The sequence below is a fragment of the Coptis chinensis genome, chromosome 6 (genome assembly GCF_015680905.1).
Source record: "Coptis chinensis isolate HL-2020 chromosome 6, ASM1568090v1, whole genome shotgun sequence".
NCBI classification, from domain to species: Eukaryota; Viridiplantae; Streptophyta; class Magnoliopsida; order Ranunculales; family Ranunculaceae; genus Coptis; species Coptis chinensis.
The window spans coordinates 21,759,115-21,831,203 of NC_141461.1; the positions used below are offsets into that span (position 1 = coordinate 21,759,115).

The window sequence follows — 72,089 nt, forward strand, 5'->3', positions numbered from 1 at the left end:
CTGGTTTGGAACGGAACAATCAAACGGAAAAGCAAGCCACGCAAACGGAGTGATCGAACCCCCTGAGGTAGTAACCAGCCTGCATTTCCCACTGTTTGAGTCAAAATGCCCAATCTCGATGTGGAAAGCATTACACAAACTCTAGAGACTTGATGCGGCTTTCGTAATAGAAAAACAAAAGGAAATTGATCCTTAGCACCTAACACGGTAGGGGAATCGACATCCGACCTCAAAGCACATAACCTCCATCACACCTTAGTCGGATTCTCAATCCATTCCTTAAGAAAGAGAGTCTTCCTCCTCAAGTCTTATTAACAACTGAAGGACTCGACGACTAGGGGACTTAGCCAAATGATAAGAGAATGGAAAGCAGGTCCAACAACTAACGGAAGACCGAATTATATAGATCTAAAATCAGTCTCATCTTCCTGTTATTAATATGGTAAGTTTTTTCTATTGCTTTATTTATTTATTTTCATCTAAGGCTTCATATTCTTCAAGTTAAAGTTCGAATTATTCATTCAGTATACTTTGATGTCAAACCTTGAATAAACAAAGAATGTTTATATTGCACATTTGAGCACAACTAGATAGGAATGAAATTAATTCCATTCGGATCATTCATGATATACATCTATATGAATGCCATTACACTATATTCTATAGTAAGAAAGATCAAAACAGTAATGGGAAAGGTTAAAAAAGGGTGGGAAAGAAGATATACGGAGATAAGCAATAAGTTACAGGAAAATCTCTTCCTCCAAAAACTCAGGACCAGCACATAACCAATACAATAATAATGTTGAAGCTATAAAAACACTTCTTTGACATTGTGGTGTCTAATTTATGATCGTGGCCAAAATAAAACAAACTTATAACCTTGAAGTTTTACTACGTTGAACTGTTGGTTTGATTTACAAAGTTGAATGTTTAGGACAATAGGACTTGCATCATACCCTGCCTTTATACAACCTTAGGAGGAGATCCCCTGGACTTACAACAGGTTTGTTTGCATTAGAAATTAATTTTCTCTATAAGTTATTTAATGATAGTGGACCTTCATTAAATTTACATAGGGTGATGTCAATGAGATATGGCATAACAACTTCAAATGTTGATTTCAAGAGGAGCTTAAATGATTTAGAACTGGGTCATTTAGGAGGTGTTGTTGCTTTTCATATACATGATTATACAGGTTTCCTTAGTTCAGGCCAAATTAATACCCTAACCGAGTTTTTTAGATAATGAGGTTACTGTGTTTCTATTCGATGAACAATAGTAAGCTTCCTTTTACGACTAAATCATTTGATCAGTGCAGACCTTTTTGTTTACTACCTAAAAGTTAGTGGGTTTTGACATTATTTCTTATAAACTAAGATTTGGTTCTTCTGCGTGGACTTGGAATTGGTTAGGTTAAGAACCTGATAAAGTATAGGAGAACCTCTTCTGTTTGGGACAATTAATTTGAACCTAGCTTGCTAAGGATTTAATTATTTGTTGCTCTCCGCACCATTGTACTTTGATCATCAATATGCTTTATACACTGATTTGCATTGAGCTTTACGTGCCATATTAAACTATCAATTTGGCATCATAAGCTTCATCGAATTATTTATTTGTATCCCAAGGCTTAATATAAAGATTATTTGTGTCTCTATTCAGTGAAGGACTTTTAGGAAGTATGTATGTGATTCATGATTGTATGAAAACTGTGGCTACTGAGTGGTTAATGTGTTGGGAATCATTTGCATGGTTTTAAGACCTTCCCATTCAACAAAGTAATTTTGAAAGCATGTGCGCAAGTTTCACATATAGCGACCGGCTGACTCACTATTTGTGAGACTTCATCTCTCCGGTGCTTGGTGAGTAGCTACTAGCCTACTAGATATAGACAACTCAATCCTTCTTTATGAATTTTTCAAGGATGATCTTAATGTTTTATTATTGTTTGTTTGTTAAAGGATGTGTTGAATAGGGAAATGATTGTCGACCTACGGTGCTACCTATTATAAAACAGAAGAAAAGGGAGAATGGGTACAACCCTGAAAGGAATTGAACAAGCACAAATACGAGGTATGTAAAAATGAATTCTACACTGATGGTTTTAGAAATTGTTTAATTAATGGATGAAAATTTGATTGCAATATGTGGTATTACCTCGAATGTTCAAAATTGAAGTTTTGGTTTTTAAGGTTTTCAGTGACTGGATTGTTCTTTTTGAATGATGAATTATGTCCAAATTCCAGCTGTTTTTTTCCCAACTATTCCTAGTTCCGCATTAGTTTATTGTTCACTAATAGTATATGCATTGCATGGTGAATATAGTAGGCACTAGATAGGGCTACATAATATGTTTTTACACCCTTAATCCCTTTCAGAAACAAATTATGATTCATTTTCTTTCTTCCTTCATTTTTTGGGGACCAACTCGGTCTTGATTCTGATAATGGCCACAAGCGAGCGATGAAGGGGGCTACTAACAGAGGACAGTGACTGAGCTTCTACCATGAAGCTTAAGTACGCTAACAGACCAGGTGGTGGTATAATTTAAATACATCAAATGTTTAGATCGAGAGGAGTCACTTTGCTGATAAAAATGTCTCACATATTGTTACAGACATCTCTTTCGTCATTTTAAGTGTAACGAGAGAAGGGTAGACTTTAGGAGTTTTGAAGAAAACAAATTCATTTCTTAAATCGGGGTTTTCAAGAGAACGAATTCTTTAATTGAATCCAAACAAGTTCAGAGATGAATTTACTAAAACTCTTCAATTCCCTTCTTTCCTTCTTTATTATCTTCACCTATTTGGTATTTTTTTTCACGATCATTATCATTGTTGTTTGATGATTAGAATGACATGCATGTGACTACAAAGGTGACAATGATCAACGATGACATATGACTACTAGCAACTAGGTATACATCCTCTTCTTCAAACCAAATAGTGCAACATATTTCCTTAAATTAATTGCGACGTATTTTAAAAATGGCAGTGTGCTTTGAATATGGAGCACTGTGATTGCTCAGCAACTAAGGAACAAACTTACAGAGGTAACTCTATCAAACTTAAATGGTTATCTCGGGTAGAAAATTTGTATGTTACTGAAAAGTAAAAGTAGATATCATGTTGTGGTGGAATCCATGACAAAGAATAATCTATCTTCTTGGTTTTAGATTCTATACCAACTAACAACCATGCATCAACCTTGATTTTCTCCCTGACTTGGTGCCTTGTGATTTGACAATGTCTAGCAGTACATACGAGTTAAATGTCACCATTGTATACGATAACTAGATTGGCATTCTATTAGTGATCTTTGTAGCAGCCGTGTGAACATAATTTGTTGTTGAATTTTTCCTTCTGTTACATTTCTTTTTACTAGGGAATTTCATTGAATATGCATGTCCAATGAGCTGAGGAACCCCAAAACTATAGGTCTTGCATGTGATATCTTTTTTTTTTCACAAATAAGCTAGGGTTAGGCAGACCCTCACCTATATTAAATTCAAGAACTGCTTACATAGACATGCCCATTGGCATCATCATTTATATATGCTTATAAATCTTTATCTAGAGGAGGCCCAAAATGAACTGTACAAATAATGCTATTTTCCTGCGCTAGAAACTTGATCTGTATAGACTCTAGATGAATCTAAAGTATAAAATATCCGGATTTTCTAGGTGTTCTTTCTCAAGTGTTGATCCATGTCTTGCTTGCTGCCGAATCTACTGAAATCAGCTTCCCTCCAATATGAGTGATGCTGTATTGAGATAGCTCAGCAGTAGCCCGGGTCTATCATGTTTTAAGTTGCCAAGGGATGTGGCCATGGTTAAATTGGTTAAAACCAACATATCCAAGTCCAAATACTGATAAAGCCCAGGACTTTATGTATTTCTACTAGCCCAACATGATTCAGGCGTAAGGATTGAATGTGGATCTGTGCGACCTAAACTCCATCATCTCTACCCGCCTGCAGCCAGCTCCTTCGTTGGTTTCAGCCCCATCTCAAAACTTTGACATTTCCAAATCGAGAAGCTAATACAAATTTCATGTTCAAAGTACCCCTTTATATCCTCCAAACAAATATTCAAGATTTTGATTTCGAACCCTACCTCAGTTTTAGATCTGCAACATTTGCTTACGCTAAAAAAAGCAGCATAAAAACTGAAATTCGACCTCAACTCCTCTCATCAAAAACCCAAACTCAACAATAATATCAATGTTCATCAGGCAAGATATAAGATTTCAATACCAAACGATCAACATTATCCGCCCATAGAGAATAGGATTGTTTAAAAAAATAGTCACTACCTGTGATCTCTTCGTTTATTTCCAACCAAACACAGCTCTGAATCAAGTCCCAAACTTTATCCTTCAAAGCTTCTCTGCCTGCCATATCTAGTTCTCACACTAGATCCAAACTCTATTCAACTCAAAAACTCCAAGGACAACCACGATAATGGAACAATGCTTTGTCACAACTCGATCTCAGTAGGGCTTCCACAGATCATGAGGAATCAAACCTATCCTCTCAACCCATGAGCCATGACAAACTGTACCTTGACGTACATAAATGTTTTCCCATTCAGAATTAGTTCGAATCTAGCAACCCTCAGTGAGAAGATAAGAAGAAGAATTCCGGGGATGGTGCCTTTAATTGCAGCCGCCGCCGGTGATTGACTGATAATTGGGTTTTTTAAACAATTTGTTCGTAATAGGGCACTCTAGTTTTGAGTGTTGTCTTGCATGTGATATCACCAGTATTTAACTTTGAATTTTTAATTCACCCTTAAGATAAAAAAATTGGGGTTTGTTTCTTTTCATTTTTTCCAATTTTTGGTTTGTGAATTACAAGCACCTCGTATAAACGTGTAGTAACCTTTTTTAATTGCCAAAATCAGTAATTAGGATATGCAATGTCCATTAAAATGAGAAGTGAATTTGTCATATAGTTTGAACACTAAACCTTGTGTGATGATATGTCCTTTTCAATTCTTTTGAACACCATTATTGGTGTCATCAAATATCTTTTATAAAAGTTTACAGAGCTCAACTCATCAAATCAACACATACTTCTTCATTGTGATTGATATATATACATTGTCATATAGTTCGATAGTACTGGTTTACTGGCTACTACTGGGTATGTTTTCAACCTCTCTGTGAAAACTAATAAATATGTTTTTAGAATGTAGCTTCAAGTACCATTATAACCTAGGAAGAACAAATAGAAATTCCAGAAATATCAAGATTCAAGAAGTGGTGGGACTATTATTACAATATTTTGCTTTTTGAATAGGTTTGCTATAAGGTATGGTCCTTCACGGCTCATTTAGTAAGCTATTAATAAAATATTCTACAAGCTAAAGAGTGAAACAAAATAATATTCAATTGCTAGGTTATCACAACACTTAATCAAGGCTTAATCATTGATTGATATGGTGGTGTTTAATTGAATATCCTTAGTCTAACTTTTTTAGGTGGTTTCATAGAATATAGTAGTGTTTGGTGGTAACGGCTGCAAATTCCAAAATGCCAAAGGAAGAAAAAGTTCTTCTGTATCATCTGACCGATCCAAGGCATCTCCTTATCCTTGCAGCTTAAGGAGCTCCTTGTAGTATCTGCCTAAGCCCTTTTTAGAGGATGTTAAAGAATGGGATAGGAAGAAGCCAAGTGCCCTGTGTGCATGGAGCATCCGCATAACGCTATTATCTGTCTATGTTCCTCCCATGAGAAGGGCTTCCGTTCATTCATGTGTGACACAACACACAAACTGTGTTGATCAGTTCCACAAGTCATTTGCAGAAAACCTTTCAACTGTTCCACTTCGATCAAGAAGAAACTGCTCGTCGGGAATCGCTCAAGAAACAAGGAGAGAAACTAGAAGGTCAAACCTACTAGATGGAAGGTGTGTAGAAGATGCCTTGAGTGTGCCCATTTACAGTCCCACATGCGCCATGTGAAAGCTAGGTTCAGTGAAAACTTATCTGCCTCCTCTTCAGTGGCCAGGCAGATCAGTGATTGGGTTGTTATAGAATCCACTCAGAGGATCATTAACTCCAGGGCTATTTGTAAGGTGATTTCTATCACTAAAGTGAATAACATATAGATTGTTGCGCATCAAGGTGTTCTTTGGTACAGGTGTTAATTTGCATAAGTGTTTGGACCATCTTCTTTTAAGGTGTCAATTATTTTGTTCGATTATGGTATGAAGTGCTTACTTAATGTATCTCTATTTGTGAATACAAACTATTATTTTGTTCACTCTCTTTGTGTTAGTGAACAATATTAGCTTCAAACATAGAGGAAAATATGTGCATGCTGCCAAATATGAGAACATTGTCTGATGACCACCGTCTCCATAGACAAACTCATAACTAAGAGGTCAGGTTCAATTCCTTTCTCTTTCTATGTACAAAATAATTGGTTCCTTTCATTTTACTCTTTATATATAATTTCCAGTGACTTCCAGAGGACAATTTGTTTTAGATATGACCCACCTTATATGACTTGATACAGGTAATCGCCGGTTGGAATCAAGACACAACCAATATACAATTTTAGCTACTGTATAATGGTGTTATACCCAAAAAACCTGTAAGATGATCTTTCCTCTTTATGTTGGATTCAGTTTGGAATTGAAGATATATATATTATCTTATTAGACCATATTAGTATATTAAGAACAATTTGGTAATCTAAGTTTCAATGTTAGTGGCTCATGTATTGATAAACAAAGATTTTTACTTCAAAATTATATAGCTTTAGCTATATGAGAGTGTTTGATACTTAGATGTGTTGGATCAAAATTTGGGGTATACATGAGATGAACTATGAAAGCTAACAGTCTGTAGAGCAGTTTTAGGTGAAATAATTGGGTAATTGCGTGAGGAAAATTTTAAAGAGAGTATTCAGGCACAGACCCAAGTAGATTATAACCACACTAACGTTGTTTGTTCCATTGTTATCCCATTCAATTAAATTAGTTGGTTACCTGGTTTGCTTTTTATTGTGCCGCTTTGAACTCTAAAGTATTATTATATTAATTTGTGTGATAGTTTTTAGAGAAAAATCTCAATATGTTTACTAGACTGTTCCAATTAGTTGGTAATTAAGTTGGAATGTTTATGAGTTATGTATGTAATTACTATTATGGATTGGATTTCAATGTTAAAATTGGTTGTCTTGCATAATTGGTACGAATTTCTTCCACTGAGTTAGATTTTATCTTTACAGGTTCAAAGCTTGATCTAAGAGCATCTTTAGGAGAGAAACCAAGAAAACACCAAATTTTTTAACCAAACCAAACACCAAACCAAAAAAACACCAACCAACTTCAGGAGAAAAACATCAAATATTCAACATAAAATGACGCATTTTTGGATAAACCGTGCCATATAGCCCACGCGGCTTTCTCAAAACCGCGCCACTAATGCCCATCTTAAAAGCCCAAGCCCACGCGCTTTTCCAGAAACCGCACGATGTGTCGTACATCAACTTTCTTATTTATTTTCTTTCCCAATCTCTCGCACAGTTTTCACAAAACCACGTGATTGAAGCCCACTGCTTAGCCCAGCCCATGCGGTGTTAAAAAAACCGCGTGGTTTTTCCAAAACCGTGAGAGAGATTTGATACAACACTAAAGCTGGAACCAAATTTTGGCCGATTTGGTGTTTGGTTTGGTGTTTTTTTTTTGTGTTTTCATCAACATGTGTCTCTCCTGAAGATGAAAAAACACCAAATTATTAGAAATTTGGTGTTTGATGCTAGGATAGTATCTCACCTAAAGATGTTCTAAGATGTTGGAATAATGTCAATAAAACAGGGAAGGGTTATGCCATAACACTAACTTCAATCAACAGCCACATTCTTTTGTCCTTATAAGTTGATCTCTCTCTTTGTCCACTCGAGTCATTATAAAGACCCGTCGCCTATGTATCTTTACATTGTAAAGAAAACTCCTCCCTCAACAGTAATGATTGGGTCGACTGGATTTTTCTATTTCCCATTTTACCCCTACTAATATTTGCATATTACATACCCCATGACATAATAGATCGTAAATTTAATTTAAAGAAAGGGTGTATACATAATTTACATATCTCATCTCATCTCATATCTCATCTAATTTAACTAAATACTCATCTCATTTCATATCTCATACATCTCATCTCATATCTCATCCAATTTAACTAAATACTCATCTCATCTCACAACTCACCTAATTATATTTCATCTCGTAACCATATTTCAATTATTTTGGTTTTCCAATTTTACTTTCTTGGGTTCCATTATATTATAAACACTCAAAAAACAAAGTTTCAATAAATTAAATTAATAAAAGGGTATATGTGTAAATGTATTTTTACTTCCTAACATATCCCTATTGAAAGATTAATTTTCTAATTTGACCCTCTTGGTTTTCATTACATTACATTACGAAATTCAGAATTTACATTTAAAATAATTATTTTTATTAGGAGTTCTAGAGTACGCAGGCTGCACCTGTTCACATATATGAGAGACTTTGATTGTAGTACTTCTTGGGGTAATACACACGCATTCCTGCCTAATGAGTGGTCTAGATTCTCACGCACACCTCTCTCCTACGCACAGTAGATTTTCCCTATTTTTATATATACAATACAAATAAATTATCTGGTCGGGCAATTGAATTTCGAACTGTGATTTCGTGTTCAGATGGATAGTTTCGTATCTGCTCGGCTCTTTTTTTTTTTATATATTTTTTTTTCTTTTTTTCTAATATAGACATAGACTTATATTTAAAAAATAATTATTGAATTGAAACTGCCATTACTATGTGTGTATAAACACCTCGCGGTCAATTTCACGCTCATCGAGAGCGTGCCCAAAAAACTAGTACCAGATAATTAGAATAGATCTTTCAAAAAGATACTATTTTTCATAGAAACTGATAACAATAACTTCAATTAACAGTCACATTCTTTTGTCCTTACAAGTTAATCTCTCTCTTCGTCCACTCAAGTCATTATAAAGACTTATGCATACCAGATTATTAGAATGAGGGACTGAAACAGTATGTGGTTGTTGTATAAAATGCTATGGAATCTCACGAGGATTAACATGTAACTTAGCATTAATTTTTCTTACACGACATAGCAAAAAAATTTGTTTGGATGTTCTCTGAATAACTGAGATTTCAATATATCTAATGAGAATACTAGTGCACATCATGATCCACAACTGACCGACCATTCCAAGCAGTTTAAAGTTTAAACTCCCTATACATGCAACTAGACTACGTGTACGTGCAGGATTGATATTTAGAAAAACAAGAAAAAAAGGAGCACACTTTGCAAGGAGCTAACACAATTGGATTAATAAACAACCAGACTACATATGCATTCAACTTCAGTCATTACTAGTCATTTCACCATATCAAATCCCGGGTGCTAGGACTAGACTTTCTCCTACTTATGATAAGGTTGAAAAGATATATATTTCATTACAAATATAGCTGCTAGTAAATAGTAATACAACATTAATACCAGTATTTTAAATTTAGCTTCCTTTTACCTGTCCTTAATACCTACGAGTTGTCCACCGGGATTAATTTCCTCAACTACTCTATTATAGATGATTGGCAACCGTGGTTAGTCAGTGGTCAAGTTGTAGGGTAAGCTTTTTTACTTACAAGTTTCAACCACCTTAGTCTTCTCTTCAAAATCTGATAGCTAAGCGATATATTCTTTTATGCTAGCAGGTATACGAGGACATACTCTAACCGTATGACATTTGCAACTGTCAAGGTAAGAATGTACCTCTACCATTCCACGAATGCATAGAGGTAATGCCGAATATGCGCCAAGATACAAGACACCAACATTAGAGCCTTTATCATGAGAATTACCATCTTCAATTTTTATAATCGTTTTGTATGAATTGTTTGTTAGTATATATTTTTGTTTTCCTTAAATATAAACTTTATCTACATTATTGTTCCCTGGGAGGTTCAAGGTTAAATGCACATTAAATCAGAGGCATATAGTTTGGAGGTAGATACAAAATACCAAAGCCATAGGTCTGTATGAAACAAGCTAGCATGGCATGCATAGATGTTTGGTCGATTTATGTATACCATACACTAATTTTAATTAAATGAATTTGTCAATGAACTTTCTTTCTTCTTTTTGCCAGATTTCTTAAATTTGAATTAATCAATTTCCAACAAAGGGATTGACAATGTGTTGGTGAAAACTATATCATTGAAAATGATTACAACGAACTACTATTTTTAGTTTCTAATTAACGTCAATGCAAAGAAAGAAAAATCAAGAACATTTCGAGCCAGTCTACACAAACAAAGATATATAATTAACAAATTGTGATAGCGTTCGTAATCAAAACATATGAACGTGATACATATTATGTTACATAAATAAAAATATTGAGATATCACCATTTTTTCAAGGTTATTGAGAATTCCATGGACTCAATCCGCATTAACTACTTTTGAATTCGCACAAATTAGAAAAAATGTTCATCTTCAAGTTTGTGTGCTGAGTTAGAAAATTATTGATTCTATGTCCTATTGACCAAGTGTTAACTGTTAAGGGCATACTTAATGCACTTTAATTACGCTATTCTTAATTAAACATTAATTTTCATTACAAAAACTAATTTGTATGAAGCTAAGTACCCTAGCTACTAAGTTTTCTTGCTAAAATGCTCCAAATTGTCCAACTGTATATAACGCTCCCGGGTGCTAATCTAAATCATGCACTTTAATATTTAGAAACTTGAATCTTTAAATTACAATCTATCGAAGACTACCTATTATCTTAACAATTTTGTCCACTGGCGATACTCAAACTACTGCGAGAATTTGTTAGGTTCATCAATAATCTTTGCAGGAGGGAAAGAGGCAGACACCATCCTTGAAACTGTGAAACCTGTTGTTATCCTCACAATTATTTCCCTTCCAGTCAACTTTTAAATCACCTTAATAGCAGCATGGCAATCTACACACACCCTTAGATTCTTCATTACCGCCCTGGTAACTGACTCTGCTTCACTCACAATTAGCTCCAAGTTCTGTATAACGTACATCTTCTCTAATAATAACCTCCAAACTACTTTCACTAACGGTACGTGTATTTGATCTCCTTCTCAGTTTCTAATCAAAATATGTACCTACTAACATTTATAGAAACCAATATATAATTAAAGAGAAATTGGAAACTATATGCAAATGCATCGAACTAATCTTAAAGAACGATTAATGGGAAATCGAAAATAGAATGCAAATGCACTAAACTAACCTTAAGAATAATTAACAAGAAATTGGGAACTGGATGCAACTGCATTGAATGAACCTCAAAAAATAATTAATGGGAAATCGGAAACTAGAGCTAACCTCAAAAAATAATTAACGAGAAATCGAAAACTATATGCAAATACCTAACCTCAAAGAATAATTAACGAGAAATCGGAAACTGTATGCAAATGCATGGAACTAACCTCAACGAATAATTAACAAGAAGTTGAAAACTAGTAATCTCAAATAATAATTAACGGGAAATCGGGAATTGAATGCAAATGCATTGAACTAACCTCAAAGAATAATTAACGAGAAATTGGACACTGGATGCAACTGCATTGAACAAACTTCAAAGAATAATTAACGGGAAATTGGAAATTGGGTGCAAATTGAAGAAACTAACCTCAAAGAATAATTAATGGGAAAACAAAAACCAGATGCAACAAAATGGAACTAACCTCAAAGAATAAATAACGGAAAATCGAAAACTGGATGCAAATCCATTGAATTAAACTAAAAATAAAATAAAATAATGGAAATTGGAAAATGGATACAACTGCATTGAACACGGAAATCCGGGAACTGGATGCAAATGTATGGAAGTATGGAACTAGCATAAAAAAAATAATTAACGAAAAATCGGAAACTAGATGCAACTACAAAGAACTAACCTCAAAGAATAATTAATGGAAAATCGGAAACTGGATAATCTTTGATGATCTTACATAGTGAATCGTGTATATTTTTTTTATGCAATGTTTGCAAGGACGTTATAGAAGGATAAATAGAAGTTGGTATTACACACTACCTTTGATAATTAACAAAAAAAATGGAAATAATTGGATGCAAATGCATCAAACTAACCTCTGAGAATAATTAACGGAAAATTGAAAATTGGATGCAAATGCATCCTACTAACCTCAAAATATAGTTGTATGATATGTAGTGAGAATGTCTCTACAAATATAGTTTTGCATTTAAAATGGTATTTATCATATATATTTTCGTATGATTGGGATTGTTTTGCTATTCAAGTGACTTCATTATGATTTTCACCTCATTAGGCATTCTCGCAAAATTTCAATCAAACTTCTATTATTAAACTACAAAAAGAAGTCGAAGGGTTTTATCAATCATGATTTTATTGAGAATGGGTTTTCACGTTGTAAGAAATTTGAATGAGTGATCAATATAATATTCATATCTCAGTTGCTAATATTTTCAAAATAATTTATTACAACGACACCCGTTCGTAGGATAGGTTCAAAAGCTAGTAATAATAGTATAATATTCGACGTTTTTCAATAGTATAATACACGACCTTATCCAAATCTAACCGGATTAGGGGTGGGCAATGGGCCGGGTCGGGCTAGCCCGGCCCTAAACATTTAAAGCCCTTTAAATATTAGGGTCGGGTCGGCCCGGCCCTAAAGTCAGCATAGGGTCGGGTCGGGCCGGGTCACAAGTCTAAACCTTAAGCCCTTACCCTACCCTAAGCCCTCTTTAAAGGCTTTAGGGCCGGGCTTTAGGGCCGGGCCTATATATTTTCTTTTTTTTTACTACATCAATTTTAAAACTCATTTATATTATAAAAATGTACAATAATCTACAAACTCAAAGTCCAACCAATCTAGTAATAATCCTGTATAAGTCCAAAAATTTAAAATGCACATCCACAATCTAATGAACTGAAGTACATCGAAAGTTAGGAATTTGTTCTTCCTTGTACTCAAACCTCACTAAAATTATATTTTAAATTGAAATACATAGACAAATAATTATATTATCATTTTAAAGGAAGAAGTAATAGATATAAAGAAGAAACATAATAGTTTTGGTTAAGGGTCATGGAAGTTGTTAAACTATTTGTAATATCATAAATTATTTCTATAATAGATTCAAACAAATATAATATTACATTTCTTCTAATTTAAAAGTGATTCAAGCTTTGTATATGGAAATGAAAATATTGGCTTTTGAACAAGTGATGGAGAAAGGTTTGAGATTACAAATGTCATTTTTCCTCGACAAAGGTTGTTTTTGGTTTCTATGTTACAAATGTCCGCTCAGATTTTGTTTTAATGGTGTGGAAGGAAATCTTTAGTTTTAGACTTGGCTTGGATGTGAATAAAAATATAATTTATAAGAAATAAGTGAGAAAAGAAATTGAGAATAATAAGTTATGGACTTTGACTTGATGATCAAAGGAATAAAGTCTTATTTTTTTATTAGGCTAGTGCTCATTGTTCTTCATGGTCATTAAGTTGACAAGTTTTTGTTATATAAGACAAGTTATTGGAAGTACCCTTGGGTGTAAGTGATAAATTACAAAGGACAATGTTATTTTAATTGAAAATATTTAACAAAGAGTTGGACAATTATGGTATGTGTATTTATAGTGAAAGTGTGAAACAGGGCCGGTTAGGGCTTGGTTAGGGTCGGGCTAATGAGGGCTGAATTAGGGTCGGGCCTATGTTTTAGAATTTTAGCCCTAGCCCTGCCCTAGAAGGCATTAGGGCCGGGCCGGGCCGGCCCTAAACTCTGTGAGGGCTTTATAGGGCTTAGGGTCGGGTCGGTCAGGGCCGGGTTAGGGTCGTTAGGGCCAAATTCCCACCCCTAAACCGGATTCCCCAATGATTAAAGTCTCTCCACAATGTTTTTCATTCCCTCCTATAACCTGTTTTTGCAGTTTAAGCTTGAGGAGTTGAGACAGAAGCAGAGAAGAAAAATGAGTAATGCAAATGCCAAAGTTCGTATCATCTCCATAGTCACAAAAATCTCCGATTTTTTCAAAAAAACGTAAAAAGTCTCCAATTGACAAATTACCGAATTTCAAAACGAATAAACAATTAAAACGGTAAAAGTCTCATAATTCTCGATGTTTACCGATTTTTTCCAATTTTTTTTATGATGGATAACTTTACATTATTTTATTTTAATATTTTATTTTCTAAATTGCAATTATTTGTAGAATATTGTAAGATATAACAAGGCTTTACATATATTTGTAAATTTTGAATTTGATATATGGTCGAAGTAACCATGACATGATGCACAATCAAACATTGTATACTATTTTATGTTTTAATTATTTATGGGGTTTCTTGATTTTTTCCAATTTTTTTAACGAATTTGTATGAATTAACGATTTCATCCTTGCCAATTTGTGACTATGATCATCTCCACTGAGACCGTTCGACCAACATCATCACATACCGAGTCAACTTAACGTATTGAACTAACTCCATGAGATCTCAACTTTCTCGGAGTGAACAACATTGAAAGGGTTCTTATGTTCCACCAGCTGCCAAGAGACACGTGGATCACTCAAATGAAAACGTCTCTATCTCGCACACTTGATCATTTTTTTCCTCTCGGGCCATTTAGCTAATGAAACACATGATGACAACACCATCTCGGTTTTTATCAAGTGCAATAATGTTGGAACTAAGTTCGTCCACGCTACTATTGATTTAACTAGGGGTGTGCACAGGTCAGTTTAGGTCTAAACTGACAACCGAACCGACTCTATCGATTTATATTTTTTTGGAACCAAACCGAACCGGCTTTGTTATACTAACCGAACTTAATGAACTAATTTCGAGTCGAACCGTTACCCGAACCAAACTGATTGAGTTACAGTTTAACCGATATTAACCTAATTCGATCCGACCGGCCGGTTTTATATATTTTTAAATTAAATCAATTATATAAGAAAGAGATCAGGTAAAACACCTGATTAATGCGGAAGAAGATCAGTCAGCAGCAAGAACACTTGATTAAACTAAACTTTTATTTATAAGATTGTTTATATTACAAGGGGGGAGAAAAGAGAGCACTCTTATCACACTTGAACAAAGAGAAAAATGAAAGGTAAAATGAAAGATGTTCCTCAACAAGGGTGAGGTATCCCTTTTATACTAGTCGGATCTCAAAATATAATTTGGAGTCCGCACAGGAAGTGGTTACGTGTGCTAAAGGAGTCGCAGTCGACTAGGCCACCTTGACAAGGCATACTTGTCTTTAATTTCTATCTTAAAAGGATAAGAATCCTTATAATGCTCACTTTTGACTTTAAGAAAAGCAAAAGGTAAAATGTCCCATTCAAGGGTCCCATCTAGACAAAAGCATTGCAAATCCAGCTGTAAGGATAACAATCCAAGCAAAATAATACTGATTCTGTTTTTGGTCCTTATCATGGGCCATAATGTCGGTCATTATGTTTAGGAGTGCCAAGTTGAGTGCGTAGATTCTCAGCAACTTGGATAAGGATATCATTATCCACATCTTCTAGTTCTGTGTCAGAGGAAAGGTATCCGAGATGATTAAGAAACTCATAAGGTCCTTCTTCATTAATAAGCTTGAAATTTTCCATAGCTTTTGGGCAAAGAGCCAAAGAACTGGTTCTGCTGAATTGTTCATAAAATCTGGTCTATTAGAATTGTCCAGAGATTTTGTAAGGATCAAGAATCTATCAGATTCAGACAAAAGAGTGAACTTTGGATACTTTTGTATTGAATTATATCTGATAAACCACTTAATCTGATGAAGACCAATAGCACGAATTTCTGCCATTTCTCTAACTCTGTCTTCTGCTGTAATGGTATGAAATTTCTCCTTAGATTCCGAAAGAGAAAGAGCTTTTGATATATCAAAAGGTCTTTGTTTGTGGATTCGGACCAGAAAAACTGAAGGATAAGTTTCATATTCTGTGTATTCAGGACAAGCTGTGGTAAATTCACAGTAAATAGTTCCATGACATTTCATCATAGTATTTTCTATGGCTTGGACCAATGGATAGGCCAAGAATGTTATGTTATTCTTTCCTGCTTCCAAAGAAACCTCTGTACTGATGGTGATGGATTTAATAAATCCCATGTCTAATAATTTATCGATTAAATACATATCTCCAGGAAGAAAATATTGCCAAAATATGGCTGGGAGGAGGATATGAAGATTTGGGTGCATACTATGGGTTCCTTCAGTGATGTGGGCAATACCTTTAATAATTAAAGGACAAGTTCCCAAAACAATTGAATTCCAATTAAGAATCCACTTCTGAAAATGTGAAGGAGGGAGGTTTTGAATTACTTCCGGCAAGGGTGCTGGAAGAGATATTTTGGCTTTATTCCAAAAGGATTCTGAAAAGTCTTTGGAGAGAGTACTCTAAGACACACAATCAAGGGATCTCTTTGACTTACTGGTTTTATTTTTGAAGTCAGACCAAGGTTTGATTGAATATTGGTTTATCTTGCTAAAATATTTAGCAGTAGTTTTAAGGATCTGGAGAAGATTCCTCTTATTATTATGATCAAAGGAATTGATAACATTGTCCAAAATGGACTTCTGAAAGCTAAGAAGCTTCTGATGTGTAAAGAAATTATTCCTGTTATCATGGACATAAGGTAACTCTAGATCATCAAATCGTACTTTTCTTTTACCAGTACTGTTAGATTTTCTAGAAGGATTATGCGAAGAACTCGCAATGGTGCTGAAATAATCAGACTCCAAGGTTTTACCCTTGTTGATGCTGTCAGATATACTAACAGACTCCTGAGAATAATCCTAGTTAGGGAGGCCTAAATTGTCCTCAAGGATGTTGATGAACTCAACATCAACAGTATCCTGTAAGGATTCAGAGGCCACTGGGGGCTGCTCTGTGTGCTGTCCATATAATGGATTCTCCAAATAACCAAATTGGAGCATTCTGGATTCTGTAAAAGACATCAAATTATGCCTTAGATGCATATGATATAATCCCGGAGAAATATTCTCTGAATAATGAAGAGTATGTTGTTTCCAAAATATTTGGATACTCAAAGAAACATCTGTTTTGTGAATTATATTTCACAATCTTGAACCTTCATGTTCTGCAAAGAAGAAGAAATAAATTCGAAGACCAAAGGGTGATCCTCAAAGTTAGTGTAAATACCATAATTATCAATTTTATTAATAGGAAGAATGGTATTTAGAAAAGGGGTTCCCAGTATAATTTGCTTGGTAAGATCTTTTATCAATAAAAAGGATAGAGGTATATTAACCTCATTCTTACTAATAGCAACCTTAGTAAGTTTATGTTTAATTGCAATTTTACTACCACTAGCACTGGTCATAGTTTGAGTAGTAGTTTCAAAATATTTTTGAGGAATTAATCCTTCCTGGATGCAATTCATATCTGCACCACTATCAACTAAAGCAATATAAACAGTAAGAATATATTCTTTGTTAATAATCAAAGTTATAAAAATATTCCATTTCCTAGAAAATGTAAAGGAAATAACTTCCTTAGATTGGTGTTTCTCAATTTGAAATACTTTCTATTTTAATTGAAGAATCTCCCCATTGAGATTCTGGACCTCTTTATCCAGGTCCTGATAAGAAAATTTTGCAGGTTTAGGTTTATTGCTTCCTAGGCGATCAAAGACTTCTTTCAGATTGTATCCTTCAGAATGATCAATAACATTATCCTTTACTGCTTTAAATCAAGTTTTAATTAACTTTAGCTTAGTGTCTGGGTTAGTAATGGAATCTATAAGATTCAGAACAGACTGCTGATCATTGGTTAAAACATTAATAATCAAACCATTCATCTGTAAGATAGCTTCCATGCTATCACATTTTGATTGCAACATGTTACACTGACATGGTGCTTCATCACCTGAAGAACTAGAATAAAGATCCTTTGATTCATTATCTGTTTCAGAAGAACTAGTGTTAAGTAAGATCTTTTTTTTTTTTTAAAAGGTAATTGATTAACTTAAAAGAATAAAGGTTACAAGAAGAAAAAATAAGAACATTCTGATATGACTGGACTAAGAAGGATAAAACAACCATGTACCCTTCTCACTACAACAGTTCTTAGTGAGTAAATCTAAAGTACGTAGTATTCTGGTTCTCAAGATGTCTCACAAATGGAGGTCGAGACTGCCACCATACACTTTGCCCTTTAGTTAGCCCTGCTCCATGTCTAGCAATGCTAGCCTCTCATCCCCAAATTAGTTTCCTCCAGATTGAGGTGATATTAATCCATGTTGCTTGCTTGCAATAGCTGCCATCGTGCTCCTGACTCTCCAAAGGCATATTATCTTGTTGGAAAGCTTGGACTATCAGAAGAGTCCGATTCCACCCATATATGCCTCCATCCCATTTCTATAGCTTTTGTGACTCCTTCCACAATCGCATATGTCTCCGCCATGTAGTTGGTAGAAACTCCTAATCCCCCCGCTGCAACCCCAAGGAAAGCCCCATTATGATCTCTATAAACAGCACCCCACCCTGAGATACCTAGATTACCCCTAGAACTTCCATCTGCATTCATCTTTAATACTCCAGGCGGGGGAAGATTCCAGTAACATTCGAAGATTTTTGGAGATTTTTGAAGTTTGTGGCTGAGTTTGAAAGCTCGAAGTACCTTCAAATCTCTCATCGAGTTCTGTTAAGTAAGATCTTACTTAACTGTAATCTAAGATCTTCATCAATCTCTAAATTATTAAGTTTTTGTTTGGTCTGACACCTGTTGGCATAATGACCAATCTTTCCACATTTTAAACAAGTAACATTAATCTTGTTATGTGGATTTTTATAAAATTCTTTATTAGGTTTCCAATTTTTGTTGAAATCCTTTTTATTTTTTCGAGAGTATTTTCTCTTGTAAGGTTTCTGGGCTTTGTGAGAAGAAATTTTTTTTTCCTCTCAGGAGGAATATCATAAGCAAATTGCTCACAAAATTCTCCTAATTCTTTCCTACCAGAAAGATTTTGCTTTTTAAGCTGATGCTGTAGTTTTAGATCATTACAAAGGCTAAGACCTTCCTGAATGACCTGATTAATGAGACTCCCATATGTGTGAGACTCATAAGAAATATTAGATCCTCCATTTAAATCTCTAAGCTTTTTCCTAACCTTTTCTGCAAAGAAGTTAAGGATACCATCAATAAACTTAGATTTCCAATAATGCTCACTATTAGCATCATGTAATTGAAACACTTTGGCTAAGAAGACATCCTTATACCATCTAAAATGAGATAAGGTAGGACATCTAAGATTCTGGAGCATCTCTCTATTCTTTTCAGCTGATAAGCCATCAAGTCCAATAAAATGATGGACAATATAAAGACATAAAGTATAAACCGCATCAAATATAGATATATCCTGGTTTGCTTCTGAATTAAACTCCAATTTGGTAGAGTTAAAGATTTCAAATCTTTGCTCATTAGTGAGAACATTATCCCACCAACCTTTGAGAATACCAATAAAACCATGGGTAATAAATCTACATACATCCGCATATATATTACCATGGGCTTTGCAAACACTCGCATACATGAGCATTTCCTGTAAAGTGTGATAAATCTGATAGTCAGATTTAACATCAATATTCCATGTATAAATAGTTTTAGCCTGATAAGACGGTTGGTCATTAAAATAGGCTTCTTCATACAAAATGTCTTGGGGAGTAGGTCGAGGATAATAATTCCTACTACGGCCTACATGACCCATCTTATGAGTATTTTTCTCATAAGTGACCTTGTTAATATTGGGTGAAACAAAATTTGTTTCGATATCCAAAATCTCATTTGGATTAATATCATCCTCAGAATTAGATTCCTGAGATAGAATGTTAAGATTCAATTTACTTTATTGAGTATATAATTTCTCAATAAAATCATTTTTGGATGACGGTTGATCCAACTTGAAGTTTGGAATATCCAAAGGAGGTTGAATAGATGGTTTAATATGACCAGCAAAAATATGTTGTTTTAAAGAAATATTCTTTAAAGGTTTTTTATCCTTATTTTTACTAGGATCTATCCTAGGGATATGTTTAAGGATACTTTCAGCATTATTCTCAATTCTAATTAATTGAGCTCCAATAGTCTGTAAACACAAATTCGTATAATTATTTTGTTTACAGATTTTATTAATATCTTCAATACTAACAGATTTGTGCATATCTTCTTGGGGATTGATATAAGCTACAGTTTCCAGACTGTCTTTCAGCTTTAAAGGTGTCGTAGGAGGATGAACGGCTGTCATCTCCTTTTCATCAACCGTTGTCCATTTCTTTTGATGAAATTCTAGAACACCAATATAATTATCAACAGGAGCAAAATTACATTTCTTAATAGTAATGTTCTCCTTATTAGTAGCAACAGGTTGAGAAATAATCTCTTCATGTACTTGAGTAAGACTTACCTCTTTATTAGGTAAATTAATATCCTTATTAATTAAGGTATTATTATTATTATTATTATTATTATTATTATTATTAGATAGCTCACTATTTAATTTGGCCCTAAGCCTAGCCTCTTGTTTGGCTATTAAATAGTAAGTCATCTCTTTTCTCAGAGCTGCACGTTCAACTCTGCCATTCAGGATTTTATGATCCTGATACTCAAGACAAAACCATTTTGCAAGAGTAGTTCGATTCCTTTGATGATAATCATAATAATCATTATAAGGTCGAATCATAGGTTTCAATTCTGTAGGAGTAAAATATTTACTCAACTCTTCATATTTTAATTTATAAAATTGATAAGTTTCATAAGGTGTATAATCTATTATAAAACAAAATCCATTTCTGACGCTGTGGGAGATTCCCTAGCTTTTTGTGTATAAATACCATGTGGTATTTGTTGATTAGAGATACGAATCTCTTCTACATATTGATTATACTGAGATATGGATTCAGTATCTGAAACTGAATGCCTAGAAGATTGTGGTATGGAGATCTTATAAGAGGATCTCGAAGACAAACTTCTACTAACAAAAGGTTTCTTAAAGTTCAATATAACTTCACCTTCTGTTGATTGAATTATTTGATCTAAATCATTATTAATGATTAGCTGTGGTTGAACAAATAAGCTTTTAGATATCCATGAATCTGGAAATTGGATTTCACTCCAAGGAATCATCCTGGGTGTTGCTACACTAGAAGTTAAAAGATTTGTGTCAATTAACACAGTCTTACCTGGTGTAGTTTTATGTCATGCATTTGGTGTTAGAGTTTGTAACACCTTATAGTGAATTCTATAAGTGATTCCAATCACCTCAGATCAAGGTAAAAAGTTATAACCTTTAGCCTGAATTTGTAATGATAAAGAATCATAAAGATTTCTATCCGATAAAGATAAACTTAAATTAGGATAGACATCAAAATAGACTGGTCCATGACAAAGACTAGTCTCTATAGCTCCCATGAGGGACGGTAAATAGTCGAGACATCTAGCATCTCTGAGAGTTGCTTGAATACAAGCATTCATACCCAAAAGGGTCAAAGGTCTGAAAGCAACCTGTATTAATCCTATATGAATAAATTTATAATTTTTCACATAAGGATATAAATCCCGACGACATAAAAGATGCAAATTATTACTCATGGAATGTAAACTAATAGTTTGTTCCATAGTTTTTATTGCAATTTTGCTGGTCAAATTTTCCATCCAGCTACCATATTTATATATGGTCTTGGGATCCATATTAGGAATCGTCCATTTATTCATTTTGTCCTGTGTGTCGAGATCATACTCGATTAATTCTGTGTTCTTAATTGAACTCAGATCATCATTATTTGATGATTGTGCCATGGGTGTTGAGGTGTTAGTGCAAAACAGGTAGAGTATAATGAATTATAACTATACCAAACAGTAATATTAAAACTATTCATGATGCAATTGTTGATACATCGTCTTCTTCTCCAAATATTATAAACAGTACAATCAAAATCAAGTCTTTAATGTTTATATTAAGTAAAACCACGTCTGTCAACGCCTTACGGGTGCAAACGGCCTAAACGCATATCCTGCTAAACGGCACTGCATAATCCTTACGCGACTTGGGTGACGTCCCAGAGTTACCAATATAAACGCAAAGAAACAAAAATGACCTATTGCTTATGCAAATAGTCTTATATCAACAAGAATGAAATTAAGTGATCCTAACTTCATCTCTAATAAGATATTATTCATAATACTGGAAAGGAAGAGTCAACAGTATTTTAGGATCCAGGCGGACATTCTTGTGGTCGGAAAACCGAACCTTTTAGCAAGTAGTCCTTAAGAGTAACCCTCACGTTTTTTTTCTTAATCATACTAATATCTCTTACTTACATCTTTTTAGGAAATAAAACAATTAAATATAATTGTAAGACATTTCCTCACCGTTATACACTAACCTCAAATTAAGCTGCCATGGTTCTGATACCAAATATAAAGAAAGAGATCAGGTAAAACACCTGATTAATGCGGAAGAAAATCAGTCAGCAACAAGAACACTTGATTAAACTGAACTTTTATTTATAAGATATATCGGGCCAGATAGGTTGACAGCCGAAAGTCTAACAACAACCTTACAGCCGAAACTCACCACTAGATCACCCAATCTAAATTAGAAATCAAAGGCCCAAATATTGCCTTAACTAAATAGAGCAAGGGTATTTTGGTAAATTACTTTCTTTCTCTCTCAAATTTCATTTCTATTTTCTGATCAAAACCCTTACCTTCTCACTCTTTCTCTCTCTCCAAAAACCGAAAATTTCCATTTTAACTATCAAAAATCAAAATCAAACCGAACCCAAAACAAACGCCTCTCCTCCAACAAACTATTCTATTTCACGTACCCAAATTTGAAATCAAAATATCCCAAAACTCCCTATTTTCGATTTTTCAGCACCCAAATTTGAAGAACCCAAAACCCCCCATTCTCGATTCTCACAAGGTATGTACTTTTTAAAATTTTGAAATATTTGTTCAATTTTTTTTTTTTTAATTCTCGAGTTTGTTTTTTTTTTTTTAATTGATACATGCAGTTTTTGCTAATTCTGGAAGTGAGAAAATAACCTTTTTTTTTTTTTGAGTTTAATTTTTTAATTCATATTCAAATGTATATTATTTACTATCCTTCATTTTGGGACTATATGTTTGAGTGAGTTTGTTAACATGTCAAAATATAAATTATGAATTATTAACATATTTTGTTTGAGTGAGTTTTTAATTTGTTACTTCTGGAAGGTGTCAGATTACTTGATAAGAGTGGAGACAATGTGGTTAATAGAAGTAGCAAGTCTGATATACCGTATAATTGTGTCTTGTACTATACATTGTTAGCGTGTGGTTATTATTGCTTGTGAATTTAGTTTGTATGGAATTGTTTCAGATGGGAAAACCTTTAAGAATCCCCATTGTCCATATGAGAAGGAGCGTTTGGATGTAGAACTGAAGTTTGTTGGAGAGTATGGGCTCCAATGTAAGAGAGAACTCTAGAGGGACATGGTGTCGAACAGGCTGGAAGTAGATATTAAGGTGGAAAAGCAAACTCAAAGTCAAGATGGAAGATTTATGGGGGCAGTCTACAGCAGTCTATAGCAAGTTTAAATGTGAAAGTGCAATCCAAGCAGAATTAATAGAAGGGATTCTGGTTTCAATAGGGGTTCAGGTGGTGCATATTACTACAGTGATGTTGGTGGTGAGAAGCAACTAACATATTAGTATTTTCATTATCTAGTTTGTAATATTAGGTGGGTGATGGGGTTTAGAATGTGTAAGAGAGTTTTTGTGTGATAAAATACAGCAAAGTACTTCTATTTTAGCGTTAGATAAGTCTTTAATTTAATTGTATGTTACATATTCAAGTGTATGTTACTTCTGTGTGTGATAACATTCATCATCCATTTAATTGTATGTTACATATTCAAGTGTGATGAATATGAAGAAATGGTATTGTTCGGCTCTATGTTTCCGAATAGAAGGTTTGAGTAGTCTGCAGATGTATGTTGTAAGAAGTGACATAACATATAAGTATGACAGTTATAGTGTCATATCTACTCGTAAAGCTTATATACGGCAATGTATAAGCTATGCACGACACTATATAACAAAGAAAGTTTATATACGACAATATATAAGCTGTCTAACAAGAGTATGAACATTCATTGTTCATAGTCCAACAAGAGTATATAAACATTCATTGTTCATAGTCCAATGGCTTCAAGGCATGAACACTAAAGTCTGTTGATTTCTTGTGAAATACCAGGGATTAATGGCTTCAAGGTTTGTTGATTCACACACAAGGAATACCAAACAATGGAAACAAGAGAAACAACTCTTAATATTATTAACTCAAACCAAAACTAAAAACCCTAATACAGACTACCAGCCTTTATATAGGCAAAATACCCTAATTACCACAAAACTCGAAATTTTTCAAAAATGGAAAGTTTTGGGATAACCACATATTAAGAAACTAATAATCAAAATAGAACTAACCCAACTGACCAAATCAAAAACGGACTCTCCTATCAAAAGATATAGCAAAAACAAAAATTTCCTAAAACGGCAAAAAACGTGATTTTGAAGGCTTAAACGATGGATTTAGGGCCCGAGAGAGTGGTGCCCATAGCAAAGCTGTGGGTTATGCTTATTTTGACGTTTCTAATCAAATATGGCCGCATCCATGTCTTTCCGACTTTGTTGCCAGCTTTTCCAGTTCATTGACATACGCATCATATGCCAAGTTCTTTTTTTTTTCGCTAAAACGTAATTGATTCAAAAAAATTAACAGGTTACAAGAAAAAAGAATATGAAGTGTAAGATCTGTATAGTATGGATTTCATCATATGTGAACCCACCTATTACATCCAAAATTTAGCTTATGAATCGGAAGTAAGTAGTAAAATGGTTTTCCAAGTTCCTCACAAATGGAGGCTTATTGTCCCACCATTTACTTTCTCCATTTTGTAAAGCAGCACCATGTCTCGTGCAACTGTCCGCTCCTGAATTTGTTTCTCTCCATGTAGCTGATATATTGATCCATGCTGCTTTCTCTCTTAGTTGCTTCCATTTTGATCTTAGTCATATGCCAAGTTCATTAGCATATGCTGTAGTGACCCGTAATAGAGCCGTGGACCAAGTCAAAAAAAACCAAGTGGAATCAAACAACAGGGGGACAGTAGTGGAATCAACCCTAGAAGCAGACGCGGTCCGGACAAATGGATAACATGATGACACGGAACCCTAGAAGCGAGGTGAGAAAGTCCGGGGGCACCATGACGACATTTGAGGCGATGGAACCCTAAGGTGAGGTCAGAGGAATGACGTCAGAAGGGTTAATGAAGGAAAACAGGGGCAAGATAAGAAAGGTGGGCGAGGGAGCATAGAGAGGGGGGACGTGAACCCTAAGAGGACAGGTGGGAAGATCGCGACCAAAGGATAAGGGGGAGGATCGACGGACAGGAAAAGGAGGAGAGACGGTATAAAAAGAATAGCATATAGGAAAGAGAGGGAGAGAAAAGAAGAGAGAAAGAAAAAGAAAGAAGAAAAGGGAGAGAGAGTGACATTAGTAGAGAGTGGGGATTTCAGGTTGATACATTTGGCGCCGTCTGTGGGGAAGTGAGCAGAGGGTCGAAAGTCAAGATGGCACCGGGCTAGAAACAAACCGGCAAAGCCAAAGAGAGTACCAAGGCGAAAGGAGGACACCGAAGCAGGGATAGAGGAAGAAGAAGGCGGGGGAGCCGACTTAGAAACAGAAGAGACGCGGCTCATGAGGGAGGAGATCGGGAGGCTAAGGGAGGAGAACGATGGGTTGAGGAGAGAGAAGGAAAGACACGAGGAAGGGCTGGACGAGGAAGCAAACGGTGACTCGGAGGAGGAAAAAGAGGAGCCCAACTTGGTGGAAAATCCGGTGGCAGGCTTGACGATCGAACAAGTACAAGATCTGATAGATAGGGACAGAGAAGCAAACCAGCCGAAAGAGAAAAGCCGGGGAGGAGCGGCCAGACAGGTGGTGGCCGGGTTGAATCGCAACCCGTTGATGAGCGGGATCTGGGCTTCGGAGGTCCCAAAACGCTTTAACCAGCCCCGATTTGAGAGATAATGATGGAACCGGAGATCCGGCGGATCATATCCACCACTTCACCAAATGGATGCCGCTATGGCAAGAACCAAGGTATGATGGGCTGCGGTGCATGATGTTCCCAGCAAGTTTGAAAGGAGGGGCGTCGGACTGGTATTACCGGCTGCCAGCAGAGAGTATAGGGAATTTTCAGGAGTTGGAGCAGGCTTTCATAGGGCACTTCATACACCAGAAGAAGAGGACGGTTGACATCGCGGCCCTATTTAACGAGAGGCAAAAATCAGCAGAGACAGTGAGAGAATATCTGTGCCGGTTCAAAGCCGAAACTCTGAAGGTAGAGAACTTGGATGAAAGAACCGCGATCATCGCCTTTGAACGCGGGCTACGGCCGGGGACGGGAGTACATCAGTCCGTCGCCAAGAATGAGATTGCCACGTTGCACGAATTATATCCCCGGGTGGAAAAATACATCAGGTATGAGGACACACTGCCGAGGGAGTCCAGGAGAGCGGGGAAAGCTGTTCTATCTTTGGACAAGGATAGGGAGCACCGCAAAGGGAGGAATGCAGAGAGGGGAAGCGAAAGGTATCGCGGATACAACCCAAGGGTGGAAAGAACACGGGAAAGAGTTCGGCAGGAAAGAATAGAGAGAAGAAGCCGTACTGGGAGATAGAAGTGACGCCGCTAAACAGACCATTGGGGGAGATATTACCACTTATTAAAAACCTGCAGGGATATGAGGGACCGCGGACTAATGGAGCTGCCAGATAAACCGTTCTGCGAATATCACCAGATGCGAAATCATGAGATGGATGACTGTTATGCTTTGAAGTGGATGGTGCAGAGATTGGTGGATAAGGGCAAAATGAAGGAATTTGTGAAAGAAGCACAAAATGATGACCGCATGCAGCGGCAGGGTCAACTGCTGGGGACTATACATGTGATTTTTAGTGGGGAGATATTAAGTCATAATGCGCATAGAGATAGGGTGAGGAGGACCGCGAGCATCCAACAAATCAGTAGTAGGGTCTCAGTTCCTCGACCAAGAATGGGATCCACCGAAGATCTAGATATGATCGTCTTCAGTAGGTCTGATTTGCAAGCAGTGGATTCCCCTCATGAGGACGCATTAGTAATCATGGTGGCGATGGGAAATTATCTGGTGAAGAGAGTGTTGGTGGATTGTGGAAGCGCGTAGATCCGTTGTTTAAAGGAGCTCGGAAGAGATGGGGATGGATCCTGGACAGTTGAGGCCTCCCCGCACCAAATTATATGGATTCAACGGAAGCATGATGGAGCCCGTGGGGGAACTCTTGTTGCCGGTGACCGTGGGCCCTGTTATGGTGTTCGCGTGGTTCATGGTGGTGGATTCCACCTCCCAATATAACGCGATCTTGGGTAGAAGGTGGATTCACGATATGAAGGCTGTACCGTCTACATATTATCAAGTGATACGATTTCCAACTCCTTCGGGTACATTCGAAGTCCGCGAAGATCAGGTGACAGCCAAAAACAGTCATAGGGGAACAGTGAAGCGGTTGGTGCATAAGACAGAGGATGAAGGCCCCCACCCGAGGAAGAGACGGGCATAGCAATTACAGATCGGCTCCACGGAGGTGAAAGGGGGACCGGCGGAGGGGTCAAAGACTTTAGATACAATCGAAGTGGTGAATATTGGAGAAGGAGAGGAAGAGAGGCTCATCTCGGTAGGTTCCAGTCTAACGGAGGAATGGAAAGACAGGTTGATACGGTTCTTGTCGGAAAATAGGGATGTGTTTGTGTGGACGATTAAGGATGTCACAGGGTTAGACCCGGAATTTGCGTGCCAAAGGTTGCACATGAATGAAGATGCCGTGCCACGGTCGGTGGAGTTCGCGAGATATCGGCACGAAGTATCGCGGAGAGTATTCGTGAAGAGGTGTTAAGGCTGAAGGGAGCAGGCATCATACGAGAAATCGAATTCACCGAGTGGCTGTCCAATGTGGTCGCGGTGCCTAAAAAGAATGGCAAAGTGCGTATGTGTGTCGATTTCACAGATGTGAATAGAGAGTGCCCGAAAGACAGCTACCCTATGCCACGGGTAGATGAGTTGGTAGACAGGACGGCAGGGTATAAAGTATTCTCGTTCATGGACGCATCAATGGGATACAACCAGGTGGCGATGTATGGTCCGGATCAGGAGAAAACCGCGTTTGTGGTAGAAGGTGGCACCTATTGCTACAATAGGATGCCGTTTGGGCTGAAGAATGCGGGAGCCACGTTCCAAAGACTGGGCGAGAAAATGTTCGAAAGCAAGATTCGGAAGGGAATTGAACTGTACATAGATGATATGGTGGAAAAGAGCATGTCGGAGGAAGAGCATTTGGAGGGCTTGCGGGAGACTTTCGATATATTGCGGAAGTATAATTTGAAATTGAATCCCGAAAATGCACATTCGAGTAACCATCGCAAGTTCTTGGGCTACATTGTGACCCACCGCGCATAGAGGCTAATCCGAAATGATAAGGGCTTTGATAGAAATGTCATCCCCGCGAGAATGTAAAAGAGGTAGAAAATAGGTTCATATCCAAGTCATCCGACAAATGCATCACGATATGTAGTATATCTTTGAGACGCGGACTTAGCATATGACGGAGGAGTGCGGCGGCATTCCAAGTATTGAAGAAGGGTATTTGAGCAGAGTGCCCTTGTTATCGCGGCGGAGGAGGAAGGGAGAAGTTGTACCTGTATCTAGGGGCCTCCGAATCGCGGTGAGCTTCGGTCTTGATCGCCTAGTAGATCGAGTGGAGAGTCCGGTGTATTTTCAGAGCAAAACACTCGCTAGACGCAGGCGAGATATAGTAGAATCGAGAGGTATGCACCGCCCTCGATCTTTTCGACTCACTCGGCTGAAGCCCTACTTCGAAGCCCATTCAGTTGTAGTGGTTACCAACCTACCCCTTAAGCATGCATTAAGGACAAAGAGTTCGGGAAGAATGTTGAAATGGGCAGTGATGCTCAAATCGCGTCTTGATAAGAGCCCAAAACTGTAGTTTTAACCCCTTAATAATCATAATGTTAGACCAATTATGTGAATAATAAGTAAGAGTTAATACCGATTACGTGTTTTATGCATTTCGGGCTTCAAAGTCCATTATGCTTGCAGAAAATGTGCCACTTTAGCGAGATAAAGGAGCAAAAGTCGCCAGAACTTCGAATGCCATATCTTTGGACTCGGACCTCGATTGAGGCCTACCTTATGTCAAAACGACCGGCTCGGAAAGAGCTTTGCAATGGTCCAAGCCTTGACCCAATCAGAGGAGCAGAAGTGGACGAAAAGTCTGTGGAAGCTAACTGCAGCTGAAGAGGCCTTTTTGATCGAAAAGAATTGGGTTTTGGGCCGATTCTGCGGCCCAACCCATGGCTCCAAGCCCATGCACGAATTTTGGATCTGGATGTATAAAAACAAAAGCTTAGCTCTTTGTTAATAGTAGCTAGTTAGACCTAAATTAAGATATAGAATTATAGATCTAGTTTTATTAATTAAATGAAGTTTTAGTTCCATTTAAATTCTTGTTTTAGATTAAATCTCTGAATCATTGTTCTTGATTGATTAGATAAATAAAGTAGTATTTTTTATCAAGTTCGAATTTGTCATTTCCATTTTAGATCTAAATTCAATTTTTGTCATTGTTTTATTCCAGCCATTAAATTAGATTCATTATTGCTAAATTAAGTAATTCTCAATTTCTCACATTATGTTTAGTTTAGATTCAATGGTAAATGTTAGATTGATGACTCAAGGCTAAACCTCCATTAGAGGGGTTGATGAAGCCTTGATGAAACCTTAGTTGTTTAGTATAGAAACGCGTTGTAGCATCTATTCCACTCTAGAAGTCGCGGCGTTTAAGCCATGAGAATGGGTGGGCGACCTCACATGCTAGTTAGTACTTGGTAGAAATGCCATGAACACTAGGGATTAGACTCGAATTCTTGCCGAAAAACGTAAGAATCGAGATACCACAATCTGTACTAGGTCATTAAGTTGGATTCGAGGTGGATTCGATTCCCCTCTAATTCCTTTATCTAGAGTCAAACAATAGTATTTCCATAGCATTTGTAGTTAATTTCTAGTAATCATCTTAATTAAGTATCGTAGTATAATATTTCGTGAAAAGCTCTCATTGACTTAAGAGTGACTAGTTAGACTTAGAAAACAATCCATGCTAGGAACTAGAGGGAACGAACTTCAGTGATCTCCATTTAGTGCAATTCGCATTGAGAGTAGAAGCTTTGATAATAGACTCGTAAAAGAATAGTTCTAGTTTACTTACGTTTTGGATAAGTAGTTCATTACGTAGGTAGACTATACATTTTACATTTTATCACGTACGAGATACAGTATCAGACGAGGACCGCGGAGAAAGTGCAAGAAGTGGCAGAATTCTTAGCGGAATTCCCTGCTGAGGATCCTAATTGGGGGGAAGAAATGATTATGGAACCAGAGAAAGACGGGGAACTAGGAACGATGGACCCCTGGGATAAAAGGAATGGATGGAGGATATTCGCGGATGGGTCAGCCACAGATGAAAGTAGCGGCATAGGGGTGGTGCTTGTTACGCCTGATAATAATAGGATAGAGTTTACGACAAAATTGGGATTTGCGGCGTCAAGCAATGAAGCGGAGTATGAGGCAGTGATAGCAGGTTTGGGGATGGCTGAGGAGGTGGGGGTCCTAGAGCTGATAGTGTATTCGGACTCGAACCTCGTGGTATGCCAGGTTAACGGAGGCTTTGTAGCTAGATGTCCGAGGATGGCAAAGTATCTGGAAGTGGTGCGGGAAAGGGCCAAAAGGTTCGCAAAGATCCAGTTTGTACACCTGGGTCGGGGGGAGAACAGACATGCCGATGCACTGGCATATGTGGCGGCGGCAATGTCGGGGTCAGAAGAGAGGACGATAAGGGTGGGGAGATTGGACCGACCTAGCACTGAAAAAGGGGCGGAGGCATGTCAGGTAACCGAGGAAGAAGAGTGCTAGACCGATCCCATCAGGGATTTTTTGCGAGGGAAGGGGGTGACGGACAAGAAAGAAAGGAGAAGGTTGGAGCGCATGCGGCCAAGATACGTCTTGGTAGAAGAAGAGGTATACCGAAGAAACTTCAGTGGGCCATTGTTGAAATGCTTAGGGTCTCGAGTATCTAAGGAGGTATTAGCGAATCGCACGGGGGGAGCCATTCAAGGGAAGAACTATCGCGACACCGGTTATTGACACAGGGATACTTTTGGCCTCATATGAAAAAGGATGCAGTGGACTTCGCATAGAGATGCCTCAAATGCCAGAGATTCTCACAGCGGATATTCGCACCTGCTAAACCCCTACACAACGTGTCAAGCCCATGGCCATTTTCCATGTGGGCAATGGATATAGTAGGACCGCCCCGCGGCAAGCGGGCGGAGAAGATACATCTTTGCCGACAAAGAATGCACTACTTCACAAAGTGGATTGAGGCCGTTCCGTTACAGCAAATCAAAGAGGCACAAGTGATTAAGTTCCTATGGGAGAACATCATATGTAGGTTTGGGGTACCATATGCAATAATCGCCGACAACGGGACTCAGTTCACGGGAGCAAAAGTGGCAGCATTTTTACAGACATATCGGGTGAGGCAGGGTTTCTCGGCTCCTTACAACCCCGAGGGCAACGGACAGGCAGAGGCGTCCAACAAAACGATTATGAACAACTTGAAAAGGAAGTTGGAGGATAAAAAGGGTGCCTGGGCCGATGAGCTGAATCATGTGCTGTGGGCATATAGAACCACCCCGAGGACAAGTACCAAGGAGACGCCCTTCGCCATGGCGTACGGAGTCGAAGCTGTAATCCCTTCAGAGATGATCGCGGCTACGGGGCGAACCAGGGCGGTGGAAGATGGTTCTAATTGGCGTATATTGGCTGGAGACTTGAACTTGTTGGAGGAGAAAAGAGATACCGCGCGTATTCGGCTAGAGGAATATCACCGAAGGCTGCAGAGACAAGATAAACCGGTGGGTCGCCCACGACACTTCAAGGTCGAGGAGTAGGTGCTGCGGTGGGTGATGCCGAGTACCAAAGAGGAGAAGGACGGGAAGTTGGGTCCAACATGGGAAGGGCCGTATACCGTGGTAGAGGCTGGAGGGTCCAGAACCTACAAGTTGCAGACCATGGAGGGGAAGCAGATAGAGAGACCATGGAACGTAAGACTGTTGAAAAAATTTTATCATTAAATGTAAGCACGTCTTGAGCAATGTAAAGGGGGTCGGAGAGGAGGACCCCCGCTGAATGTAAAAATATAAAACCGCAGCACTTTTGTGAATGTAGTGAAGTTTGTTGTCCATGGTATCGCAGAAAGTAATGTAAGCCTTATAGGAACAGAAAAAATGCCTCATGTGTTTCAAGGTAAAGAATTGTATAGGGACTATATGTATTTGGAAAGTCCGTGGAGTGGGGTAAGCCCTCCTCGGATTAGGGATGCTAGAGATACATGGGGCAACGAGAGAGCCCATCAGGCAGAAGTTTGAGAAAGCCTGGGGAGAGGGGTGAGCCCTCCTCGGGTCAGAAAAGCTAGGAGTACATGGGGCAATGAGGGAGCCCCACTAGACGAAAGTCTGGAAGGGTCCGCGGTGCGGGGTGAGCCCTCCTCGGATCAGTGATGTTAGAGATACGTGGGGCAATGAGAGAGCCCCATCAGGCGGAAGTTTGAGAGAGCCTGGGGAGTGGGGTGAGCCCTCCACGGGTCAGAAAAGCTAGAGATGCTGGGGGCCCCATCGGGCGGAAGTATGAGAGAGACCGCTGAGTGGGGCGAGCCCTCCTCGGATCAGAGGAGCCAGGGATGCATGGGGCAACGAAAGAGCCCCATTAGACGAAAGTCTGGGGGTCCGCGGAGTGGGTTGAGCCCTCCCCGGATCAGGGATGCTATAGATACATGGGACAATGCCGGATAGCCCCATCGACGAAAAGTCCGAGAGAGCACGGGAGTGGGGTGAGCCCTCCTCGGTCGAGAAGTTAGAAATACATGGGGCAACGAGGGAGCCCCATTAGACGAAAGTCTGGAAGGGTCCGCGGATCAGTGATGCTAGAGACGCATGGGACAACGAGAGGGCCCATCAGGTAGAAGCCTGAGAAAGCCTGGGGAGAGGGGTGAGCCCTCCCCGGGTCAGAAAAGCTAGGAGTACATGGGGCAACGAGGGAGCCCCACTAGACGAAAGTCTGGAAGGGTCCGCGGAGCAGGGTGAGCCCTCCTCGGATCAGTGATGTTAGAGATACATGGGGCAACGAGAGAGCCCCATCAGGCGAAAGTCTGAGAGAGCCGGGGGAGTGTGGGAGACCTACTTGGGTCAGCGAAGCTAGAGATACAGGGGGCAGCGAGATAGCCCCATCAGGTAAAAGTCAGAGAGATCCCGCGGAGTAGGGTAAGCCCTCCTCGGGTCGACCCGAGGAGTTTGTTGAACCAGCTTCGGATCGGAGATGCAAAGGTTCCAGGGAGTAGCCCCGGCCAGTACCCAGCGCAGGAAGAGAGGGTAGCTATTGGGAGAACCCATTGGAGGTTTGGGAGAAGAATAGGACGAAGAAAAGAAACAGAATAATGGAGAAAGAAAAAGATGGAGAGTTGAACTAGGAAGTAGCATCAGTTGACAAAGAGACGGTAAAATAACAGACAGAGTTCAAGGTAGTATTACAATAACATAAAGAGTGGAAAAGAGTAAATACAACTAAGGGTAAAGACAGGCAAGCAAAAAGGGCATATTACAACACCAAAAATTTCTAAGGCATATGGGGGACGGTAACTACAGCTTCAGGAGTCTCAGTAGGGAGGGTAGCGGCATTCCCCCTGGAGTGGCAATCCGCAGTCTCGGTCGGTGCTGGAGGGGTATCGACAGCCAGCGGGAGATCCACTAGAGCCTCAGTAGGGCCGGGAGTGGGAATGTCAAGCTTTTCTAGGAGAAGACGGCCTTCTTGAGTGAGACGATCCATGGCTTCGTGCAGTTTCTTGGCCACCCTCTTGTCGGCCAGAAGCTTGAAACGATCGCGGAGAATGTTCATGTCGATGTGTTCTTTTTGGGACTCCGCGCTAGGGTCTCTTGGTGTTGTCGCTTTGAGGGCTTCCGGTGTCCCTCGATGCCGCCGGATAGAGAGGCCAGTTTTGCCGGGTGATGATTTAGGAGGGATTCCTTCAAGCGTCCGAGTTCATCTTGGGCACGAGAGGCTAGGGAGGCAACCGCCAAATCCGATTGAAGAGCGGCGTTGGTCGCCCTCAAGCCCAGGGGACCATCCAACTCCCTCTCCAAGGTAGCCAGTTTGGTTCTAGCGCTGAGAAGGCCGCGGATCATGTAAGAGATATCCAGATTGACCTAAGACGCAATGGAGAGGTTTAAAAAAAAAAAGGGAGAGACTCACCCTTTCCCAATTGGTGTACAACGAGGTGCGGTGCGAGTCGAAGGTACCTCCATCTGCATAGGCAATGTCTCGGGGTAGATGAGAGTTGTAGAATAATGAGGATGCCACCGCGGCATTGTCTAGAGCAGAATCATCGAGATTTACCCGACGGTTGTGCACCTTGAATACGGGACGGAACTCTTCGGCAACAGCAGGAGGGGGCGCCGGGGCATCAGAGGAAGTGGGTGCGACCACGGGCTCTTTACCAAGCTGACGAGTGGGAGAGGAGGGAGGGGGAGAGTGACGGACGGAGGGGATGGAGGCCGCTTCCACGGATGCGGTCGTCGAAAGCGGAAGAAGGGTGTCGCATCGCGGAGCGGAGGTTTGGCGGCCTCTTGGAAGGTGGCTGTTCGATGGGTACCTGTACCTCAGTGGAGGGGATCTCTATGACCTCGTCATCCTCAGAGTCGCTGTCGAAGAGCTTCTGTTTGTGAACATCCATGTTCTCAGCGGGGGAGTTGGGTGAGGTGAACCTGTCGTCCCACCGGAGATAGCTTCGGAGGGAGGGACGGGGCGAGGAAGGAGAGGAAGACTGGGGTGGGGATTGTTGAGGGTTCCGCGGATGAAGTCTCTTCTTTGAAAGAGGGGAAGCGCGGGGCTTTCGTTCCTTGGGAGGTGGAGGGCGGAAAAAGGGACCTGACAAACCGTTGAAAGTGTTGAGAGCGGGAATGGGCAACAGGGGAGTCGCGGTAGTGGGATGGATGCCTAGCAAAGGTGTGGCTTGAGCAGATCCTAGGCCGCTGGATATGTTCAAAGATCGGGCGAGACGCCGTCGAAATGTGGGATCCGAATCGGGCGCCAACCCGTAGACAAAAAATAGAAGCAAGTTAGTAAACGGGAGAGAAAACACTTGAGCATAACGGAGAAGAGACTAGTACTCACCGCCAAGAAGCGGAAGGCGATGATTAAATTAAGAGTCGGTGAGGGAGGGAATGTCCGCGGACAAGAAGTTGCCGGAAACATAGAGCGGATAGTGGTGCCGGACTTTGTCGGCGGGTAAGCTTCAAGGAAAGATCGCTTTTTAGGGCTTAACGCAGTAAGGACCGATATCCTATCTTCGACGCCTTTGGTACTAGTTTTGAGATAATAATGGGAATAGATGTCTCGACCGGAAATCTTGGGATCGTGGGATTTGTTGTAGGAATTCGCGGCATGCATTACTCGCCAAAAGTTACCTATACCTTGGCAGGGGGGAATGTTAAAGTGGTTGCAGACTTCCACGTCCAACAGAGTAAGCGGAAGCCGTAGACCGGCAACTATTTGACCTACAGTAATGACGAGGGAGCCCGGCCGGGGAACCAAAGAGGATAGTGGATGACGTAAGGCACGCGTTCCAAAGACTGACGTCGGATGGGATACCGTAAGCCGCTATAAGGGCATTTAAATGAGGTCTATGGGATCTAGGGGGAGGCGGCAGTAAGGTAGCAGGATGACCTGAGGTGGAGGGCACGGCGGGCGAAGAAGGGGAGTGGGTGAGGCGTGTCGAATAACGGAAGAGGTAGAGGCGCCGGATTCACGTCCCGACATCGATAGAAGATGAGCAGACGCAAAGGATCAACGGAGTTCACAAGAAAAAACGGAGTACTGATCAACAAAAGGAGGAAAATAGGAGAAAGCATACCTATCAGCGAGAGAGGAAGTCAGGAAAAGCTACGGAGACAACCGTGTAGAAAGGATGCAGAGCAGACCACCACTGGGGGAGCTTGTGCGTCGGAGAATATTTGAAGGAGTGCGAAGATGGAGATTAAGAAGAGAGGAGCAAGACCAAATGAAAGAAAGTGAGGGAAGAAGAAGGGGAATGGGGTTTAAATAGGTCAGGGGTAAAGGAGTAACTTCAGCCGGCAAAGAAAACGGAGCGTCAGAAGGGGGCCACCAAAATCGGCGACATCGATGCACCGGAACCCAGGGGCCGTCAGGAAGAGCGCGCGTGATGAGTGCCTCTCACATCACACGCTGTCCAAGAAGGACAGGGAACAGTAAAAAAGGAGAGAGAAGGGGAAGAGTTCTCGACCTCGAGCCCAAGGTATGGACGCGAGGTCAAGAAGGGGCATTTGTAGTGACCCGTAATAGAGTCATGGACCAAGTTTAAAAGAGGGGCGGGTGCAGTGGAATCAAACAACAGGGGAGGACAGCAGAACATGGATGCGGAACCCTAGAAGCAGACGTGTCCGGGGTACGGCAGAATGGAGGCCGCTAGATGAAGGGACAGATGGAGGGCTCAGGGCGAGGTGAGAAAGTAGGGGCACCATGACGGCATTTGAGGCAATGGAACCCTAAGGTGAGGTCAGAGGAATGATGTCAGAAGGGTTAATGAAGGAAAACAGGGGCAAGATAAGAAAGGTGGGCGAGGGAGCATAGAGAGGGGGGACGTGAACCCTAAGAGGACAGGTGGGAAGATCGCGACCAGAGGATAAGGGGGAGGATCGACGGACAGGAAAAGGAGGAGAGACGGTATAAAAAGAACAGCAGATAGGAAAGAGAGGGAGAGAAAAGAAGAGAGAAAGAAAAAGAAAGAAGAAAAGGGAGAGAGAGTGACATTAGTAGAGAGTGGGGATTTCAGGTTGATACATATGCATTGGCAAACTGTACTGCATCAACTATGAACACTAAATGTTCATAGTCCAACAAGAGTATGAACATTCAGTGTTCATAGTCCACTAGGAGTATGAACACTGAATGTTCATAGTCCAACAAGAGTATGAACATTCAGTGTTCATAGTGTATGAACACTGAATGTTTATAGTCCAACAAGAGTACGAACATTTAGTGTATGAACACTGAATGTTCATGGGTCAATTTGAGATACCCCCCCTGTTATCTCTTCCACCTCATTACCTTCACATACTACTTCAAACACTTCACCATCCCCAATTGAAAATCTTTTAGGAGGCACAACAACAAATTCCACAAATAAATTCAAAAACCTAGTATCATCAACATCAGAATTCTTCACAAATATCATTGCTTCTCCAAAAGAAAAGAGACTACATCCTGGGCTTCCATTTCAATCAGTAGCTTTGATGACTGGTGATGCTTGCACCATAAGATTCCCTTGAGTAAGCCTCTACATTATGTTGATTCAGCATCTATTGCCCTTCCTCTATCAATTCCTGCACCAATAAGTTTTCCATCAGTATTTCTTAAAAGAAACCCATAACCTGCCTTACTACTTTTCTTTTTCCAAATAGTATGCACATTCATTTTGAAGAATCCTATTTCTGGTGGTTGCCACCTTGTTGTTGGTTCATTGAGAATGTGTAATGGTACCTGCAATGAAGTGTTATTTATTCCAAAATGCTTTAAAACTAGTAATTGAATTTTTACTAGTGATGGTTTTGTTATGTGATAAAGGATGTTGCATCTTTCAATCCAAAGAGTATAATATATGAATAGGCATGTGTTTGTCCAAATGTGCTTCTCTACTTACCAATCATTAGGTGGGAAGTACCATTTGTGAATCCATTCCTTTGTGGTGAGGTTACTATAAGTGAGGATTTTGAAATTCCAAGGGTTGTTATACCAGACAGGCCTTGTGAAGCTACAATCAAGAAGGATATGGTGGAGACTCTCTGTTGATTTTTTACATAGTAAACATGACTTGTCTGAGATATAAAAGAGTGTAGAGAGGTGTTCTCTTGTGGGCATGATATTGTGGTAGCATTTCCAAGCAAGGAGATTATGTCTTGGTAGGTTGGTGTTACGCCAGAATGCCAGATTGATATCAGTTTGAAGTTGATGTTTTGTGGGAAGGTTGAGGCTACAGTACATAGATTTTACTGTGTGATTACCCTTTTTTGTAAGATTCCAATAAATTTTGTCATGTGGATCAGTCCTTGGTAAGTAAATTGCCTCAATATGGGTAATAGTGCGGGGATCAAAAATTTTGTGAAGAATTTGTGTGTTCCAACTTCTTGTAGCTTGATTGACAAGTTGTGACATATATAGGAACATGTTGTTGGGGGTGATATAGCTAGGTATTTTCCCTTCAGGAAGGCTGGGTATCCATGAGTCTTTCCAGATGTTGATATCTATTCCCAGTCTTACTTTCCATGTAGTGTGTGCAATGATGTGTGGTAGGACTTCCATCATACCTTGCCAGAACCATGATGTTCCCTCTTTTGTTTTCCAATTGTGTGAAGAGTGTTGTGTGGGAAGTATTTACCTTTGAGTTGAGCTGATAGAAGGGACTTTGGTTGAATCCATATGCTCCAAAGAATTCTTGTCAGGTGAGCCAAGTTGTTTAGGTGCATTCAATTTTTCTTTTCTTTACATATAAAGGACCAATTTTTCAAGTATAGGGGTTTCTTTTTATCCTTTTCCTTTCCCCACCAAAAGTCCCTTTGCAGGGCATCAATATTCTGTGTTATACTCAGGGGTATAAGGAAAGTACTCATATGGTACACAGGTATTGCCGAAGTGACAGACTGAATAAGAGTTGTTTTAGCTGACTGTGATAAAATTTTACTTTTCCAACCAGTTAATTTCTTGTTGATAGTTTCTGTTAAGGACCTGAAAATCTTAGTTTTGGATTGGCCAAGAAAAATAGTTGAACCTAAGTATTTTTCTCCTGGGGCAATACTCTTCATCTGAAGAGTTTGCTTCAAAGGATCACACTGATTAAAAGTCATGTTTTTGCTGAAGTGTACACCTGATTTTGTGTAATTTATTTGTTGTCCAATTATATCACAAAATTCTTTAAGAATGTTTAAAACAGTTTCAACTTCATCCATATTAGTCCTACAGAAAATGAAAGCATCATCTGCAAACAGGAGATGAGTGATAAGTTCACTGTATCTAGATATTTTTATACCATTTATACAATATTTATTGTTGTTAATATTTTTTTCTGTACACTTTTTGTTTATGATTCTTAACAAGACTTCCATACAACATATAAACAAGAGAGGAGACAGAGGGTCTCCTTGTCGAAGCCCTCTAGAAGATTTGAAGAACCCATGTGGTGCACCATTTACAAGAACAGAAAAATAGGGGGAGATTATACATAATTTTACAAGATTGACTAGATGTGTATCAACACCAATGGATGTAAGAATAGTAAGTAAGGACTCCCAATTGACTCTGTCAAAGGCTTTTGACATGTCAATTTTTATTGCCATAAGACTAGTTTTACATCTTTCTTTTTTTTCCATGGTGTGAAATATTTCATGTGCTAAGATGACATTGTCATAAATTTGTTTACTAGTAACATAAGCACTTTGATAAGGAGAGATGGAAGGAAAGATTTTTTATTTTAGTCTATTTGAGAGGGTTTTTGATATTATTTTATATATAATATTACATAAACTAATAGGTCTAAAGTCTGTACACTGTTTAGGGTTAGTTACTTTAGGGATTAAAGCTATGTGTGTGTGATTGATGCTGTCAAGGTTGAAGCCAAGAGAGAAGAAAGATGCAACTAGCTTAACAACATCATTGTGAAGAATATCCCATGATGCGTGATAGAACAGAGCAGGGTAGCCATCAGGTCCTGGAGCTTTTAGAGCTCCTATACTGAAAACTACATCATTTCTTCCAAAGTAATAGGTCTAAGCATGTTAAGGTTATCTTCATCTGAGATGGTTGGAGGAAAGAGAGAATGAATGGTTGATATATTAACTTGATTTTGTTCATTTAGGAAGGATTTGAAGTGATTGACAAACTATACTCCAATTAGATTAGGTGATTGTGTCCAAGTACCATCTATTTTTTTTATCCACTCAATTCTATTAAATTTTCTATGGTTTAGAGTTTTGATATGGAAGTATTTTGTATTTTTTTTCTCTTCTTTTATGTCTTGATCTCTGGATTTTTGTTTCCAAAAGGTTTCTTCACTGTCTAAAAGGTTATCAAATCTAAGAAAAGCTTCTTTTTCAAGGGAGAGATTTAACTGTGTTGGAGTCCTATTCTGGAGATGTTGAATTGTTATTTTGAGGTCATGGATTTGTTCAAAAATGTTCCCAAAGGTTGACTTTTTCCAATATTTTAGAGCCAGTTTCTTGGTGTAAATGAGTTGTTTTGATGGAGGTATTGATTGGATTGTGGCCATGTAGATTGAATTAGTTGTTGGTAGTCTTTATGTTTTATCCACATTGATTGGAATTTGAAAGGTTTGGGGTTTGAGTTTGATGGTGGGTTTGTGTCGAGGAGGATTGGACTGTGATTAGAAGAGATAGCTGGTTTGTGGTGGACAGTTGAGTCAGGGAAAAGAAGTATCCAATCTATAGTTAGAGAAATGCTAGCGTCTTATCTCTGTAGAGACAAAAGAAAATGACTAGTTACTTGCAAACTTCAAACACCATCCTACGTACTGTTCAACTCAAAATGACTCACCCTTCAACACCCCCCCCCCCCCCTATCTTCCATCCTCTCCGTCATCATCTGTCACTGTCAACACCGCCTGTCACCATTAAACAACAGCGTCGCCACTCGCATTTCTCTCTTTATTCCTCTTTTCTTCTTCTTTCTTTTATTTTTTTCACTCAATTTTTTCTTTTTCTTCTCCACACCACAACCACCACCACTCACCAGTCACCACAACTACCATAAGATTCAACTCTTTCATCTTATTTTAAGGGTCAAATAGCGTTCTTGATTATGATTTCAAATGGTTATAGCATCTAATTTTTAATTTTTTGATGTTATGTTGTAATAAACTCAAATTTATTAGTTGTATGGTGGAATGGTAATGAAAATTCTTGTGTTTGAGTCGGATCAGACAAAAAAATAAATAAATGAGATGACCGGATTCCGTCAGACGGTGGCGTGCTGGATTTGGAGGATGATGAGTTGACTCATTGAGTTTTATTTCTCTGGTCTTGTTGAATTAGAAGATTTGGAACAGTTAGAATAGGTGAAATGGTCACTTTTTTTTGTCTCTATAGAGTTAGGATGGTCCTACCCCCATAAAGGGTCAGGACGCTAGCATTCCTCCTATACTTACTAGGACCTATCTAGTCTTTTGGAATGCTCTTTTATTGGACATGGATTAGCTAGAATATTGTCTGGTTTGTGGTGAGAATTTATTCTAGGACATGGATTAGCTAGCTTATTTTTGGACTCAAATTATTATTGCTGTTGTGTGCTTGTGCTTTATAAATAAATAGACATATCTACAAAATTGTGTAAAGAGTGCAAAAATCAGCTTACCCAAAAAAAAAAAATTCTCATTTTTTTTTTTTATAATCAGCTTTCTTTTGACAATTTAAAAAGAGATTGATTCTGGAGACATAAATTTGATGGATACATTACTCACTAATTCAGAACAATAAAGTTTAGCAAAAAGAAAACTCAGAACAATAAAGTCCCCAGTTACCAAAAAAACCAACAATGAAGCCCAACAATAAAACAGGCTACCTCATACGAGCAACAATTTACATGCCTTGGTTTAGACGTTACCAACTGAAAGACAAGTAAATTTATCTTTCCACTGCTCGCTCTATGACATTTTGTCTATTTGAGCTTCGGAATGAAGACACACAGAGACAGAGAGAGCGAAAATGAGTTCTGCAAATACCAAAGTTCGGTTTATTTCCACTTCGTCCATTCGTCCAGCGACTCATACCGAGTCAATTCAACGTCTTGAACTAACCCCATGGGAACTGAATCATCTTTACTCTCAACACCATTATAAAATGCCTTCTCTTCCACAAACCCAAGGATGACACGTGGATCACTCAAGTAAAAACTTATCTATCTTGAACACTCGATCATTTTTTTTCCTCTCGCAGTCGCAGGTCGTTTAGCTACTTAAACACATGATGACAGCACCTCAGTTTTTATCCTGTGCAATGATGCTCGAGCTGAGTTTGTCCACGCTACTGTTGATGTAACAGTAACTGATATTCAGGCGCCACTTTATGTACCCCACATTGTTGATTATTTTTTTCGTCTCAATGATACAATTAATTTCGATGGTCAATCTAGACCGTTGCTTTCCGTTCAAGTCACCCCGGACGATATTTTTGTTGGGTGCACCATGAACAGAGCCTCTACCCCATAGCATATTAAGCAGTCATTTAGGGCCCACAGCCCAAGGGGCCTCAATATATTTTAGCCCACAGCCCACTATTGTTTTATTAGCAAAAAAAAAAAAACATTATTGTTTTTCATTTATTTTAATCCGTTAGATAAACATTTTTACATTGGAAATTTGGAAACTAGAAATCTTGTTAAACCCCTTCATTTCCCTCGCGTTTTCTCCTTCTCCAACAAAAAATAACATATACGCCTTCATAATTTATTAAAGTTCTTCATCACTCTATAACAAATAATCAAATATGAGACATTGAAGCCAACACTTCAATCTTACCTCTATTCTTCTTTGATTTTTCTCTATAATCCCTCATTTTTTCTATATATATTCTTTTATTTGGTGTAGAATTCTTCTTCTCTCTTGTGCATTTCTTTATTAAATAAATCTATTGAAGTTTCAAGTTTATGAGATAACTATTCAAGAAATAAAATTAAAAAAAAAAAAAAATCGAGATCAATTTTTACAATAATTGTTATCTTCTCAATTTGTTGTTAAATAAATTGAGGTTTGCATTCATATGAAATAACATAAGGAAATCCATAAGATATAACAATTTTATTGGTATATAGAAGCCTCATATTCAAACTTTGCTTAGGGCCCCCGATTGCCTTGAGCCGCCCCTGACCATGAATCATTCGGCCGTTGAAGGTTCGTCTTTTTGGCATTTTATAAACTCATGGTCTGAAATTAGTACAAATGGCTCAGCCCATCAGATTTCCCATCCTCCTAATTTCAACCATTGCTTTCATAATTTACCTATTTGAATTCCTGCGCCGATCACACATAACCCCACTCGAACAACAAGTTTTCCATTTCTCACCCCCAAAATATAGCAAAACTCAAAGCAAAAGCAAACCTCGATATAATAAACAACAACATAATGATATCTTGTTTAATTACAAACAGTATTAGCACACGTTTGACAAGCTTCCACACGCGCGAGGAATGTTGACTTTGATGTAGAAGAAATTTATCGGTTGTTAATAGGAAACCGAGCAAACCCTCAATTACCCAAAGACTACTTTGGTTCCTGGTTCCGCAATTGGCTTGGGTTTGCCTGGTGCAAAGGCCGCAGATGTTGTGAACCTAGGACTCGTATTTGGAGCTAAGTTGTTAAACTGAGTGGTTAATTTGTATAATGATGCAATGATTCACAACACTTTGGATAATTTTGGGTGATCAAAAGAACCAAAATTTATTTATTTGGATTGTTTGCTTACTGATGAGCCTCTTTTACTTACGGGGAGTTCACCAAGGTTTAACATGTATGGGAACGATTTTGGATGGGGGTGCTTTATAGGGGTACGGAGTGGGTGTGGTGATTTAACGGGAAAATGACTATTTTCCCAGGTGTTGTTAAAAGAAGTATTGAAATTGAAGGCTCTAGGAGAAGATTTCGACTTCATGTGCAGTTTGGTCCTATTGCTTTTCCGTCACTATTCCAGATAATCATATTGCAGCTCTAGCTCATTGTAATGTTGTGTCAAGGGGAGTAAAAGTGTGAAATTATGGACTTGGTTTTAAGTTAAGTCTTGCCTAAGAATATTGTAGCCTGAAGAAATTGACAAGTGAAATTAGATTGATTCTTGAGACATAAAAAATTTATGGATACGCATTTTAGAAGAATAAATTTTTGAACAAGTTACCTCACAATTAAGGTTAATTTTAAGGATTTTTTAGACTTTAGTCCTATGCATAGTTAATTTATTAGACTTTGGTCTAGAAAAGCTTGAATATTAGACTTTAGCCCTAATTCTGTTTGTTGATTGTTAGTCAACTCAATCGTATGTAAGAAGATTGACCACGTTGATTGTCAATCAACTGGGTTGACTAACAATCAACAAGCATAACTAAGACTAAAGTCTAATATTCAAACTTTTCTAGACCAAAATCTAATAAACCAACTATGCGTAGGACCAAAGTCTAAAAAATCCTAATTTAATTCCAAAATAATATAGTATCAAAATTCAAAACGACGCAATTCATGAGTTTGAATTGATTGTCTAACATGATGGTACATTCTTTTTATTCCGACCAAGTGATTCTTTAACTTGTGATCATGGGTGGACCCAAGAAAGGGCTACACCAAGCTTCAGTTGCCCAAACTAAGAATATCGATCCAACAGTTTCTAAGTAACAAATACAACATATCTATTGACTTGAAGCCAGAGAGAGTTGAAGTGCTGGGTCCGCCCCTGCTTGTGATCATACCCTTTTTATCAATATAATGAATCAATAATTCAAGGTGTGCATCTGTTGTTCCACAAAAACAATTAAATTTAGGGTTACTTAATTAGTCCACCTAATACCCGAAAAATTAAAACAAGTCGATCTTATGCGCTGTAAATGTCATGCATATAAATTACAAAAAAAATTAAAATTAAAAATAAATAAAATCTGAAAAATCATTCATGAATCGCATCATAGTAATTTGCGTACACATACATTTTATAAAGTTTATAGCTTATGTTATTCTGCTCTATATAAACTTCAAGAGGAAGACGTAGGGATTAGCAAGACAAAAGCGGGTATTCTTTGCCTTGACGATTTGCATAGTGACGTGACCATTTTAAGTATAGGGAGTTCACCTAGGTTTAACGTGTATGGTAACGATTTTGACTAGGGATGCCTTATTGGATTGCGAAGTGGGAGCGGTAATAAGTTTGATGGGAAAATGACAGTTTTCCCAGGTACAGTTAAAGGAAGTATGGAATTTGAAGCTTGTGCTTTAAAAAGGCTATGGGAGAAGATCGCGAATTTACGTAGTTTGTAGGGGTTGTAGAATGTGAGAATTTATTCTTGGACATGGATTGGCTAGCTTATTTTAGGACTTCAATTATTATTGTTGTTGTGCACTTGTGCTTTTCAAATAAAACCCCAAATAAAAATAAGTAGGCATATCTACAAAATTTTAAAGAGTCCAAAGATTAGCTGATCCATGTTATATTTTTTTTTTGATAAAAAATGAAGCTAGATGAATTTGACAATTTAAAAAGAGATTGATTCTAGAGACACAAATTTGATAGATGCACATCTCATAAATCATAACAATAAAAGAAGCTTTACAAAGTCACTGCCAACGTAATGGGTATATATATATTTCCAATAAATAAGTAATGAAAAATTATATTCCGAAAAGTAGTATAATATTGGGTGGGGTCTACCTATTGCCAATTGCCAAATTACTTTTGCCAAGGGCCATATATACTCACGTAATGAAATTGCCCACGAAAGCATACCTATATATCAACAAATTGCCATCAAAGTCTTCTCCAAATTCTAATCACCATTCACCATCTTTTGAAGTTAATTAAGGATCTTATTATCACTGGATGCTAGAACTGTGTTAATAAAATCCATCACCTTAGCAATCCCCGCCTGTGTTTTATATGAGTACTTTTCTTTTGCCTTTTGTTGTTACATCCACTCTAAATGCCTTACTAAGAGATTTTTGGTGGGGCACCAAAAAAGAAAAGAAACACCCCCTATATCTCTGAAAAATTGGGGGTCTTGTCAATCAAAAAGAGGAGGTGATCTAGATAGAAGAGATATGGAAAAAAATAACATTGCTCATCTAAATAGATTATTATGGAATATTATTATAAAGCCTGATTCTCTTTTAGCTACTCAACTGAAAGGAAAAATATACTTCCATAATAATAATATAGTTAACTCTGTAAACAGTGTTGGTACTTTTTGGTTCTGGTTGGGCATGATGAAAACCCTCCGGGTAATAAAAGACCAAACAATGTGGTAGGTAGGTAAAATATGGTATGATTCTTGGATATACATGATATTCCAAATGGAAAAATACCACCTGACATAGCATACAACTATCTCTATACACATGTATCTGGTCTAATAAGAGCAAGTCCAATGGAGAGCTGCTAAATTGGGCTGCTAAAAGTGCCACATAAGCTTTTTAGCTTGCCCAGCCAAATTTGGCTCCCCAAAATCAAAAAACCAATCCAATCACGTTTTCTGTTTTGAAGTGCTAAATGATACGAACGGCATAGTTTCTACCGTCCGTCCATTATTTTTTGAAATTTTTTTGGACGGACGGCACAGTTTCTGCCGTCCGTCAAAATTTAACACATGGACGACAGAAACTGTGCCGTCCGTCTCCCAAACTTATTATAGCAGCTGCTAGCGAACACTACTAAAAAAAAGGCTTGTTGTGCCGGTTTTTAAGTAGCACAACAAGTCTGATGTGTCGGGTTTTTCAGATTTACAAAGCGACACAAGTAGTGGTGACACAATAGGTTTGACTCAAACTGACACAATAGATATGGTACTTGTGTCGGTTTTTAAGTATAAACCGACACAACAGGTATATTACTTGTGTCGGTTTTAGCATTTCACAACTGTAAATTTGCTCTGGGAAAAGCACAAACCGACACAAGAAATAGCTCTGTTGTGTCGGTTCTTCTTTAAACCAAACAAATTTGGATCCCTTCTTGTGTCAGTTTTAGTAGATCACCTGTTTTGAAAAAAAAAAACGTATAAAAACATTGCCATGCACATCAATATAACACAACTAACAATTTCAAAAATGATTTCATTTCATTATTACTAAATAATTATATTATCCAACATCAATTTACAACCAACCAACCAACTATCCAAAATACAAAACGTTCACAAAACCCACAAAATAAAACCTAATCAGCCTAGTCAAACATAATGCGAGAAAATGATTTCACGTCTAGCTTTTATCCATCCATCTAGCCATCATAGCCGCGTTCTATTAAGTTCAATCTACAAAAAAAATTTAAAAAAAAAACAAAACAAAACAAAAGAAATAGTTAGGTTCAATATATCGTAAAGCGACAAAATTCATTATAGTACAAAATGCAAATACGCTATATGTTCACATGGCATAACCTCAAATATGTGTTTTTTTAAGACGGGGTAAACAACAAAATCTAAAAAAGCACACCATCCATTGATGAGTACGTGCAGGTGATCTAAAGCTCATATTTCTTCATCTTCAACCCACTTTCCAATAGCTACATAGCCTTGTCACCTCTAACAATAGCATAATAAGCACTACTAGTTTGGTCATCTGATATTTACCACGATACAAAACTTTTTTCTAGTTTTGGAACAAGCAAATATGTAACGCCCCAAAACTTAAGCAATTACTCACACGTGGTTTTTATAGTAAAATTTCGGCAACATCTCCTTTGTATTTCAACATTTCATAAATATAAACCTGTCATAACCTGAAAATCACAATCAGATATTTCTCATTGGTTAACCCAGTTACTTAACCGTCTCGACCGATACTAGAGCAGTCAAATAAATGGCTTACAAAAATGAGATAACTTCAACATTAGGACTTGGTACGCCAAAGTACTTGAATGTCTCGACTAATGCCAGATCATCCAAGCACCTCATACAAAGTCATTACCGAAAACACAAGTAAAATACATACATCCGAGTCCCATAAATACAAGCTCATACAGTATATAAACCTAAGTAAATAAGGTTACTTACCTAAATAGAAAATTCTCAAATCTTACAATTGACACCGAGCTCTCGAGTATTGATTTCATGAGTTGTACCTATTTGCTCCCAAGCTTAGCTTCCCCCATTTTCTTCTAGACCGACTAGCCAACTAGCAAAGCAATTTAATTCAATCCTGCTAATCTACCGACAACTCTTGTTATTTCTATGAACAAAAGAAAAGGAAAAAAATGAAATTTCAAACTTGTATGGTTGCACTCTTTTTGGAGCCGAAACCTTACTAGTTCTCTTTTTATTAGCCTTCCCCTCTCTATATCTGAACAAGGAAATTAAAACTTCCAATAGGTGCTAGCTCCCACTAAGTAACTTGCTAATAACTTCCTGATTTCAAAACCCATGACTAATGAGTAATGAAATATGAACCAAAATCTCTAAACTGCTACTCACCACCTGGCATCTAGTTGCCTATAGACTATGCATAGTAGGCTGCGCGCCTTCTAATATATTTTTTTTCGTAAACCGAAAGACGTGAAATGCCGCTAAATGACTTAATCTAGTCTAAAGTTTGGGTGATTATAAGCAATGAACTCATATTGACTAGGCGAGTATTTTAACAATACTAACTCTAGTATATAATTATTATGGAATTAAATTATTATTATTATTTATTTATTTCCCTCATTTGATACGTGTTTATTCCTAGGAATCGACCATATGCAAATTAAAATTTTCGCACGTGGTTGCTTAACTAACTTAGGCTTCTAAATAGGTGTTAAGTTTATTTAAGCCACACAAGGCTAAAACGTTAACCCGATGGTCTAATTATGTACGTGTCCCTAAGTTTCACGTGTAATTTACTAAACTACTCTTAACGAGAATTCAAGACTTTACAACCATCCCGGTCTCATGTAATGTTCGAAGTATAACATTTAGTTCAAAATTAGTGTAGTGCTCTAATAAGAAATATGGAATACCACTAGTTCAATACTCACTGACCCATCAAAGAACAAATGCCTATAAAAACTGTAAATATACAACATGAAGAGAAGAGAATAACAAGAAAATTGTTTTCTTCTGAAACACACCTTGAAAATGAGGATGGAAAACACGACGGTCGCAGCAGCTACCTATCTCTCCTTCCGGCGAGCACTCGAGAACAAAGATACTGAAAATCACAATTTCATTACTTTTATACCATATAAGTGTTTCCAAATAAAAAATTACCACATTTAACTTCATCCCAGTTTAACTCAACACAATTAATTGCAACCTAATATATACTTTCCAAAACAGGTCAGTACAAACCTGTCTGATATGCACTGTTCTCTCACCCATTGCCGAGCATATGGCTGCCAGCTCGGCTTCAGAATCAGCAATTGCCTGCCGTAGCTGAGCTCGACACCGATTAGCCAAGTTCACTTTTCTTCTATAAACCTCTCTAAACACTCTTGTTCTAGCTCAAGTAACATTTTATCCCTTTCCACATCCGTTTCCCCTACTTCATCCCAAATTACCTAAAACCACACGCAAACCAAATGTTTAAATGTTTAAAAACTTTAGCCATAATTTGGGCAAATGTAGGAAGAAAAAAATTACCTGAAGTTCGTAAAGAAGAGATCCACAAGTTGTTTCGACATGTAGAAGCTGGTCATCTTGTAAACTAGTCATGTTTTTCCTACACCCATAAACAGAAACTCAATAAATAACCACCCAGATCCATCTTTAGAAACCAAATTAACCCATGTACGAAAAAAAAGTCAAATTTAAGTATAAAATAAGTACCAGACTCATTTCTATCTATCATTCCAATAGTTAAAGTCTAGATCTTATAACATGCAAAGAAATAAAATTACTATAAAAGAGAAAAACACACTAAACAATTCAGCACTTCTCGTGATATGTGCTTAAACAATTCCATCAGCACCTCGTATTGAGATTAAGAAGAACAGTTTTTCTGTTATTTTTGTTTCGCTATTAATAAGAGGAAGAAAAGGTGCCTTAAGTTTGTTAGGGCTTTCGTAGGTCCATAAGCCTTTTAGTTTTTTTTTTTTTTGAAGAAGTTAGAGGTTTTGGCAGACCTCAACCTGTATTGATTACTTTCTCAAGTACATGGTTCCCACCCTATCCATCTCTACCAGAACTGTAGCTCTGCTATCTAATGGTGGCAAAATGAAAGAGATACTTTCATCCCAAGTCTTACACAGTTTAGAAAGGTAGTCCGCCACCTGATTACCTTCCCTGCAAATATGATTTACATCTAGCTCCTCAAATCGGTTTCTAAACACTGCAAAGGACACAACAATATTGTCACAGTACCATGGTGCTCTCTCCCTCCCATTCAAAATGTTGACTGCTCTGAGTGAATCAGAACACAGTAATTTTCTTGTACCCTCTATCAATGGCTGCCTTCAAACCTTCCACTATAGCTCACAGTTTTGGCCAATAACCGATTTACTCTGGGATGAACTAGTAAACGCCATTTCTACATTACCTTGCCAATCCCTGAACACACCCCAAAGCCATTGTACTCTCACCTTGCTCCACCGTTCAACATAATCACGTCTTCTGCTGGCTTGATCCATTTGATCCATGTAGCATGCTTAGACTCGAATCTCACTTCAATGTTCAACCTTGACATCAGAACTCTCAATTCAATAGAGTCTTCAGCCTCTACTAACCTCCTCTGAAGATACAGAATATCATTAACAATCTTGTTACAGAGTTCCTGAGTTGTATACTTCACTGCTTCATTCTTCGCCTTCCTCTTTCTGCCCAGATCTCATGTATCGTAGCTGCCACAAAGGTTCTCCACACTTCGCTCTTTGTGGTGTTCATCCTGCATTTCCAGAAGATACCATACCATTCAGTGGTCGAGTCCTTAACACAGCCACCCATTCCTATTACTTTCTTAACCTTACTCCACACCTCCTTAGAAAACGGGCAATCAAAATAGAGGTGTTTGAATATTCACCGAAAGAAGCAGTCCTGTGCAACAACTCGAATGGCTCAACACCTTCTTCCTTATTAATCTATCCTGAGTTGGTAGTGAACCCACAAATAATTGCCACATAGTAAAAGAGTGTTTAGGAACCACCAACTTCCCCCAAACAATCTTGTACCATTTAACCTCCTCCTTAATCTTTCTCATACCCATGTACGCAGACTTGGATGTATAGGCTCCTGTGACTGAGGGGGTCCAAACTACTCTATCCCTTTCAACAAAGTTATTGATTTGGACTTGTAGTATTTTCTTTCTCAAATCCTCATCCTCTATGTTCCTGATTCTATCATTCCACCTCCCCTCAGATATAACATGACTAACCTTTGTATCTATTGGAAAGTCAAAGAGATTTCTAACAGAAGGTTGAAGCCACAAAGGTACCTCTATTAGCCACAGATCATGCCAGAACCAGGTATCCTCTCCATTAGCTATAACATACTTGATATATTTCCTAGCCGTCTTTCTGTGTTGCAAGATACCCCTCCACACCCAAGAGCAGTCACTTGGCACTTTCATTGTCCAGAAGAATTTGTCCTTAATCTGCTGCCTCCATGTCCACTCCACCCAAATAGATTGGTCCTTTGCAGTAATTCTATAAATCAATCCACAATAAGAAGCAGAGTTCCATGTTCTCGGGTCAACAATACCTAACCCACCTTGTTCTTTAGAGTACCTCAAGACATCATGACTCGCATGGTGCATTTTGCGTTTCATGTCCGGTCCTGCCCATAAGAACCTATTACAAATCTTTGCTACCTTATCAAGGACCTGTTTAGGAAGGACAAAAGACCGCACCCAATAATACACTTAGAAAGAAGTAAGAACAGATTTGATAAGTTCTAGTCTTCCTGCCTTTGACAAACATCTATTTTTCCAGTCTTCTATTCTACCAGTCATTCTTTCAATCAGCGGAAGACATTCTTTAACCCCCAATCTAGAAGAGGTAAGAGGGAGCCCCAAATATGTAACTGGAGGGATAGCCAATGCCACATCCATGACTGCAGCCAGCTCATTACTCTCTAGATAACTCATACTACCCGAGAGTAGAGTTGTTTTAGAGTTACTTAGATGAAGTTCTGTTGCTCGAGCAAAAGAATCAAGGATGTCTTTAATAGCTTCCACCGAAGCTAACTCACCTTTACAGTAAACAATCACACATCTGCAAAGCTCAAATGAGTTAGACCAAGCTTCTTGCATTTTGAGTGGGCAGATAAAGACTTTGTAACCAACCCCTTCTGAAGCAATCCACTTAACACCTCCATCACCAACGCAAACCCTAAACCCTAAAATAACCTTCAAAGGTTCCATTAATCAGTAAAGAGTAAGAAGGAGAGGAATAACACATCTTCAACCAATTAATGAATACAAGAGGAAATCTGAATCTATGTAAAATCAACTCCAAAGCCTTCCAGTTAACTGAGTCGTAAGCTTTCTTTATGTCCAACTTAATGGCACATCTCTTTGTTCCATGCTTCCTATTATATCCTCTCATAAGTTCATGTGCAAGGAGCAAATTGTCTTGAATCTTCCTTCTGGGAACAAATGCAGCTTGAGTTGCGGTTATCAGCTCAGGCAGGTACAATTTTAACTTGTTTGTTAGTACCTTTGTAACACATTTATACATAGTATTACAACATGCAATAGGCCTAAACTGTTCAACTGATGCAGGAGTTAAGCATTTCGGAATTAAACACAAGTGAGTTGCATTTATACCTCTATGCATAGTACTACTTGAGAAAATATATTTCACTGCATGAATAAAATCCTCCCTTATAAGATCCCAGCTCTTCTTAAAGAAGAATGAATTGAAGCCATCAGGTCCAGGGGCCTTACTCTCCCCCATAGAAAATAAGGCTAGCTTGATCTCTTCACTTGAGATTTCTAGAGAAAGCGCTTGTGCTTGACCTTGATCCAGTTCCTTCAGCACTATATCTTCAAGAAACTGGCTAGGGCAAGAGTATTGCTCCTCCTTACCTAGAAGGTCAGTGTAGTAAGAGACAAAGGCTTCAGAGACTTGTACTTGCCCCTCTCTTCTACTCCCTTGGGCATCCTTAACTACCCAAATGCTATTCCTGTTCTTCTTCTCTTTTAGAGCATTGTGAAAAAAGGAGTTCCCTTTGTCTCCATAAGTTAACCACTCTATGTTGGTTTTCTGCCTCAGTTCCTCTTCCTCAATTTGCATAAGGAAACACACTTGAGCCCTAGCTTCTTTTTCTTTACAGCAGAGATTCACATCAAACGGCTTTTGTTGGAGAAGTTTCTGTATAGAATCAAGCTGCTTTCTAGCCCTTTCAGTGTTCTTTTGAAAATCTGTGGAGCTTATCTTGGGCCACCTCTTAAGCAATTGCTTAAGATTTCTAAGCTTCTTGAAGAACATGAACGACGGATTGCCACACTTCTGAATATTCCAGGCTTCACTCAAAGTAGCAGGAAACTCTGGCATTGCTAACCAGTAATTACAGAATCTAAAAGGAGGCTTACATCTAACTCCATCTGAGAAAGACAAGATTACAGGTGAGTGGTCAAATATTCCCTGAGTAAGGAACTCCACCGAATAGTTCTGAAATTCCACTGACCAATCTACATTTACCAAACATCTGTCTATCTTTGAGTATTTTCTGGTTTGAGCATCTCCAAAGCTAGACCATGTGAAAAAACACCCTGAGGCCTTGTGATCATAAAGACCAGAAGTGTTTAAACAGTTAACAAAAGGAGTTGTTTCTCTAGGGTGAACTAATTCACCTCCCACTCTCTCTGACGAAAGCAAAACATTATTAAAGTCTCCCATAACACACCATGGTTCTTTAATACTTCTTCCCATGCATACTAATTCCTCCCATAAGATTAGCCTCTCTGATCTGTTATTACTAGCAAATACACCATCATCAGGAACTCGTGCTGTACAGGCAACATAGTAACTCTACAATGAATAAACTGAGAACTTTCTACCAGTTTTTGAACTTTAAGCAAACTAGTATTCCAACTCAACCATATTCGACCATAACAATCGCTAGAGTAATTGCTAAGGAACTCCCATGAAGGACAACACATCTGTGATATGACATCAAACTTGTCCATCTTCACCTTAGTTTCTAGCAATCCCAAAAACGCAAGTTTATTTTCAATTCTGAACTTGTTCACTTGTTCAGCTTTATTCTTCTTATTAATACCTCTAATATTCCAACTACTAAAAACTATCATCTATTATTTCTTTTCTTCTTGTTACCTGACCCCTTGGCCTTGTGACCTCCCTTTCCTTGAGATTTCTGACCACTAGACTGAGAACTTTGACTCTGGCTCTGAGACTGAGATTGTGCTCGTGATCTTGTGGTGGCACCAGACATAGTAGAGGATACTTCCCCTGGCAGTACTTGATCCTTGAAAAGTTCCTGCTCTGGCTCCGATAGGTTATCCTCCAAGTCCCCTTCCACACCAGCTAGAGTGATAAACATATTTCTAACATTATCATAATTCTCTAGTTGCTCGCCCAACTGATCATCAGTAACCACTCCCTCTACATTAGGCATTATTGGACCAGTGCCATTACTTGGACACAGACGACACTGGCCATTAGACTATTGGTCTTCCCGTCTCGTGAGATTTCTGATAGAGGATGACACAATAGGAGAGTTCTGTCTTCTGTTACTCCTAGTCACACTTTCCCAGCCTCCAACTACTGTGGTCTGTCCGCTACCAACATTATTCGGATAAGTTCCCACCATCGCTGTAGTAGCACCTGCTGCTTGTACAAATGTTGCTGGATCTACCTTGTTTGAAGGTGCACTCACATGAGAGTTGTTAGTTCTATCCCCTAACAACCCATTTAACACATTAGAGTGTATATTGTTGGTGCCCGGAGTAACCAACAAAGGTCTAATATTAGTATGTCTCCCTGGTGTATTGACAATGTCAACTTCCCTCTCACCTGATCCCTCAATCTCCAATACTTGATTTCTACCAATCCCAGTAGTTGTGCTCGATACATTTCTAGCAACAAGTTCAATATTATGTGGTGTTAGATCCACAAAGAATTGATTAGCATTGCTTATCTGAGCTACAGGTGAGCGAGAGCATGATGTCTGCATTTCTGGTACTAAAGTCTGAGCTATATTACTCTGTCGACCCTCAGTTTGTACCACTCTTTGCTGCCATTGTTCTTTAGCTTCTCTGTCACATCTACTTGCTTTATGACCAAATCTGTTACATATTTCACAAACTGGTGATTTCCAAGGGTACTCAATACCTATTTTCACCACTCTATTATCCACATCAACCGGTACAAATGAAGGATAGTCAAATGAGCTTGAAATCGTGACACATACCTTCGCAAAGTCTAACCCTTTTTTCTTGGATGTGGCATCATCCATACACTGAGATCCTCCCACCAGGCTTGCAAGAAAGGAAAGACCTTTGAAAGTCCATAACTCCTTTGGAACATTAGACAACTTAACCCATATAGGTATGGTTTGAATCCTGTTGCGAAGAGTCTCTACCTCAACAGACCAAGGCCTGATAACGAAAATCTTACCAGCTATAAACAGTGGTCCTCCTTCTAGTACCATAAGTTTATCTTCTTCTAATGCAAACGTCATAAAGAACAGGTCTCGATCTGTCTGTAGTAATCTCCATAGTACCTTTTAGTTTCCATTTCTTAGTCAGTATATTCTTCACATACGGAAATGCCATCCTTTTATCCATAAAATAGCCTACAAGAACATTCTTCCACTCTTCTATGCCTTCTTCTATGATGTCCCTTGGAGCCTGAGCAATTCCATTGTTGTAGCTTGGAGTAAAGCTTTGTAAAGCTGTAGTATTTGTTGAAGAAGAATTACGAAACAACTCACTCCATGAAAGATTAGTATGAGTCGTACCTTCCATGATGTATATAAAGAGCAGGTTAAAACTTTCTCTTCCCCGTCGTGTAGCTGGTTTTTCTTACTACAAAAAGGAAGTTATTTCTTACGTAGATGAGATAAGAATTATCCACCAACCATTACATACTATTCTAGGTAATAGTTAGGTGCACTAGAACAGGAATAAGTTATGTTAAGTTACTTCCTGTTGCCAGTAACTTGTCCCCATTGTTAATTGAATTAACAATGTTAAATCTTAGTTAATGTGTAGCCGTACCTTTTAGTTGATGTGTCAGTTCGCTGAAACTTACAAACTTAAAAAATGGAACCCCGCAAAGAAGCGACACAACAACCCCATTATTTTGTATCGTCAAACTTAAAAGCCGACACAACACAAATTCTCTCGTGTCATGTATCTAAAAACCAACACAACAGACCCTTCCGTAAACCAAACCGACACAATAAACTTTCTTGTGTCAGTTTTGGGTTAAACCGTCACAACCCAGTTTTATGAACCGACACAAAAAGCATTTTTTTAGTAGTGGAAGGTCTTAACTTTGGTTGGGTTTTTGACTTTTTCCAAATTTAAGACTTTTTTAACAGCCCCATAGAAATGATATTTTTGTGGTTGGGGTGCTATATTTGCATTTAGCAATACATAATGACTGAAGCTAACTTTGGTTGGCTCTAAATATGAACACTAGAACTTGAAAAATTAATATTTTGAATAATATTTTTGATATAAATACTTCTCTTAGAATACAAAACATATATCTATCCAAGTTAAATCTTATGGATAAAATGAAATGGACTTTAACAAAGACTGGTAAGCATAATGTCAAATCAATATACCACTAGCTGACTATAAGGACGCAAACATCTGACACACACAAAACAAACTTAGCTTTCTGGCACAATAGTTTGAACTCGAGAGCTATTCTCTTCGCTTGGAAATGCTACCATGCAATAGTACCAACTAGAGATCACCTAAGCACCATTATACCTATACCAAACAAAATTGGTTTGCTCTGTAATTTAGGAACTGAAACTTTACACCATTTATTTCGTACTAAAGCTTTATGATATGCTACTAGTTGGAATATTAAATTAGGTTATTATAATCATCTACAGGTGAAGAAATGGATAGACTTTTGGTATAGGGCACCTAGAAATTGATATGTTGGCATGATAATGAAATTTGGACACACATTTGTATTCTTATAAACTGGAACATATGGATTCATAGATGTAAGGTGTTGTATGACAATATAAAGCCTAACTGGGCACACATAGTTCTGATCATCAATAATAGTATAGATACAATTAATAATGATTTGCATATGAATCTTAATCTAAACCTCCTTAGCTATCAAGAAACATGGAAACCCCCACCACCTGGTATCAATAAACTTAATATTGATGCAAATTATAACAAGTATACTAATTGCATTAACTGCATTGGTATATGCTATGTTCTAAGAGATCACAATGGATTATTTATAGCAGCACGAATAGATACAGGAAGAAGAAATGCAGAAGAGGCAGAATGTTTTGGAGCTCTCAAAGGCATCAGATGGAGCAAGCACTTCAACTCTTCGAGGTGGACACAAAGAACATAAGCACCTTTTTGGGAAGGAAAGCATCAAACTTATCATGGGCATCAAGGAGCTGAGTATACTGAAAGATGCAAAGCTAGAAATTTCAAGGTTTGATTTTATTTGTATATTAAGTAGATTAGTAGGTCCGCAAACAATGTAGCTCATATTTTGGGTACACATGCGCAGAAACTCCCTCCACATTCCGAGTGGCAAACACTGCCACCCTGTTGGTTAATGGACGTATTGGAGATGGAGAGAACTTATGTACATACACTACAAGTTCATGCATGATATATAAATAAACCTCATTGATTACCCAAAAAAAAAAAAAAAAAAAAAAAACTTTTATTCATTCTTTCCTTAATTTCTCAAAAAGCTCCTTGGACAATGAGCTTATCAGTACAAATGTATAATCAAGAGAACTTGCTCATCATTATTTAAATAGTTGTCGATTCTGAAAACAAAAAGAAAATGCCCAATTTTTCTAGAATTACTTATTTGGAGGTTTTGAAATTATGCATTGGCTACTCCGATTTCTTTTCTTTGCACTATTAAATTGAATATCCATTATGCCCAAATTAGTACCGTAGAGGGGATTCACTTCAATAATTGTTGTGAGTTTTTCTAGAGATCAATAGAAAAGTAAACATCTTTTCTTAGATGAAAATGGGTTCACAATGAATTGAAGAGAATCTTTTTCACCGTTGTTTTTAACTCATTTGCAAATATTGGTTGGAAAAGGGAAAAAATAATCTCACCACATATTTTTTTCCCCCATTTATTTTTGTTTAATTTTCGGTTTGCATATCTCTAAAATATTGCAAATAAAACTCACTTTATTTAGTTTCCTATTAAAGATAAATCTCTTACTAACAATAATTAATGGCTAAATCTATGGTGCGTGAGATGTATGGTGCGCCATTACATCTCGGCCACTCATACCAAGGGGTGCATGTGTATTTAATGGCAAAGTACTGATCCAAAGGCCCAATATTACCTGCGCACTATACGACCTGCGCACTGATACATGACTCATAATTAATATGTATGGACACGTGACAATACACTATTGAACACATGCCCACATACTAAATTTTTGGGCTAGCCTCTATCCTAAAATAAATTCTCACATTCCAGACAAGGTCTTTAATCTCTTTGGCGGTTTGGCCCAAAACGGAAAAACTACAAAAGTAATCAACTGACTAAAATACCCCTAGATTTAAATTATCACGAAAAAAAACCATATTTAAATTTCTCCTGCTCTCCCAAATTGAAGAAGATGGCAATAATGATTTTTCTAGAGAAAAGCTAACGATCAGTGTATCCACCATCGTATGACGATTTAAAGCAATTGGAAAGATATAGATCATGTTAGGATCAATTTGGCCATTCCAATCGTTAGAAATAGATCACGTGTGACGATTTTAAGCAATTAGAAAGAAAAAACCTATGTTAGAATCGATTAGCTTCAAGGGCAATTTCATCACACGTGTTTCTGCCCCTTAAAATCAATTTGGCCATTCTTTTTTTCTGAGAGGAAAATCAATTTGGCCATTCCAATTGTGAAATCGACCGTGATTCATTAGCAATAATTTCGAAATTTCAACATGCCTTTTAGAAAACACGTGCAACTTTACCGAAAACAAAATTAACGTGTTGAAAACACCTGGCGGCCTGGCCCTCCATGTCCTATCCAAAATATCCTGATTCTTTACCACATATTTTGTCTATTTAAGCTTCGGATTGAAGACACAGTAGTGACACACAGTGATCAAGAGAGTGAGAATGAGTTCTGCAAATACCGAAGTTAGGTTCATTTCCACTGAGACAATTCGACCAGCAACACATACCGAATCAACTCAACGTCTTGAAATAACCCCATGGGAACTGAACCATCTTGCTCTCAACACCAATCAAAAAGGCCTTCTATTCTACAAACCCAAGGATGACACATTTATCACTCAACTGAAAACCTCTCTATCATGCACACTCGATCATTTTTTTCCTCTCGCAGGTCGTTTAGCTACTGAAACACATGATGACAACACCATCTCAGTTTTTATCCAGTGCAATAATACTGGAGCTGAGTTCGTCCACGCTACTGTTGATCTCACAGTAACCGACATTCTGGACCCACTTTATGTACCCCGCATTGTTCATGATTTTTTTCGTCTCAATGATACAATTAATTTCGATGGCCAATCTCGACCATTGCTTTCCGTTCAAGTCACTGAGCTAACTGATGGTATTTTTGTTGGGTGCACCATGAATCATTCGGTCGTTGATGGTTCGTCTTTTTGGCATTTTATAAACTCATGGTCTGAAATTAGTAGAAATAAATCCGCGCATCAGATTTCTCGTCCGCCAAATTTCAACCGTTCCTTTCATAATTTACCTATTCGAATTCCTGCGCCGAGATTTGATAAACTTACTAGATCACACATACCCGCACTTGAAGAACGAGTTTTCCATTTCTCACCTCAAAATATAGCAAAACTCAAAGCAAAAGCAAATCTCGATATAACCAATAACCACATTATGGTTTCTTCTTTACAAGCAGTATTAGCACACGTTTGGCGAGCTGTCACACGTGCAAGAAATGTTGACTCAGATGTAGAAGTAATTTATAAGGTGTTAACAGGGAACCGAGCCCGGTTAAACCCTCCATTACCTGAAGACTACTTTGGTTGCTCAACTGGCTCGGTTTCGGCTAGTGCAAAGGTTGATGAGTTGCAAAAGTGGGGACTCGGATTTGGAGCTGAGTTGTTAAACCGAGTGGTTAAATTGCATAACGATGCAATGATTCGCGACACTTGGGGTAATTGGGTGAAAGAACCAATATTTTTTAATTTGGATGATTTGCTTACTGATAAGCCTATTTTAGTTACGGGGAGTTCACCAAGGTTTAACGTGTATGGAAACGATTTTGGATGGGGGTGCCCTATAGGGGTTCGGAGTGGGTGTGCTAATAAGTTGGATGGGAAAATGACTGTTTATCCAGGTGTAGCTAAAGGAAGTATGGATATTGAAGCTTGTGTTTCTCCTAAAACGTTGACGGCTTTAGGAGAAGATTCCGAGTTCATGCAGTTTGTAGGTATGTAGGTAAGGGTATTATGGAATTCAAGGATTGGCGGGTCTGAGCTCCTTGGTTCAGATCTGGTTATACGTAAACCCTAAAACCCCTCCTTTTCAGGTTGTATCACATAACCTCATTATTATGCCGCCGTTAAATAATTTTATTGTTTTGGCAGTATCAACTTCATGTGTATTAAAAGAGAATTAATTGTGCAACTTTATCTTCTTCAAATGGTGGTGTTGATTTGTATGATTCTATTATTCTCTATTTGACACATTTTTCCTGGTTTTCATACATATGAACTTGGTGCTCTTTTGATGTTCTTTTTGCTATATAAATTTTTTTTTGCATATCAATTTGACTATAGAAATTATTTTATAATTAGTATAGCAATTTAACTAGTACAAATTTAATTTTTTACATGTGCAGTGTAGCAATTTGACAATGCAAAATTACTATTGCATAGAATTTGCAGAATGCAACCCAATGAATTGTATGCAAAAGTGTTTTTGCATAGTAGAATATTTACTATGGAAACTTTGAAGTATTTAGCATTTTCTTTTGCAAGACCACATTTTAACCAAAAAAGTAGAGGTTTCTCTGATATTATATTGAAGTCTTGATCTTGTTTTTCATGAAATAACAACTCTTAGATCTATAATTTGATGCAATGGTTTATTGTTGTACGTATTATCTTTGATTCTAACATGATCTATTTCTTTCTAGTTGCTTGAAATCGTCATACGATGGCGGATACACTGATCGTTAGGTTTTCTTTGGGAAAATCATTATTGCCATCTTCTTTAATTTGGGATAGCAGGAGAAATTTAAATATGGTTTTTTTTTCCGTGATAATTTAAATCTAGGGGTATTTTAGTCAGTCGATTACTTTTGTAGTTTTTTTGGCCTTTTTAAAAAGTATAAAATTTTAATGCAAATACTCGTACAGGAGGTTTTTTTTTGTCACAATACCCGTTTTGGGGCCAAGGAGATTAAACACATTGTCTGTTGTGGAATGTGAGAATTTATTTTAGGAAAGAGGTTAGCCAAAAAAATTAGTATGTGGGCATGTAGGTTCAATAGTGTATTGTCATGTGTCCATACATATTAATTATTGTTAGTAAGAGATTTATCTTTAATAGGAAACTAAATAAGGTAAGTTTTATTTGCAATAATATTTTAGAGATACGCAAACCGAAAATTAAACAAAAATAAATGGGGAAAAAAATACATTGTGAGAATTTTTTCCCCTTTTCCAGCCCAAAAATAGTGTTTATACCTTAAGAAAAAAAAATCAAAATAAAAATCACATCCATAAGAAAAAGAATTTCCATTAAATTTTTTATTTTTTGGTCAATAGAACAATGAAATTTTAGTACCCAAACAAATTAAAGAAAAAAAAGAGAAAAAAAAGGCGCCCAATAAAAAAGAATAATACTAAATCCCACGTGCACTTTTTGTTTCCTATTTATTTTTGTTTAATTTATAGTTAATCATGCAAATAAAACTCACCTTATTTTGTTTCATTTTAAAGCTAAATCTCTCACTAACTATGGTTAATATGTATGGACAAATGGCAATACACTATTGGACGCACATGCCCACATACAAAAGTCCCCACATACTAAATTTTTTGGAGGTTAACGGTTAGCTGATTGCCTAATTCTAGCTAGGACTCAAATCTATACAATAAAACACATCATGATTTGCACTGTGCAACAAATGTCAGATCATTCCACAGTTACTAATCTATATACAAATCATTCCACAATTCAAACCATACGGTGCGACTCCCGTCCCTATCCACTTCACAGACATCCTGTCCATACTAATAAAAAACCAAAAACCAAATAATCACCATTCACCACTGTCTCGCACATTGGAGTCTTCTCCACCATCTAACTTCTTTAATAAATACTTCTCTTTGCTTCTATTATCATCAGGAAAAAAAAATATTAATACGAAGGTGAACACTTGAGAGTCTTCTTTGTTACTCTTTATCGCATAAGGATGGGGTAAGAAGCTTTTGTTACATTGCTTCATGAAATGAATACTTTGTAGTAACCACCTACTTCAATCTTTGCAACTGTGTTATATCCTTAAGGTTGATGAGCTTGCTGATTTATTTTTTAGTCGCTCTCTTCGATCAAAACTCCCTACAATTTAATCGTTCAAGTAAGACATAATTTTTTGATGCAACTTAAGTTTTAAACCACAACCACTACACCAAAACAAGATATTAGTAACACACACTTTTTTTGGTTCCTAACGTTTTTTAGGTGTAACTACGTTACTAACGTTTTTTGGGCGTTAAAATTGCTAATAATGTGTTACATTAATTTTTCGGGGTTTGAGAATTAATCAGTAATGTATTTTAAAAAATTTGTTTTGACTGGAAACCGTAAAGACTAAAGTTAAGATAATAGAAAATAAAAAAATAAAAACCAAAATTATAGAATTTTGGGATCGAGGGAAAAAATGAAAAAGTCGCGCTCTTCTCTTATCTCTTGTTCCATCTAAACTAAAACCGGCTGATATATTTTTCCATCACCCTCTCTCTCTCGCTCAACATAATCAACACTTCGCCGTCGCGCATCCGCCATCCGGTAGTTTTGCCTTCCTTCACATTCTTCTTCTATGGTTTGACAATTTTCATCATCTAATTTCTACTTTTTTTCCACACTGCTTGGTGTTTAATCAACAACTAAAATGAATTCAGGTGCTAGTTGCTTCAGTTATAACCAAAGGTATGATTTTTATTTTGATATCTTGTATTCTTATGTAAAAATTCGATTATTTTCATATATTACGTGTTCTATATGTGTAATTCTGGTGGGTAGGTGTTGGAGTTCATGATTTAAGTGGTGATATTTTTTCTTTTCCTGGTTTCTGAATTGTTCCTCGTGTATAGATTTTTCTTCAGTCTTCACTTGTGCTCTCTCACTACTCTTTGTTTTAAATCTAACGAATTTTCGATTTTTCAAGAAACTAACCTCTCGTTACTATACTAAGATCTTGAAAATTTTAGTATCTTCTCATCTTGGTGCACTCATTTCACTGTTATACTTTGCGATTTGTTGTAAAGGTATGATTTTTATTTTTTATTTTTTTGCATTATGTTTTTTTAATTAACTCTAGTAATTTGGTGGTATGTTCTGCAAATGGGCAGATTTCCAGCTTGTAATTGTGCTCGATCTTTATTTTCTAATTTTCCCTTTTATTTTTATTTTCTGATTATGAAATGATGTGATCCCCATTCCTGAATTTTGTGTTGTCTGCAAGTTACTTATGTGGGATTGGGTGTCAGTATTTACCCGATGTGTAGGGATTAATATTGGAAGATCTTGTATTTAAATGGGATGCCGTGATTGAGGCTTAGCTTTTGTGTGCTTGTAACTTGGGTAGTGTGAATCTCTCACACCACCACTATTATAAATAATATAATATTATTGTTTTGTTGATAAAAAGAAAAAAATGATAATAAGACTGCTATCCCTTGCTTTTTGCTAGCACCAGGAAAAATGTAAGATGTCCGAGTAGCTTGAAGTGTCCTATAAATGTTTCTAGGCGCCATTAGTTTGAGACCTTGGTTAGATAGAAATTTGGGATATAAGCGGTGATGATCTTTGTTTGTTACTCATAGTTGTAAGTTCCATGGCTATATTGAGTTGCTTGAATATTTTCTTTGTACTAGGCAGGCGTGTTAAATGGTTACCAATTTCTTTCTCTTTATTGTTGAATAATATTTGTTTACCAATTTAATGGTAAAAATTAAAATGTAGGGGCCCCAAGCATGTTCACCTAGATGATTCAGTATTTATAGATAGTGCTAAAAGTTTGGGTTAGTTGGAATATAGGAAAAGAGTATTTCTAACCACCCCACCACAACTTCCCTCAATATTTACTTATGCAAGATCCTTTTAAAAGACATTGAATCTATTACAATTATTTGCTCTTTGTGTTTACCTCTTGTGTTACTCACATAATGTTTTAATCAATTCCAAAAGAATGGATGACAACAGACTTGGGAGGGTGTCTGAGGAAGGGGGTGTCCCATTTTATTCAATTTGCTTAAAATAAGTTGTTTTATTTATAAGAAATAGGTATTATTGGGTTTTAAAAGAAAACTGTGATTTTCTTAGTGGTTACTATTTAAATAGGCTTGCATTTTTAAGACTTAGCCATTCCCAAGTGTGCCAAAGATCATATATTTGGTATGACTTGGCCATTCTTAGTGGTTAGAATCATCCATTGAATTTTAGTATAGGGATTTGTATCTGGTTTTGCATGTATCAATGAATTGTCATTTTCTTTTGCTACGTATTTACTTGCAATATGAGATGCTAATTCATTTATTGTATACTTTCTCTATATCATTTTTTGCAGATGTCCAATCACGATTAATCATTGGTCTTGGAGCACTGAGAACCAATTGATTTCTGATTGGTACATAGGTATGCACGACATTAACATGGCTTTTATCCATCATTTAAGTTAGATGAAGTGTCTAATTTGATTATGTTCTTAACACTTGGTAGGTTTACTTTATCTGTAGTACATGAAGGAATATGAGGACTCTTGATGCATGACAATCACCTTATACTATTCTTCAATTGTTTAATAGCTACTTCTCACTCTGAAAACAGATGACACACAACATAAGAATTGTGTGTGTGTGTGTGTGTGTGTGTGTGTGTGGGGGGGTGGGTGGTCATGTGCTTATATGTTATATTGCCTTCAAAGTAAAGCGTTTGAAATCAAATTAGTTCAGTCACCTGAGCTTGAAACCTGGAGTTGGCGTAGTTCTTTGTTCATCCGTTTGCTAGGTGTATTGTTCCACTGTCAGCTTCCTCTAGTGTAGTTATGTGCAAACTGCCCTATCACTTTTATCTAATTCCTTACGCCTCACAAAAATGTTTATATCATTGAACTGTATATACAACTGGCTTTTCTATGCAGGTCTGGGACTGCAGCTCACATTTAAATGCTTTTTCAATTCGTTCTTGACATTTTTACTGTCTTGTTCTTTTGTTGTTATTTGCAGGTGAGTGTTCCATGCAGCAACTTATACGACACAGTAACCGTACGCTGTGGACATTGCACTAACCTTTGGTCCGTGAACATGGCGGTATTAAGCTATGATCGTTTTCTGGCAAGAACTCGTTATCACTTTATAAGAGAATCTCAAGTATACACAACCTCTATCTTGACATATAGAGTTCAAATTGACGGATTTGATTCTTTATTAAACTAAAGTCAACTCTTTGTAATTACTTTTTGGGTTCTAAGCGAAGATCATCGGCCGCCATAATCCAAAACCTATCTATGCTTTTTCCGGACATTGTCATTCTGTTTCAGCACACTTTTTCATGATCACTCTTTCATTTTGTCAAATCTTGTCTTTACAACTGTCAATCTAGTTACTTTGTTTGTAAAAGATTACTTTAAAAGTCATTTCAAGTCACACACACGTTTATCAAAAAAAAACACAACAAACACCAATGCTATATCGTAAGTCTTAACTTCAAGCTTATTTGCTTTGTTATTCTATTTTTTTAGAGACAAAGCTTTCCTATGCTAGATCATAGGATTGGTCAACCATCTTCTACTGCCAAGGAAGCTAGCATCACAAGTCGCTGTAAGTTCTCTTGTTGTAGGATTTAATCAACATTCGTTTACATTAATTCTTCTAACATATTCCAATAATAACTTCTAGTGATCTATTTGCTTTAGGTCTATTTGGTTGTAACAGCCACTACCCTTGTTGAAACGTTCTTTCACCTGATCATTAATAACAAATCTTTACTTGTGTGAGAAAAAATTCTAGTGATCCCTATGGCAGTAAATTGAACTTTAATTAGTGACTGATTTGTTCGTTATAAGTAATGACAAATTTTTGTTGGTGTTGTATTATTGACTTATGATTATATGTCTCTATGCAGCTCATGGAAAGAGGCCAAGGGTGCCTTCATATATATAATCAATTTATAAAGTAATGAAACATTACAAAATTTCTTGAATATTTCTAATAACATGATGAGGTTGCTTTAAAATTAATCTATTTATTACTTGTGCACATTTACATGGAGTGCAGAGAGGAAATTCAGAGAATTAAGGCTAATAATCCAGATATAAGTCACAGGACAAGCATTCAATTCAGCGGCTACAAAAAATGTAAGACGGAAAATCTAACATACCAAGATGCTTTTTTGCTTAATAAGTCAAACTGAACTGATTGTGCTGACTTTTGATTTTCCTATTTTTCAGTGGGCACACTTTCCCGATATTCAATTTGGATTGATGTTGGAGGCAAATAATAAAGCTAAAATGAATGAGGTAAGAACATCTCCGTTGAGAAAGTACTGATGTCCATCCAGTTCATGTGCTACTGTGCTTTGATTGTGAAATAATTTCATGTAAATAAGAGAAGATTAGATGGGTTTCAATATCAAGAGATTGAAGTAAAAATGTTTATAATTTTATATAGCTTAATAGCAAGCTATTCTCAGTTTCTCACTGCCATAACTATTGAAAGATTCTCATGGAAGTTCAACACTACCGTGGCGTAAAGCTAGGATACTTCTATGCTTAAGTTAAAGTCGCGAGTACCTAGTCAGTGTCTATATTCAATCGCGGCTTGACCATTGATTGATAACATGCATTCACGGACATACGAGACCATTGATTTATAACATACATTTAATGTAACTGAAATCTTGACATTTATTAACACCCACGGTACAACAGAATTGAATTTTATGAAGGTATATACATGAGCTAATATTAGTGAATTTTATATGTTCAGGGTTCTCATGAAGCATCTAATGACAACAACCGCATTATTCAATAACTAATGATGAAGCCTTAAACCGAACGAGATCTTATTTTCTTCCATGCATGGTTTTAGATTTTGAATGATAATGAACTCCGGCTTTGGTTCATTGTGCTTTTGTTCAAGTAAACTAGTGTTTGTTGTTCTTCATCTTAATTAAGTACACTTCATAATCAACTATAAGAGTCTTGTAGCTGGAACAAAGTAGATGATGTTAGTTTCGATGTTTTTGTTTGGCAAGATGACACTAATCTAATGTAACTACTGACAACAAAAAGATCAACCAAGGAAATATAGCACAATCAAGAGAGTGGTTGAGTCCATAGCAAATGGAGATTCTCATGTTCCATTCAGAGATAGCAAATTAACTATGCTGCTGCAGGTAACTCCCATTTCTCTTTGCAGTGTAGGTGTTTGGATACCTTCAAGATGCAATTAGGGCTTTCATTTAAGAATTATTCCTCTAATTTCATTTTCCGTCTGTAGGACTCCTTTGAAGACGACAAATCAAAATCCCTACACCTTGTAAGACAAAAGCTGAATTCACTGATGTTCGATCATCACCCACAACAGTGCCTAATGAGGAATCAGTTGTAAAAATACTTTCGAAGGAAAACTTCGCCTCTTGACCGCTCCCTGTACCGAGTTTGGGCATAACTATCGAGTTTTGTGCGATGTAACGCGATAAACAACGCCGGGGAAACTCCAAGCTCGGGGAATGGAGCCATTTTATTTACCCTCAAGTTTTGAATGAGCATAACTTAGTAGAATCCCAGCTCAAGAAAGGTCGGATCTCCTTTGAAACAAGTAGAAGACATGAAAGAAAATAGTATGCCGAGGAGGAAATGATTCTTGCCTCGGTTCAAGTTTTTGTGAAATGGGAGCCCTCGAAAAGAATGCCCCGGGAATTCATCACAAAGTTGAAGGTGGTAAAGGATTGCACGCTTATCGATCCATGGAAACTTATAGAGATTAACCTTGACGAGGATACTATCAAGCAAGGATTCACTTTCTCATGCTTTCGGAGTAAGTACTTCAACAATAATCACTTTTATTTTCTTTCTTTATTTATTTCTAGTTGTCAATTTCTAGTATCCACTTATCCTCGTCATCTTGGTGGACACTTTCGGTTTTAAATTACAAAGAAATTTGCTTCAGTTTAGTTTTTATGAACTGGAAAGATAAGATTGTTTAAACATTATTCTTAACTTAAACAGAATTTGGGTACTCTTGCAGTTCGGTTTCTAAGTTTGTTTACCGACGCTCACATCTTTGAGTTCCTTTTTTCTAAAACAATGTACATTTTTGTTTTGACTACGTGATCCCCCTCGGTGCTCCAGTTATAAAGGAGAAAGAAGCAAATGTTCAAGCAAGCAAACTCCCCATTTGCAACAATCAAATGAATTATCACTTGGCTTGTTTGCATCCACTTAAGATCATCCAACGGCCTAATAATCTCCCATTTAGCTCCTTTGGAGAATAAACTTCAAGTTTCTTCTAAATTACCATCGACTTTCAAGCAACACGCTTGATAGCTTCTCACCTAAACTAGGGCAATGTTTAAGCCCGTCCACGTTGTATTAGTCTTGTCTTTTAGGTAGATCATTAAAATTCCCATGACTTGTGAAACATTGGTTTTGTATACCTAGAGTGCATTTGAGAAATTGCCCCTTTTGTTGCTGCAGGCAATGCGGTCTCCTAATCCCTTGGGGATTATGATTGCCGAGGTGATCTTGCTGTAGAATGTGGATGGGTAAGGCTAGCGGACATTCAAGAAGAAATTATATCTATATGTGGAGCTGCTCACATTCCAAATCATCCGGGCAACACGGGTTTTGGAGTCACTTGTCAAGTCGTCCGCCTACTAGAGCTGAAATTACGATGTGGCCAATGGAAGGAGGTAATAGATGGAGGTATTTGATAGCTGCTCTTTCCTTCTATTTGAAGGTGATGGTGCTAAAATTATTTATGTTCTAACTTTTTTGCCTTTGAGATCCCTAATATAATGCATCATAATTATGTGGAATGTGAGCCATGAGTTATCACTTGAAGTAGTCCCTGCACTTGCCGTGACTAGCACTGGTAATTGAACTATACTATGTCTAGATAAGTTCATTTCCACAAGTCAAAATTCAACTTAATAGTACACTAAAAACCTTTTCTTTGAACTCAGCAGCTCTATATATTGGTTCATTCTCAATAGGAACACTAGGTGAAAATAAGACTTTTTTGACTGACATTGCCCGTCGTAAGGCCCGTCAAAAAATTTGCAGTCGTTTTTTTTCTTGACGGTTAGTTACCGTCAATAATTTTAAATTTATTTGACGGGTGGTGAACGTCATTAATAAATAGAATTTTTGACGGACTAAAACCGTCAAACTTTGTTATTTCACTAGTCAAATTTGTCCAATTTTAATGGAATTTAGGATGCAAATTTAAAAATTATTGACGGTCTGTTACGTCAATTTTATGTATACATAAATTTTCTTGACGGTCTATATCCATCATTTTTCTGTGTATTAATGTTTTTTTTAAAAGAAATTCTTATAATCTAAATTTCATATCCATTTTTCCTGCAAAAATAAAACTATCCAACTCAAATAAACATTCTGCCAAAATACAATAGATTCTTTTATCAAAACACCAAAATATTATAGCAAAGTACATTACATAAGTTTTAGTATACTCCATATACAACCACACATCTTCATGTATATACAAAACCAACTAGGTTGCACAAAAAAAGCTACTAAAATGCACAAAAAATTCACCAACTTCGATCAAATTGGCTCCACAAAAGGCATAGGCCATGTGATTGTATCTCCAATTGAAATGTCGCCAAATGTTCCTTCCCCAACATATAACTCAGTTGTGTAATCAAAGATATCGTCAATTGTTATGTTATACGAAATGGTAGATGGTACATCATTAGACACGCCTTCCAAGTGCAACGGTTCTTTTCCTGAAGTTCTTTAGAAGGCATCGTGTGGATGGTGGAACATGTGACACTTCATCAAGAACACGTGATTGTCTTCTTGCCTGCAATGAACTCTTATGAGATATGCTTTATCCATTATAATTGGAAATAAAAAATGTGAATTTAAAGGAGAACTGTAGAACAAATCCAAGAAGAGTCAGTAGACACCCATCCAATCTTATATGCAAAATAACTCGGTGGAGTATCAAGAACTGCATGATGCAGGATACAGGGATGCTTCTAAGTCCTAACAGAGCAACAGTGGAGGTCCTAGCCCTGATTTGAATAGAAGGTACCAAAACAACTACTCACCTAACACATTGGGGGACATGCCAAGACGAAAGTAAATCATTACCTGACTACAACTGGTCCTCATAAGGTGTCTTTAAATCAATTTGGAAGCAAAAAAAGTTATTGATATAAGTTTGATATTAAGTTTAGTCATAAGGGTCGTAATGGCCAGGAACCTCTGGAAGAACTAGACCACATTATGCGAAAATGGATTACTGTAAAATAGCAAGAACTATGCATTTTCCTAACACCATCCTACTACTTTTGACCAAGTTATGGCTTTGGAATAAATTTGTCAACATCTACAGGTGGTAGTTCTCTAGTTTGACTGCTGAATCAACGCAGGCAACGGCAAACCCACCTCTCAAAAGAGAGGGTCTCACTAGCCCCATGTAACCACTTTTGGCGGGGCAAGCCCACTTGACGGAAGCTCTGGGACTGGACCCTTGATGAATCAAAGTCAACCAAAGCACCTCCTCGAAATGAGATTCTTTCTCAAATTTGATAGAATATAATTCCAACGCAAGTTCATCCTTGCGAATCACATCGGAGGAAGGCTGTTCTTATCAATGGAGCAGTCTACACAGAATGAAGTCTGTAATACTCCACTGACCACAAGCATTCACCTCCAGCACAGTTGGGAGGGGATAGATATCCAGCTAACATCCTCGACGACGTTCTATTTCATGGGGAAACAAACCGGGCGAATATAGCTTACCTCCGCACCTGGCTTTCTCTGGCGATATTAGCTTAGCTGCGCTCAATAGGCTGGTCTTGCTTCCTCTCTGGCGGCCACTTTACTTACCTTACCCCGGTACACTCCCACCCAATAAGCCTGCTGAGCAAGATGCATTGCGATTTCCTTTTCTGTGGACGCACCGGAGTATGACCCGGGACGGGAAGAGAAAGACTTTTTTCTCTGGCGGGCTTTCTCTCGTAAAGCCAAAGACGCCCCAAGACAAGGTACAACTGTTGGGAAGGGGACATGATCAATAGAACCTGGCAGGATCCGGGCTGGGATAGTGGCGCCCATTTCTAACCTACATTCTTTTAGGCGTAGTGTAGTCAGCAGCCAGAACTACATGAGAAGAAGCATACTTCAAGTTAGCGACCATCAGGTTGTCCTGGCCAAAGAAGCAAGAAAACTAAAGCGGCGTTAAGCATAATAGCTTTCGGCGTTGGGCCAGACGTTGCTTGTTGGAGTGGAGAGCGGAAGTTTCAACTCCCGAGCAGAGGGAGGGTCGCCAGTAACCAGTTAGCACTGTCCACTGTCAGCAGGAGCAGTACTCGAATAGGCTTATGAGGGTGGTTTCAAAGGTAGTTAAAACCACTGACTTTTAGGCCTGTTTTCAGCAGGAAG

The 72,089-nt window shown here is 37.8% G+C and overlaps 2 protein-coding genes, 1 long non-coding RNA gene and 2 pseudogenes across 5 annotated transcripts; 3 read left to right on the forward strand and 2 right to left on the reverse strand.

Moving 5' to 3' along the window:
• The first annotated feature begins 26,905 nt into the window (after nucleotides 1-26,905).
• LOC147492087 (uncharacterized) lies at nucleotides 26,906-27,349 on the forward strand. Its single transcript, XM_086567397.1, has one exon. It carries the CDS (start codon nucleotides 26,906-26,908, stop codon nucleotides 27,347-27,349), a length of 444 nt encoding a protein of 147 aa, XP_086423523.1.
• A 14,908-nt stretch (nucleotides 27,350-42,257) lies between these two features.
• Nucleotides 42,258-45,405, forward strand: LOC147492088 (putative acetyltransferase At3g50280; annotated as a pseudogene).
• A 1,765-nt stretch (nucleotides 45,406-47,170) lies between these two features.
• LOC147492089 (uncharacterized) lies at nucleotides 47,171-50,163 on the reverse strand. Of its 2 annotated transcripts, XR_015198905.1 has the most exons (5): nucleotides 49,975-50,163; nucleotides 49,698-49,776; nucleotides 49,407-49,615; nucleotides 49,187-49,266; nucleotides 47,171-47,390 (listed from the first exon to the last, which is right to left on the reverse strand). It is a non-coding gene; the product is annotated as an uncharacterized LOC147492089 (long non-coding RNA). The 2 variants fall into 2 exon arrangements; XR_015198904.1 differs by having other exon boundaries at nucleotides 49,698-50,159.
• Nucleotides 50,164-50,631: 468 nt separating this feature from the next.
• LOC147492090 (uncharacterized) lies at nucleotides 50,632-51,804 on the reverse strand. The gene is made up of 2 exons (XM_086567399.1): nucleotides 51,073-51,804; nucleotides 50,632-50,784 (listed from the first exon to the last, which is right to left on the reverse strand). Exons 1-2 carry the CDS (start codon nucleotides 51,802-51,804, stop codon nucleotides 50,632-50,634), a joined length of 885 nt encoding a protein of 294 aa, XP_086423525.1.
• A 7,516-nt stretch (nucleotides 51,805-59,320) lies between these two features.
• On the forward strand, nucleotides 59,321-60,981 carry LOC147492091 (putative acetyltransferase At3g50280 pseudogene; annotated as a pseudogene). The gene has a single exon (XR_015198547.1). The product of XR_015198547.1 is annotated as a putative acetyltransferase At3g50280 pseudogene (transcript).
• Nucleotides 60,982-72,089: the final 11,108 nt, after the last annotated feature.

Bases quoted from the DNA above. Each gene is read 5' to 3' on its own strand.
- LOC147492087 (XM_086567397.1), top strand. From the start codon at position 26,906: ATGGAGCTGCCAGATAAACCGTTCTGCGAATATCACCAGATGCGAAAT.
- LOC147492090 (XM_086567399.1), bottom strand. From the start codon at position 51,804: ATGCACCATGCGAGTCATGATGTCTTGAGGTACTCTAAAGAACAAGGT. The intron at 50,785-51,072 runs GTGAATATTCAA...CTGTATCTTCAG, and splicing joins GCACAGGACTGCTTCTTTCG to AGGAGGTTAGTAGAGGCTGA.